Genomic DNA, 61,965 nt, shown 5'->3' with positions numbered 1-61,965 from the left:
TTCCAGAAACAAGAAATTACCAATATGTAATCTATTAAGAAGCCAAAGATGTACTTTTATTTATTAACAAAGTCTTATCCTGAGAAATACCACAGTCCTCAAATCACTCACCTAGATTCCCCAAATAAAATAAAAATGTTCTTCCTACTTGACCTGAAAAACAGACATAGAAGCTTTCTCTATACAATTTTAAAACCAGTCACAGAGGAAAAGGCTTCAAGAAAATATAACAGAATTCTAAAATTAAAAGCATTTCTATTTTTCCTCTTTCAGCTTTCCTGTATTTTCCCGAATCATTTTCAACTGGGCATTTATAATTTTTAGAATCAGAAAATAAAACTCTAAAAAACAAAGCAATAACATTTAAAAAAAAAAATCTTGAAGTAGTCCGCATTAAAACAAATACAGAGAGATATTTTATCCCTAAAGGTCATGGCCACCACTTTAATCTACCACATGATCTATTTTGATACCAGTTCTGCAGGCTGGCAGTGGCCAACTGTAAGTCTCTGTTAACAGCACATGAGCATTTTATCAACTGTTTAGAGAGCATGGACATGTTTCTTAGCACCTACCACAAAGTCTGTAACATATGCTGTCTCACTAAGCCTCACAGCCACTTGTTAGAGGCACGTTAGCATTCCCATTTTATAAATAAGGAAACCAAGGCCCAGAATAACTAGGCAGCCTGCTCAAGGTGATGTAGCTAGTGTGTGGGAGCCACATTAAAGTGATGTCTGTCTAAATCCAAAGTCAAGGTCTTTCTTTTTCACTGTTCCCTGGTCAAAAGTATCTTTAGTCAAAAGCAATAGAGCAAGCATTTGCTTTGGGAGTTCTCAGTGCTGATGAGCTTGCCCAGTGTCAAGAACATGAAGGCACTTGTAAAACCCTCCTCTTCCTTACCTGCAAGGCTGGAGCCAGAAAGTCCATTTGGGGAAATAAAAAAGGCTTGAGTTCTACCACACACCCATCAGATAGAAAAGAATGGAATTACTGCTGCTGGACATATAGCAGGGTCGTGTCTCCAACCGCACTATTTTGATAATACACAGGCATGACTCTCAGAAGTTTTTTATGCAGTCAGCTCTACATTTGTCAATGTGAAGAGGTGGTTTTCAAAAAGGAAATTCTAATAAGTTATCTGATTAGATAAATCCACTTACTCTTTTAGGTTACCTATGATTCTAGGTAAAGGTGTTATTCTCCCATAATTAATCAAGTTGTGTTCAAGATTAAAGATCCCGCCAGAGATGGTTTTAAATGATCTATAGGTGGCTTTCATTAATTCAACTTTCAAAAGGCATTATTTGGCAATTACAGCATCCAGGCTCTGAAGACAGTGTCCAATTAATAAACATTACAGCATTGACTATTTTCTTCCTCTCAAGAATCCTCAAATTGCCTTAGAAATAGGGGTCGACTCTGAGGACAAAGAGAAGAGAAGGGGCAAAGAGTTAGGGCAGTGCTTTAGGTCTTTAGTGTTTATTTCTTCACCAAGAGAAGTACATGACAAATGTAACAAAAATGTTATCACTGTAAAATCTAAACAGTGAACACTTCAATGTTTGCCATAGTACTTACAGCATGTTTAGTATGTTTATATTTTATAATTTAAAAGTTTTTAATTTCACAGCTTACATTCTAGCTTCAAAAACATATTTTACATTATTACAAACCACTCACCAAGATTTTATGGCCAGATACCCAAATTCTTCTCAGTCTCCAAGTGCAAATTGTAAAACTGATTTCTTCTATCATTCAATTCAAGCAGAATGGTAGAGTAGTATTTTAGAACAGACAGAACTGGTAAGCCCCAGCTCTGTGAACATACTTTCTCTGTTACCTTGACCAAGTTATTTGCTAAAGGCATTTGCTCCCCATCCTGTGTCTGTAAAATGGGTACTCCTATTGCAAAAGGTAGATAAGTAGCATGGGCTTGGTGGGTTAGTGTTTTTCCCTCCCCAGCTGGAAAAAAAAAAAAAAAAAAACCTAGTGTGGGCAAAGAAGGGGAACAGTTTGTGCAACAGAACCCTAAGAGGAAATCAGCTGCTCATCAAGATAAGGGCTGAGGCATAAAACTGCCAGAGGGTCTCAAGGCAGGCAAAGAAGAATCATGCGGCTCATCCTGCCCGTGGGTTTGATTGCTACCACTCTTGCAATTGCTCCTGTCCGCTTTGACAGGTAAATCTTACTTCCTGTGTTCCAGTCTCTGTGTGGGAAGAGAATTAAAGGTTGTTTCCTTACAGTTCACTGTTTTTTTTTTTTTTTTCATTTGCCTTTGTAAAGGGAGAAGTTGTTCCGCGTGAAGCCCCAGGATAAAAAACAAGCAGACATCATAAAGGACTTAGCCAAAACCAATGAGGTAAGCATTTAGAGGGATATTTTATCTTTTCTTACTGTTCTCTAAAATATGCTTCTTCTTATTTTACTGTTAATGCCCACGAGACTACAAAAGACTATTGAACATAAGGGGAAAGCAGGAGCTATCTGGATAATTCAGCCAATGGCCAATATTTCATCTCTTCTGGTTTTGGTCTTGGTTTCCACGACTACCACTTCTGTTTTTCCTCCCAAAAGCTTTGCAAACACCAGTTTTTTCAAGGTAAAACTGTGAAATCAGGAGCTGTTCTTGGCCTCCTTATCAGGGCATCTTTCTCTTGCCTACTGGTGCCATTCCCTCTCCATTCTCCCCACTCTCACCCTCATCTCCTCTGGTGCCATAATTTCTCTTTGAGTACTAACTAAAAACATTGAGGCATTGGCAAATATCAAGATGTGACCCTCTCCAAGAGTAGGTACATTTTCAAATAAGACTTTTAAAGTTAGATCAATCCTTTAAAATCCAACAGTCTAAAATAATTTTATCATGTATTCAGCTGCTCCTAAATACGTTGTGCAAGCCACCTTACATATGTCATTTCAAATTCACCTACAGATTCTCGATGTCAGGGTTATAATGTAACTCATTTGAAACAGAAGAGCTAAAGTGCAAAGACAAAAAATTAAATGACCAAGATTACACATCAGATTTAAACCCAGAACTAGATCTGGGATTTATTCCAGTAGAACACACTCTTATCTCTACATCAAATCAATCAAAGGCTCTGCCTATTCTAACTCCCAAATGTTTCTCAGATCCACACATTGCCCTCCATTCCACTGCCACTGCCAACTTCATGTTCACTCTACCTCTTGCAAGGACAATTTCCATAGTCCCTTAGCTAGCAATCAGGGTTCTAGTCTTGCCACCCACAAAGCCAACTCTGCATTGCAACCTGATTGCTCACTCTAAAACTTGACAATTGCATTTCTCCATTTGAGGGTCATTGCTGAGAAGCAGCCTAGTATGGAAAAAGCATTCTCTTCAAAGTCAAATGCTTACATTCAAATCCAAGCTCTACACTACCTCTGTAGCCTTAGGCAAGTTACTCAACATCTCTGGGTCTCCATTTCTTCTTCTATAAAATGAGGATAATAATCATACCTACTTCCTAGGGTTGCTTCAAAGACTAAATAAGCTTTTGGCAGCACTCAGAAGCAGGCCTGCTATATTAAGCATCACAGATGTGTTTTTTGTTTGTTTTTGTTTTTGTTTTGAGACAGAGTTCCACTCTGTCACCCAGGCTGGAGTGCAGTGGTGCAATCTCTGCAGCCTCCGACTCCCAGGTTCAAGTGATTCACCTGCCTCAGCTTCCCTATTAGCTGGGATTACAGGTGCCCACCACCATCCCCAGCTAATTTTTGTGTTTTTAGTGAAGATGGGGTTTTGCCACATCGCCCAGCTGGTCTCAAACTCCCAACCTCAAGTGATCCACCCTCCTCAGCCTCCCAAAATGCTGGCATCACAGGCATGAGCCACCGTGCCCGGTCAGAAGCATTTTCTGTTGGTATTCGTATAGCATTCAAAACCTTTTATGATCGGCCAAACTAACAACCTCTTCAATATCCTGCTCATCCACCTTCTTCCGCACCCTTCAAGCCCCATAAACACCAAAATCTCACCCACCGTGGCCCTGTACACCTTTTCTCATGAGGAATATGTTTCTCTCCATTTTGACCTGGGTAAGTCCTACTTATTTCTCATGATCCGACTCAGGCAGTGTCTCCTGCAGGAAGTCTCTTCTGTTCATCAACTCTCATGACTCAGTTTTGGCTGCTCCTTGTGCTCCTAGAACACCAGATCCTTCCTCTGGCATTGGTTAACATGTGGGAAACATGAATGTCTGACTGTGTTCCACACCAAACCTTTCGCGTCTAAAAAGTCCCTTATTAGTCTCTACAACTGTGGCACCCAGCTCTGGGCCTTGTGCTTAATAAATGAAAGTTCACTAAGCTCTAAGCTCCTGCGGCACATTACCCTGCTAGAACAAAGAAATGTCTATTTTGATAAGTTGGCTCTGCCTAACTTGCCTTTGCGTCACACTATATCTCTCATATGTCCAACTCATACTGTAACTTTTTGATCAAAATAAACAAACATTGGTTGGGTCATAGCAGCCTCATATTGTCACTTGATTGACCTAGAGGTAGAGGGGGTCTCAACTAAGAAACAGCCAGGCAGACCTGGATACATGCACAAGCAGGAGTGGAAATTGAGCTTTTCCTTCACATTTCCCAGGCTGGGGACTTGTACTTCATTTAGTTTCACAATTGAGTATGATTTTGAAGAACCACAAGAACTGGAATCTTTTCAATGTTTGTTTCTGTTTCTGTTTTTGCTTTTGTTTTGTTTTTTGGGCTTTTTTGAGATGGAGTTTTGCTCTTGTTGCCCAGGCTGGAGTGCAATGGCGAGATCTCAGCTCACTGCAACCTCTGCCTCCCAGGTTCAAGCAATTCTCCTGCGTCAGCCTCCCAAGTAGCTGGAATTACAGGCATGTGCCACCACGCCTGGTTAATTTTGTGTTTTTAGTAGAAACGGGGTTTCTCCATGTTGATCAGGCTGGTCTCGAACTCCTGACCTCAGATGATCCGCACCTCAGCCTCCCAAAGTGCTGGGATTACAGTCGTGAGCCACGACGCCCAGCCTCGAAGTTATTTTGATCTGAATGCTATACTTCTGAGGTCATATACCAAATTTTTGAGATTATCAGCTAGAGGAAGAGAAAGGAAAAAAAACTTCTGCACCTGTTAAATGTCTTCATGCCCCAGACCTCAGACCTATTTCACAATCTTCACAACACTTCCCAGTGAACTCTCATTTGCCCCATTATTTTAGGAGAGAGGACTAAAATTTAAAGAATCCTAGTAACTTGCCCAAGGACATATTGCTAGAAAAATGACATTCCTGGGGGACTATACCGACTGTCGGATACAAGACTTTCAGGATTTCCAGAGCTTATAGGGACACCAGGTTCTGAGGACTAACTAACCAGATATTTAATTTAAATTTCCAATTACAGCCAGATTCTGTGGCTAGATGAATTGTGATTCCATTCAACCCCAAAATTGTGGAAGAAAAAAATTAACCAAAAGAGCTGCCCATTCTTTTTAACTTGATAGACCTGAAGTCCTAAAAAAAAAAAAAAAAAAAAAGTGATCAGGCACTAGGAAGGTTTCTTTCCTCCTCCCTAATATTCAACAGTTCTTAAGTATATTTGCAAAAATCCCATAAGCTTATTAAAAGAAGGGTCTATATCTTAGCTATGCTGAGCCCCAAATTCCTTTCACAGAGTATGAGACACGATCATTTCTTAATCAATATGTGTGGGGTAAGCAAATAAACTCTGACTAACATTGAGCTTATCTCTGCAGCTTGACTTCTGGTATCCAGGTGCCACCCACCACGTAGCTGCTAATATGACGGTGGATTTCCGAGTTAGTGAGAAGGAATCCCAAGCCATCCAGTCTGCCTTGGATCAAAATAAAATGCACTATGAGTAAGTCCTTGGCAAATATTGAAATGTGTTGGATATTCAAAGCTTTGGGAGCCTTGAAGTAGAAGAAAGTATTACAATGGAACTATGTTTAATTGGGCCCCCCAAAACAGAAGCTCTTTCTGTAAGATACAGATCACAGCTACTTCCAAACACATTAGTGAGGCCTGTTTACAGAGGTGATAGAATCAAACTTGGCAGTTCAACATCTACCTTACATTTGCTCTTAGCTATAATAATAACAATTACCTATATCTACCATCTCCAAAACCAGCCCCTCGTAGGCACGGAGCCCACATGAGCAGGCATGAATGGGTTAGCCACACGCCATCACTACCGACAGGTAATCGGCCCAGAGCTCATGAGCTACTGGTACTGGTCTCCTTTTACGTATTTGAATTTTCCTGATACATAAAAGGAGACCAAAAAAACAAAAACCATTGGTATGTCAGAAATACAGCAATAAATAATTCTTTATGAAAAAAATTCTTCCTCAGAGAAAGCACAAGCAGAGCAGTCGAATAAGGTTTAAATCAAAGAGAAAAGAATCTCAAATAGCCAAAGATGCAGAAATGAGTCATTCTGGCCCCACGGAGAAATAAGAGAAAATTTGAATATATTAAGCAGCAACCATGGGCCATGCACAGTCTGGGTCCTGGGCAGTGAACGAGAAGGGAGCCCAGCAATGAATATCATAAATCAATGCATAATTTAGAAATTAAAATGTGTCAGCCAGGCATGCTGGCTCATGCCTGTAATCCCAGCACTTTGTGAGGCCAAGGCAGGCGAATCATGAGGTCAGGAGTTAGAGACCAGCCTGGCCAATATGGTGACACCCCATCTCTACTAAAAATACAAAAATTACCCGGGCATGGTGGCATGTGCCTGTAGTTCCAGCTACTTGGGAGGCTGAGGTAGAAGAATCGCTTGAACCCAGAAGGCAGAGGTTGCAGTGAGCCGAGATAGCGCCACTGCACTCCAGCCTGGGCGTCACAGCTAGACTCCATCTCAAAAAAAAACAAAGAAAAGAAAGAAAGAAAATGTGTTTTTATACTTTCAAACATTTCATAGTTTCATGTACAGAGGGGTCCAATTTTAACTTCCCCAGGCCACGTCATGCCAGGATTCCCGTTTATTGAGACCCTCGTTGTCAAAACACTGCTAAACACTAGTTCACTTTTTTTTTTTTTTTTTTTGGAACTTGCCATTTTATACCTCTGTTACCTGACTTGGTGCTTTAACTCAAAAGGTCTGCTTCTGGCTGAGACAAAGAAAGATCCTATTGATGTCAGTGATGTTATAGTGCAGAGCAGGATTTACTACTGCTCACCATAACTTGATTGTATTTATGATATTGCTACAATATCTCAAATAAATATAAACTCTATTGAAATTTAAAAATCACATACATAGGACAAGCAAGCAAAAAACATTCTTATTCATGGCTTTAAAGGTAACATTCTATTATTTGTGATGGTTATTGATGACTGTTTTTCAGTTTTGTTACTGTTTCAAGAAGGTTGTGGTACAAATGTAAAAGTTAACAAATTGAAAATACGTAATTCAAAATTGATACCACTTTTTCACTCTTTTAAATTAATATACTGATATAGGTTTTTCTGTGTTTTTATAAATTGCATCATTAAACTTAGACACTTCGAAAATATAACTACAAGACTGCGGAAATTTGTATTACATTATCTGTTTACATTAAGGTTCAGATAATGCATTGACTTTTTCATGTAAAAGAAATCAACCCTCTATCTTAAATAACCCCTGGTTATTGTGTCTTTTTTGGCTTGTTTTTTTTTTTTTTTTTTTTTTTTTTTTGAGACAGAGTCTCACTCTGTCACCCAGACTGCAGTGCAGTGGCTCAATCTCGGTTCACTGCAAGCTCCGCCTCCCGGGTTCACACCATTCTGCTGCCTCAGCCTCCCGAGTAACTGGGACTACAGGCGCCTGCTACCATGCCAGGCTAATTTTTTGTATTTTTAGTAAAGATGGGGTTTTACCGTGTTAGCCAGGATGGTCTCCATCTCCTGACCTTGTGATCCACCCACCTCAGTCTCCCGAAGTGCTGGGATTACAGGCGTGAGCCACCACGCCCAGACTACTGTGTCTCTTGATTCACTCACTTCATTGCCAACTTCCTAGTGTATGTGCCTAAATTATTACACTCTTCACTTTACTTCAGAAATATAGACCTGGTCTGGATTCCTATGATAAACTAATTCTTACAAAGCATTCAGCCCAAGCTAAAATAAAGTAGTAGTGTGGCCAAATTTTATATAATTTGGCTTGAACAGCAAGGTAAAGAATTAGGTATTATGTTTTCCTTAATAGCCCTATAATGCAGTTATAATGTAGAAAATGTATCTAGAAAAGCTAGTTGTTTGGCATGAGCATGGATAGTGGAGTAAATCACTGTATGACACCTAGGCAGGCAGCTAGCATCCTTCCAATTTATCAAATAGCTCACATCAACCTTTTTCTCCTTTGGTCCTCTAGGCCTCTGCTAGCCTGAAATGATTCTCATTCAACTAGATGTCTAAATCCAGATCTTCAAATTAGTGTGTTTTTCACTTTATCTTATGACAAAGGAGTTTTTTGCTATCTACATCAAGAACCAAAGTGTTAAATTACCTACAAAAATTGGTTTTATCAAATTAAAACATGAATTCTAGAAAGTAGCCCAAATCAGTCACAGTTATGGGAGAGCCACATAATTAGTTACCTCCCTCAGAAATATAAATATATATACTGATTTGTGTAGGCAAGAACTATTTAAAATCTTGTCTCCAAGTACTAATTATATAGATAATTTTATTTGCATATTAATTATATGTATTGCTTGGTGTCAGTCAGTAACAGAAGAGTTCTAAGAACAGAAAAGAGTTCTAAGAACAGAAACATCTGGTCGGACCCAAGCACCAGGCTGAATTAAACCAAGGCTGGTTTGACACAATGATTTACTTAGACACCCTTTATTAGATAGTGTATATCAACCACTATTTAGTTTAAAGTATCTGTGTGATTTTTTTTTAATTTTTAGAAAATTAAGTTAGTAAGTCAGATTTTATTTTAAAGTAACATACTTGTTTCCTTTTTTATTTATAAAATCATAAAAGTCCAAGTTCAAAAAACAAACAACATGGATATACTAACAAACCCAAACAGACTGGAGAACAAATATCAAAGGGAAAGCATGTCCATTGGACTGAGTTTGGGGCAGACACTATACTTGGATTCAGCAGTTAAAAATCCTAGTGTTTTTAACATTGTTTACATTTTAGATAGTCAATTTTTAACATTGTCTTTTCTTTGATAAAAGGTTAAAATTAGAAAATAAAGAGTTGTTAATGAAAGGTAACTCAGAAAACAGCTATTGATATAATAAGAAAACTCAAATGGTACAATTAAGTAAAATCTTACTAGGATCCATATAAGATCATGTGAGAAATGCACAAGAGATCTATGCCAGACTGACACAGTGATAATCAACACCTCATATTAATGTCTATCTGCCTAATAATAATGTTCAGTCAGATACAAATTCATATTCCATGGATATACACAGCCCTATCAAATGTTTCAATCAAATCATTCTAATGTGTCATTCATTTTTTTCTTCTGCTTCACATTTTTACATATTACTTACCTAAGAGTATAACATGCATGTTATACTAAAACATGCTACATGATACAAATGTTGAAGTTACAATTGGTCATGTGACAAACAGGAGTGTGGAAGGTAGGAAAGCAGGTTCTGAAGCAAGGCTATCTGGGTCCAGTCCCATTGAAGCCATGCATTAGGTATTTAACATTGGCAATTTATTTAACTTTGCTTTACCTCATACCTCATCTATAAAATGGGAATAATAATGGAACCTATTTCATAGGCATTTCATGAAGATTGACTGGGATCATAAAGTTTCTGTCTGCCTTTACTTCTATGAATACACACACATACACTGAAACAGGAAATAACTAGAGGCTATCACCAGATGCTCCATTTTCCTCCCAGTGAATAAATGAGTAGTATTCCTCAAGCCTTGGGAAATCCATGTCAGTAAGTGTAGAGTTTGATGTGTGGTAACCAAATTAGGGAGTTACCAGAAGGATATTGAATCTTATAGAAACCTGAAACCATGCTTTTTGAATAGCACCATATCCTGACGTAATGTGGGCATCAGGAGAATCCAGTCCCATTTATAAGGCAACCTGACAGTGACTCTGCCTTCCTGAAACATCTTTCCCCAGTGTATACACATGCATGCGCGCATGCGCGCGCGCGCACACACACACACACACACACACACACACACACACACACACACCAGAGCCTATGATGGTCACATACATTGGCCCACAGTTCTCCAGTCCTTCTTTGCTGCTTTCTAAAAGCAGCAAAGGATGGGAGCCTTGAAACTGTCAAAGTAAAATTTATCTCATCTCTTCTCTGAACCTCTTACTTGCTCCCTGATCTTGGGACACAGACTTCCATGAGTGTTGGTTGATTGGGCCAACCATGCACCAACCTCCGTAGACTAAGGAGAGTAGAGTCTGACGGCAATACCCAAGGATTTCACTCCAGTGATGAAGGCACTATTGCACAATGGCTCAAAGCTAGGGTGCTGATGTGAGACCCTCCAGGTTCAAATTCCAACTTCTGTATTTCTTTTTTTTTTCTTTCTTTCTTTTTTTTTTTTTTTTTTTTTTGAGACGGAGTCTCGCTCTGTCGCCCGGGCTGGAGTGCAGTGGCCGGATCTCAGCTCACTGCAAGCTCCGCCTCCCGGGTTTACGCCATTCTCCTGCCTCAGCCTCCCAAGTAGCTGGGACTACAGGCGCCAGCCACCTCGCCCGGCTAGCTTTTTTTGTATTTTTTAGTAGAGACAGGGTTTCACCGTGTTAGCCAGGATGGTCTCGAACTCCTGACCTCGTGATCCGCCCGTCTCGGCCTCCCAAAGTGCTGGGATTACAGGTTTGAGCCACCGCGCCCGGCCCCAACTTCTGTATTTCAACAGTTGTGTCCATTTTGGAAATTGACCAAACCTTCATAAAAACAAGGGCTGATAATGGTACCCAGTTAATCATGCTGAGTGATAAAATGCAAATACAGTGCCGAGAAAAGTGCCTGGCGCATAAAGAAGGTTCAGTAAACATTAACCATTTGTATTATTCAATCCCCAGTGATAATTATTTATCCTTTCACCTATATTTAGGAATTTTGTTAAACAAATTAAGCAAATTTTGGAGCACAAAATAATATTTGAGAAAAAGTAATTTGTTTTCATTTGTTTATGCCTGGCTGCTGGTTAGTGAAAGGGCTCGTGAAAATAACATCTGGCTCCAATTCTTAATTTCCAGCCTTAATTTCTAGTCCCTATCAGCAACAACCTGGCACCTTTCTGATGTTCTCATGCAGCTGCATCATTTGTGGAAAGATTGAACTTCAACTCACACTGTTTTTTGTGTGTATATATGTGTGTGTGTGTTTTTGATGCTGTTGTTATCACGAGAGCTAAATTGATATGTGTAAGTCTAAAAATATTCTTAGATACAAGCTTCCTGTGACTAATTAATACTGCCTTATGTTACAAATCAACCTCTGGGACCATAAAAGTTCTCTTCTGCCTGGTTCCTCCACTTCTATTAATGCAGGTGGAGCAAAAGCCATGTGCCCTCTTTAGAGTTTAAAGCAATTAATTATGTCTGTAATGATCACCCAAAATATAATTTCAAACCTTCCCAGGCTTTGTGTGAGTTTCAGTGCAACACGCTCCACCTGATTCCAAAATTGCTGCCACAAGTTTATTTTCTCAGAAATCCTAGATTCATCATAAGTCAAAAGCAAAGCATACAGTGAGTTAGATATAATATACATAATGTACATAATGATGTGCTTGTCAGTGCTGCTAATAGGAATCAATATTCATGAGCAGTACTTGGTCCCATGTGCTAAATAAACTCTAATTAGGGGAATACGGCATTTGCGTTCCACATCAGAACTCAGATCAGTCAGTCAATCAGCAAGGAGAAACCAACAAGTAGAGGGGAGCTCAGCAGTGTCAGTGTCATAGCTCATTATTGTAAGAAATTGAAGAAATCAAAGAGTCAAACATCTACATACCATCAAAGCCTGCTTTAAAAACGTGTTACGACTATAAGATGGTGGTCGATTTTGTGACCCAACTTCACTATTATTCTGAAGTTCAATGGGAGCCCGAGGCCACCAAGCACTCCGGTTTTACTTCATTTCATTCTCACCACAAGCCTGGTCACCGCAATTGTAAAGGTTGGAAAGCTGAGGTTCAGAGGGTAACTAAGCTGCCCAAAATCACATTTAGTATTATGTAGGCGAACTGGGGTTGGAACCCAAGAAGGTCTGAACACAGGTCACTCACTGCTTCCTTATTTGATAAGATTTATGGTGATGGAAAGAGTACATGATATTGTCTCAAAGACTAGAATGAATATTAAAAAATAGACATTTTCCTGCATCCAGGACTCACTGCTAACAGCAGAAAAAAAAAAAAAATACATGTGCATTTCATTACCAGAAGGTGAGTAATTCCTTTATTTATATAGTCAATGAGAAATGAGATAAGCCAAATAAGAAAATTGTTCAGGCAAGTACAACTTCAAGAAATCCTTTCTTTTTAACATCTTTATTGAAACATTCCCATTATAAATGATAATTTTCCACCCTGCAAAATAGAGTATATTGAATATGGTTTACCTTTGGGTAAATAATTATCATTATCAATATGAATTTTCATACTGTGCTATGAGACCACTAATCCATGTTTTCTAAGTCCTTCTGTCTAGGGAGATTTTTCACTTTTCTGTTTTTGTTTTTGTTTTTTTTTTCTTTTTGCTGTCAGCTATCACCTACTGATAACAGTGCACTCACTGCTTGCTTTCAGCACGTCATTTTCCCTAGATCCAATGCATTCCTTCTAGGTTAAACAAGATTTTTAGAACACTATCTAAAATAAGACAAACAAGGCTTTTTGTGAGGGTATTTGTAAATCTCCTACAGCTGTTAAATAATATTTAACATATTAAGGAATCTAATAATAGATTTTAATGCAGTCATACATCAATGGACAATAATTTGATCATATAAATTGATACTGCCATATTAATCTCAAAGTGGCATTCAACATCTTTCTTAACGGTGAAAGATAAGTTTTCCTGTAAAAAAAAAAAAAAAAAAAAAAAAAGAATGCCCTCTATGGCTACTATTATTTATCATAGCTCAGAGAGTTTTCCAATGCAAAACAGCAAGGAAAAAAAGAAAGTTATTAAGAAAATTAGAAAGTATAGATACTGGCAGAAGAAATAACACAGAAAATACCCTAAAGACATAACTAAAATTCTTAAAAGTAAAAAGATAGTTTTTTAATCTAATAAAATAGCTAAGTATAATCAAAGTAAATGGTTTTTTAATATATGAATACTGTAATAACCAATTCAAAAATGTAGTGAGAAAAAAAGTCACTCGCAAAACTGGCAAAAAATAAATATATATATATATATATATATATATATATATAGGCAATCAAAATACATAACATTTTACTGAAGAATCAAAAAGATACAACTAGATTATGATCTGTTATTAATAATAAAATTCTTATATTTATAATTTAATGTCTATCAAAAATCCCATTTTTTCTTATGATTCTAATTCCTAAAATGATTCTGATAAGATTTTTTTTTTTTTTTTTTTTTTGAGACAGAGTCTCCTCTGTCACCCAGGCTGGAGTTCAGTGGTGCAATCTCAGCTCACTGCAACCTCCACTTCCTGGGTTCAAGCAATGCTTATGCCTCAGCCACCCGAGTAGCTGAGACTACAGGTGCCGGCTACCACACTTGGCTAACTTTTGTATTTTTAGTAGAGACGGGGTTTCACCATGTTGCCCAGGCTAGTCTCAAACTTCTGGCCTCATGTGATCCAACTGCCTTGGCTTCCCAAAGTGCTGGGATTACAGGTGTGAACCATCATGCCCAGCCAAGACATTTATTTAAAATAGGTGAAATTAGTCAAAATTTTTGGAAAAAAAGAATAAGATACATGATCTGGTATTAAATTTTACTGTAATTAAATATGATTTGGTTTCTACTAAGGCATAAGAAAATAGATTAATGAAGCAAATAGAAAATCCCCAGACAAAATAAATAAAATACTTTCATATATGATGAAGATGACATTTTTAAAAAATAAATCTTGAAATGAGGCAGTTTGTATTCAAATTCCCAACTCCACCTCATACAAACTGTGAATATTTAAAACCTTCTGAGCACTAACTTCCCCATCTGTAAAGTGATAATACTGACAAGGTTAATTAAATAATGTGTATAAAGCTGTACCTGGCCTGTATTACACATATGGATAGCTGAATCCAAGTGAAAACTTCAGGTAGGCAGTTGGATGTGTAAGCCTAGAGTTCAGAGGTGAGTCTATACCTGGAGATTCAAGTATGAGTGACCATCAGGTGACCATTACAGCCATTAGACTCCATAAAATGATGACATGAGACGGCTCAGAAAGAGATGAAAATAGGAAGATGAGGCCGGACACAGTGGCTCATGCCTGTAATCCCAGCACTTCAGGAGGTTGAGGCGGGCGGATCAGCTGAGGTCAGGAGTTCGAGACCAGCCTGACCAACATGGAGAAACCCCATCTCTAGTAAAAACACAAAATTAGCCGGTGTGGTGGTGCATGCCTGTAATCCCAGCTACTCAGGAGGCTAGAGCAGGAGAATCGCTTGAACCCGGGAGGTGGAGATGGTGGTGAGCTGAGATCACGCCATTGCACTCCAGCCTGGGCAACAAGAGTGAAACTCCATCTCAAAAATAAAAGAAAAAGAAAAAGATAAAGAAAATAGGATGATAAGGTGTAAGCCTCTTGACCCTCAACATTAGTCTTCCAGTGATTTTTCCCATCTCTTATTTTACCCCCTCCAAATCTTGTTAGCCATTTTCTAGATACATCTTCTATAGGCACATTATTTCAACACTTTGTACCTCATTTTTCTCATCTGAAGATAAGCATAATAATCTCATATGAAGATTAAATGAATTAATAATGTACATACGGAGGTCAGAGCGATGCCTGGCACAAGGTAAGTGCTAAGTACTTGCTTACTATTATAATTATCATTATTATTCAAGTTTCTCCCAACTCTCAAGGTGTGAAATTATAAGGTATGGTCTGTAGATGTGTGCATGAAAGTATCCCTTGTTGCCTGTGTTTATGTGGACGTAGATGTGTGTGTGTTTTGGAGAAGGATGGGGAGTACTATAGCAGTACAATACGAGCCACATGCATAATTTTAAAATTCTAGTAGACACATTAAAAAAGTAAAAAGCAACAGGTAAAATTAACTTTAGCAATACATTTTTTAGCCCAATATATCTGAAATAGAAATATTTATTCTATACAGTATAAAACTTATTAATGAGATAATTTATATAATTTTTATACTATCTTCAAACTCTGGTATATATTTTACACATACAGCAATCTACTCTTGGACAAGCCCCACATCACATGTCCTGTAGGCACATGGGGCTAGAGACTATCGTACTGCTCAGCACAGCTCTAGATAAATGGGGAGATCAGAAGCCAGACACATGACATGTCTAAAGGAGATAGCTAGAGGAGAATAATGAAGAAACAGAGCAAACTTGATTAAAGATACAGGAGAAGGAAGAGAAATTTTCTGCAAATGAAAGATAACTGTGTTTTCCTTTCTCATGATAAAACATGTATTTCATCATTCCCCTGTCAAACAGAATCTTGATTCATGATCTACAACAAGAGATTGAGAAACAGTTTGATGTTAAAGAAGATATCCCAGGCAGGCACAGCTATGCAAAATACAACAACTGGGAAAAGGTACAGTATAAAATGCCTGTACTTTTTTTTAATTACCCTTAATATTTATTGTCATTTTGTTTTCTTTTATTCTAATTTCTCAAAATTGATTTTGCTGTTAAGATTGTGGCTTGGACTGAAAAGATGATGGATAAGCATCCTGAAATGGTCTCTCGTATTAAAATTGGATCTACTGTTGAAGATAATCCACTATATGTTCTGAAGGTAAAAATAATTCAAGAACCACTAATTCTTATTATTGTTCAAAAACATGAATTTAAAAGTTACTTTGTAACACTACTGAGCTATTTTTGAGACAATATGTATTATCTCTGAAAGAATATTTAAGCTCTAGACATCCATTAAAGAATAGAAATGACAGGTGGTTTTGGTGGAACCAAGAAAGTGTCTGGATAAACATTTGTCAGAGATTGCACAGGGGACAAACGTAAACAAATATTTCATCCCACAGCTTTATTACAAGAGTCTGTGATGTCTCTGGTATAAAAAACCCTCACCCCTTAAAATGCAGTGAAACTGATGAATGAATGGCATGAAAGGAATTTAAATATCATAGCCTCATAGGACTGTAGAACAGTATGTTAGGCATTTCAACCCTGTATTGCTGGAGGGTTCCCTATAATAGAGCCAACAATTTCCATTCTGTTGCTGCTGGATTTTTGCACATCCAAAGATACTGCTCCCTGAAGCAGCTACTTAACAAGTGAGAAGCCCATCCACATCCTGAATCCCCATTCATTCATTATCTCCAATCACCCAAAACAAATCTGCACTCTCTTCAAAATGGCAGTCATTCAAGTAACCAGTACTATTTCCCTTCCCCACTCCAACACAACACAAGATCTTCTCCACTCCAGGGTAAATACCCCCAGTTTACAAAACCAGAAAAACAAAAGGAAATGGCAGAAACAAAAGTGACTTTATAATCAATTTCTCAGAACACAGGACGTTAGTAATAAAATAAAAACAATGGACCATAAATTTTTTTCAAAATCCTACCAGCTGCCCTGACACTAGAAAAATTTTTTGAAAAATATACATTATAATAGATTATGAATTATGGATAGACATTTAAGGATATATCCTGTGGTCCCTTCTGAGAACAATATGTGCATACATGGTTCTTATTCAACAATAGACAGGGGAAAGAATTGCTTTGAGAATATGAATGAGTTATTGGTCAAGAAGGGATCAATGTGTGAATTTGTTCAAAACAATATCTCAAGTTTATTTTTAAATAGATTGGAAAAAAGAAAGGAAGAAGAAAGGCTATTTTTATGGATTGTGGCATTCACGCACGAGAATGGGTCTCCCCAGCATTCTGCCAGTGGTTTGTCTATCAGGTAAGTGAATCAGAAGACTCTCCCAATTCTCCTTTGACTGCCAAGTCTCCAGCACCTCACTGAGTGGCGACATCCTTTCCAAACACGCAATTCCACTTAGCTAGAAGAGCCCACACTTGGTGCTGTCAGGGAAGAAATGCTCCAAATTTTACTCATAATTACAGTTTTTATGAAATTGACACCTTCCCTTCAAACAATTCTTAAATTCAAGCTAAGAGTTTATGAAAGTCAAACTTTTCTTGGGCTATCATATGAAAGTTTATCGTATAGTCAAGTATGGAAAATCTGAAACAACCTTCACATAACCTACAAATGTAACCTTTCTTCAGTGAGATCAAAACATAGATATTTAATTTTAATTCCTGTTTAGATAACACATTGTTCACACATGTACTTGGAATTTTCATATGTAAGTTTCCTTTCTGAGTGTAAAATAACTCACTTTTTTTTTTTTTTTTCTTTTTTTTTTTTTTGAGACAGAGTCTCACTCTGTTACCCAGGCTGGAATCCAGTGGTGCAATCTTGGCTCACTGCAACCTCCAATTTCTGGGTTCAAGTGATTCTACTGCCTCAGCCTCCAAGGTAGTTACAGGCATGGAACTACAGACGTGCACCACCATGCCCAGCTAATTTTTGTATTTTTAATAGAGACGGGGTTTTGCCATGTTGGTCAGGCTGTTCTCAACTCCTGATCTTAAGTAATCCGCCCCCCTCGGCCTCCCAAAGTGCTGGGATAACAGGCATGAGCCACCACACCAGGCCTATAATTCACTTTTTTAAAAGGTTCATCTAGTTTATATATTCAATTTCCTTTCACTCTATTGCCAATGTATTTTGACTCCTAATCATATTTTAATTTTCTCTTTCTGTCAGCTTTTGCATATTGCACTGGTGAAATATGTATAACAATGGTTTTCTGGGCATAGATACTTTTTCTAGAAAAGAATCCACCAGGAAGTAACCTGTAGTTATTTTTGCTCTCCCAAATGAGGGCCAAGAGCTCTCCCTACTCAACACATAAAGGAATGCACATCACAGGTCTACAAAAAATCTCTTGTCTTCAGTTCAGATACACCTGGAAGGGACTTCCCAAGAGTGGTGAGAGAGATTTTAGGTAGCTACAGAAAGTGCATGTGATTAGAGAAATTTCAGTGAGATATGGAAAAAAAAAAAAAAAAGTTGTTCAATCTCTGAATTCTTGGATATTTTATTAATGCAAATTTTTTATTTAATCCTGCTTATAACTATCTCACAAATTCTCTCCAATCTTTTCATATTCCTGTGCTTACAGACTCAATCTATATTTACGTAAAGGATGTGAGAGAATCAATTAAAAATAAGTAGTACTACAAATTTTCCATTTGGCTTCCAATCTTTCTATGAAACATATCCCTCATGCTACATTTAGAACACTACAGGTCTCGATAATTAAATGCTCCTTTAAAGACTGTTCATTTCCATTAACGTCATTAGTCTAAATAAGTTAGGTTTTTTTTCCCCTGTAATCTACATGGATTGTTTATTTTTGTTCATTTTAAGGAAAATATGTTTGAAAGCATGTGATCTTGGGAAGTGATTCAAGTTATTACTATTATAACCACAACTTTCCACATAATAGCTAAACTTCATACGAATAGCTTAATTTTTTTCTCCTCCTACAGGCAACCAAAACTTATAGGAGAAACAAAATTATGACCAAACTCTTGGACCGAATGAATTTTTACATTCTTCCTGTGTTCAATGTTGATGGATATATTTGGTCATGGACAAAGGTACTGCTCTCTACTCTCTTGTTTGCATTTAGATATTATTTACTGGCTTTAATACACATTGTTATGCATTCAGCTTAGGGTTTAGGTAACTAGTTAATGCTAATTCAGAAAATTATATTTTTTAAAATCTCAGTTTCAAATTAAGTATGATTTCTTGGTTGCGTAGGTATCCTTGAAATAGCACAAAATTTTTGCTGCTGAAGCTAGTTATGTGGAAAAATGAAATAAAGTAGTAATTACAGAGGAAATGTATGATTGCATTATATGATATGGCATATCTAGCTAAGAATAAAGTCAATTAATTGATTTTAAAACAAAAACCTTTGTATTTCATCAATTTTGAATAGAATTTGAGGTAGAATCATTGTATCAAAAAAGAAATAAAAGAGAGATGCAGATACCCATTTGTCTTGTCACAGTACATTATCCTGCTTTTGCTAAATAAGAACTCTCAGACAGATACTGTCACATCAAGTTATTTTCTGCAAATAATGCTCCAACAGTAAAAATTTGACCTGCATTATATCTGAATCTATATATGGTGAAAAAGCTAATGAAGTTATAATTTGAATTATGGTTAATTTCAGAACACCATTAGTCATCTTCTAATACTGAGAACTAAACAACGGTGTTGAAAATTAACTGAATTATTTCATCAAAGCCCAAGGATATAATATTAAAAACCATGATTCTGAAAATATTACAAATTATAAGAAAACAATATTTTTTCTTTTTATAATAAAGGGCCTCAAGTTAACTAGATAGATTTCAAATAAAGTTGCAGACACCTGCAGAGAGAATTTGAAATGAACAAATCGAAAAATGCAAACTGATCTTGTGTAAACACTTACATCATTCAATCTGGCAGAACCGCATGTGGAGAAAAAATCGTTCCAAGAACCAAAACTCCAAATGCATCGGCACTGACCTCAACAGGAATTTTAATGCTTCATGGGACTGTGAGTAGCAGACTTGCTATCAAGGAAAATTGCTATAAGGAATATTTAGGCCCCAAACTTAACTAAAACACCTACTTATTCAGTAAAAATAGTTATGCTTCGAGTGAGTGTTAACTTTTGCATCTGTAACATGAAAGACAATCATCACTACCATTGAGGGATGTTTTGCTGTGTGGAAGGAAATGAGGAGGAACAGACTGTTTATCAAACCATCTCTTACTTACTATATCTAGTTTGCTAACAATTAAGCACAATCCAAATGTACAAAAATTCAGATAATCTGAATAAAGACCTCAGATTCCTCTGTTTCCTGATGTGAGAAATGTCAGTGGTTAAAAGCAACATAGAGATAGTTTTTCAGATATTTAGTGAAAAGAGTCATCTGGAGCAAAGAAAGTGAAAAAGTATAATGGAAATATGATAAGCAGAGGCCTGCTACATCAGACGATGCTTTAGTTGCTACACAACTATGACTTTATCACTGCATAGTTTCAAGGAGAAATTACCATTGCCCCAATTTATATATTTCTTCTGTGCCTAATTTTGTTGAAAACATCACCTGAGCTTTTAACTGTATTCTGCCATAATGAACATGATAATAGCAGCGGCTATCCCTAATTGAGAGCTTTCTGCTGAAAAAGGCTGAAGAAAGTTCTGCCCAGAGAAGGTAATTCACACCAGCCCCCAGCACGTTGGAGCTGGGGTTGAATTAGAACTGGAGTCTATCTGGCTCCAAGTCGTGGGCTGCTTCTGATTTATTATTCCTGTGGCCTTGGGAAAGGACAAGGAAATAAACAAGGCTCAGAATATTCCAGTGGGCTAAGTCTGTTACAATCTGGCATGTGTGTGAAATGTTAATCTGTAGTGACTATGACACAAGGGACATTGAAGCAGCCCTGTAAACATGAGAGGCAAAAACATTTAAACCATTCTGTGAATCTATAATACATTAGAAAAGGCAGGAGCTGTATGAATGGGGAGCAGACTATGGTCTCATCCACTTATGTCTTCTGCAGCCATTCCTAATACCAATGACCCATGTGCAGATAACTATCGGGGCTCTGCACCAGAGTCCGAGAAAGAGACGAAAGCTGTCACTGATTTCATTAGAAGCCACCTGAATGAAATCAAGGCTTACATCACCTTCCATTCCTACTCCCAGATGCTATTGTTTCCCTATGGATATACGTCAAAACTGCCACCTAACCACGAGGACTTGGTACGTAGACAAAAGTTTGTGCTTAATGCATCGACACCACCATTGACTTTCAGTCTATTCTTCATTAACTAGGGTATGTTGAAAGAATTTCACATTTTAATGTCAAAGAAAAGAACTAATGAAATTTGCCTTGAAGTTAAAATCATGATCTTTAATTTTTCATTGATAAAAGTATATAGATAATAAACTCTCTTAATGTGATTCTCAGGAGGAAAAACAAATCGGGAAGAAATGTCTATGCAAGGCACAATAGAAGCCTATTACGACACAGTTCCCTGTGGGGTTTAAGAGTTACCATGGGTCGTACGGTAAAACCATGCGTGAAAAAAGCCTAACAGAACTGCAAAGACATTCACTAGTCCTGCCCCCCAGATATCAGATTTAAGAAGATACATTGTATTTTTATCCTCCTGATAAACTTGGAAATTATATTCTTTTACTATCCAAAGAAGACTATAAATGTTTGTGAAGCTTCCTCACTATGTTATCTTTCCAAAACTACGGTCCATTAAGCACCTTTTATTAATAAAAACTGATTTGATAATGTGAGCTTAAAGAAAAAGTCTGCATATGGGTTCCAATAAATCACAGGAAGTAACAGAGTGAATGTGTGGATAGAGGGATAAATATTTTGAATTGCTATAGAAGAAAATAAATAAAACAGAAAAAGTTTAGTGGCCCAGATCCCATGGTGATGGGCAAATATAGCACTTCTGGTAACAGCTGTGGTCCAAATACTGCCTCATAAAATATTTTAAAATTAAAAGGTTACAATTTTCATTTTGACCTCAGTTCATCGTGTTTAGCACAACAGCATTTAATGTTAATTGGAGCAGAGGTCTGAATCAGTCATTAAAATCATCTCCATATATACAACAAAGAAAACATACCAGCAATATATGGCCCATAGTCATTTATTATCCAATCTATGTGATAATCTGAGTGCATGAGTTCAATTAATGCATACAAATGTACAGCACTGTGATTTCAATCCACTGTTAGGAAAATGACATTATGGGTTAAAAAAATGCATATCCACAAAAAAAAACACTTTGAGTAAAATGAGAGTTCTTTGCATAGCAACTAAATTGATTAAGAAAAAGAAAAATTCTTGGTTATATACATTATACATGTCATCTTTTAAAAATCTTTATTTGTAAGTGCTAATATGTTAGTAACTATATTCCATTAAAATTCATTCTGACAATCACTCTCATAACACAAAACACTAATGTGTATTAAAAAGTCATGACAAAATGCCATTCTGAAAGAGATACCCTAATTAACAACTATTTTAAAGAACGGTCAACCGCCCTTCTTCCCTTGGTATGCTGAAGTCAGATGAGTAGAGAAGATCCTGTAGCAATATGAGCCTGTTAGGGACCAAGGAATGTAAAACATGGAAGAAACTGGAGAAATCATCAGAAAAGACAATTATCTGAAGCCAAAAAATATTGATAGGAAAATAATGTATATTTTATATTTTAAAAGAAAAGAATGAGGAGAGAGAGAGAGAAAGAAAAGGAAGGGTAGAAACACAAAATGAGATATGGCATTACTGTATATAATTGACAGCATATTTAAGTCTTCATTTTTTTATTTTTATTTTTTTAGACGGAGTCTCACTCTGTCGCCAGGCTGGAGTGCAGTGGCGCGATCTCGGCTCACTACAACCTCCGACTCCTTGGTTCAAGTGATTCTCCTGCCTCAGCCTCCCGAGTAGCTGGGACTATAGGCACATGGCACCATGCCCAGCAAATTTTTTGTATTTTTAGCAGAGACAGGGTTTCACCATGCCAACCAGGGTGGTCTCAATCTCCTGACCTCGTGATCCACCCACCTCGGCCTCCCCAAGTGCTGGGATTACAGGCATGAGCCACCGTGCCCGGCCAAGTCTTCATAATTACCACATATATTACTGAAAATAAGTTTCTCATTTAACCATTTATTTTCTTTTAATCTTCAAATGCCAAATAACTAGTAAATTTGACTTTTTTTCATCCCTAGTAATTTACATATTTACGTATATATGTATATATGGGCTTTGGTTTTGTTAAAACCAGGAACTGAATTCCGGCTTCACCAGTTGCAAGAAACCAGGAAATAGTACTGTCCACCTCATAGGGTTGTTATGAGTCTTGAAACTCAAAATCAAGGGCTAAGCACAGTGACTAACCTGTAAGACTCCATTAAAAAATTGCATACACACATAATTACATATTATTTGGTATTTACACAGTATTCTATTATTTCACTCTAACTTTCCTTTCTCTCCAGGCCAAAGTTGCAAAGATTGGCACTGATGTTCTATCAACTCGATATGAAACCCACTACATCTATGGCCCAATAGAATCAACAATTTGTAAGTCATTCCTCTTATTTACTGAGCCCTTTCCCTTAATTATTTTTTATAAATATTAAAGAAAATTATAGAATTTGCAATTTAGGTTAGAGCATCTGGAATTGCTAATTTAAATTCTACTTTTCACAGGATATTCTGAATTATATGTGAATCTAGGTGATAGATTCTGCCCTTTTCTTGGGATAAGATTTTTCTAGAAACAAATTATACTGAACTTTTATAGGGTTACAAGGTCAACAGAAGCTATTAAGTCAAGACAGATTTACAGTTTAATTCATCTACCTTCCTGTTTCCCACCTCTACCACCAACAAGGTTGCACCCTTCCAGGAACTAATGAGAATTCACTGGAGCGAGAAAAAAAAAAAAAAATTAGCCAGGCATGGTGACCTATGCCTGTAGTCCCAGCTTCTCTGGAGGCTGGGTTGGGAAGATCATTTGGGCCTGGGAGGTTGAAACTGCAGTGAGCTGTGATTGCACCACTGCACTCCAGCCTGGGCAACAGAGCAAGACCTCATCTAAAACACACACACACACACACAAAAAGTAGTTGGAGCAGAGTCTACTTTTTTTTTAACCATTTAACTTTAGCTGGACTCTTTCGTACTTGCCTTGTCTACATGTAAGTATGGTCTATTCCCTAGCTCCCGATAGGAAAACAGATAGAAAATCAGTTTCAGTCCCTCTGGTCATATAAAACAAGTTATTTGTCCTTCTCACTTGCTCCTTCTCACTATGTTCGACTGAAAGCTGTATGGTGAACTAGAAAGATCACAAGACTCTAGTTCTGTCACTTTTGTTTTATATTCTCAGAATCATTTCTTACTCTTCACTATTTTTAAATTTGTGTTGTCTGTGTATTTTTAAGTTATTGACTTGGATTTCTTAGCCTTGATTTTCTTGTCTCTTATTCTATATACAAGGAATCAGTAATTTTTTTTCTGTAAAGGGCCAGATAGTAAATAGCTTTGACTTTGTGGAGGTACAGTCTCTGTTGCAGGTACTCAACTAGAGCATCATAGCTCAAAAACAGCCATAGACAATAAGTCAGCAAATGGGCATGACTGTGTGCCAATACAACCTCATTCACAGAAACCGGAGGCTGGCTAGGATTTGCCAACTCCCATACTTTATACTAAATAATATCTGCAAATATTTATAGAGTCTTTACAAGTTAGGCACTGTGCTTACCCTTTGATTTTCACAATCTCAAACCTCACAATAACCCTATGAAGTGGGGAGTACTATTTCCCAGTTATTAGTAACTGGCGAAGCTGGAACTCAATTTCAGATTTTAACAAACAAAAGCCCTGATCTTGCCCACTGCACATACTGTTTGCGTGTTTGGATTTTCTATTTTCAATGAACAGCCAAAAAATCCATTTGAGTATCACTGAAGACCATTAACTCAGATCCTGGGAAGTAAGACCACTTTCTACTCTTATAGCAACTCCCACTAATCTTAGTTTGGGAATTATTTAGTAAAAACTACCTTTTCTCCAAACCAAGTTCAAGCTTCAGTTCTCAGTCTCAAAATTTATACAAAATTCCTCATGAAACTTCTCAAAAGCAAGAATTATGTTTTGGATTTCCTCTTAGACCCTATAACTTATAGTACAGTGCAGGGCATGGAACAATAGCAGAATTAGTTCCCATAAACTTGCTCAATGATAATGGTGTCCTGGCTTATTCAAAAGAAGTAAATGTGGGTTGAAATCACAACAGGATTGGACTTGATTAAGCCTGCATCACTCTCTAGACCAAATATCCAACATTTTTTAGCATTAAGACTGCCTTTTAGCTTTTAAAAGTTTCATGAACAACCCTTCCACCACCAAACATACACTCATATTTTTATTACACTTTTAGAATCTTTGCATTAAAAAATATATATGTGCATATGAATCCATGGATTCCTTGCAACAATTTTACCTGGTCACTGTTTTGAAGTCACTTCTGTAATCCAAGCTAAAAGTATAAACTTGGAACTGAAAGTCTACATCCTCAGGAATTGCTATGGAATTTGAGAATGCCGGAATCAACATATACAGTTTCTAGGACTTACTTATTAGAGGCTTCTTTGGCAGAACTGGAAAATGGCTAAAAAATGAAGAAGTCCCATTCCTCGAGCACATTCATTAACAATCACCTATCAACCAGTCACTGTTAAAGTGCTGAAGAGAAATTGTAGTGATACAGATCATCCCCAGCATCCACACAGATCTTGCTACAGCCTAGCCATGCTGGGGACTCATTACACATACAGGTCAATAACAACAAGATTTCAAAATAGATGTTATATATCCAGCTATGTGAGTGGACAAAAAGTAAGCAAAGTAAAAAACAAAAGGACAAACTAGAACGTCAGTTCAAAATGGCAGCCCACTTAGTAGATACTAATAAATAGCGGGCCAGATGGGCCACCAGATACCATGTAAGAGCAATTCCTCTAAGCAAGAAAAATACATGGATAGTCTTAGAGGCAAAGAACAAAACTTTGCAAAAGGCAATTAAAGCATCAAATAATTATCCGTGTATGTGTGTATCTACAAAAGTATGAGAATACAGAGCTGTGCATAGCATTGCATTAAGATCTCTTAATGAACAAAAAGGTATGGTGTACCTAGCTAGCAGGCTAGCATTTTGGAGCTTTCGGGGATAGATGAGAGGACTTAGGACACAATAAACTACTCTTAAGGAAGTCACGTTCTAACTGGAAGGAGCCGATAGCCAAAACTACCATAGCTCCACGCCATCATGTGTCACTTTCAAAATGGAAAGATAGGGTCAAGAGGGATTACTATTCTGTTTAACTGTGCAGCATTATTTAAAATTTTTATTACATTATACTAAAACATTTAAAGCATTGAGATTTAGAAAGAATTGCCTTTGTCCTGCAGTGCTGTAGCAGCTTGATAAATGATCAAGATTTCTAGGACAGACTGCTTTAATAAAGCATCTGATAGAATGTTAATCAAACATTCATGAGAAATAGAGGGTAGCAAAGTAGTTGACTTGGTAAGAATAAAAAATAAAAACATGATTAAAGTTTAGTCATTCCAATAACCTGATGTCACTTAACTTGTCCCCAGATTTAGGAGCAGCATCTAGCATTTGTCAGTGATTTCCTCTCTTTGACTTGATGAAGACAGAAAAAAAGGCACTGGGGAGCATTTTTTAAACCCAACTTATGGAGGATCTCTGGACTTCAGAAAAAAAATATGTTTGCTATTTGAACATGAGAGGCAAACATATCAGATAAGTTAAAATCATAAATTTTGAAACCAGGGAGAAACACAGGCAATGATCTATTCCATGGTTCTCAAGCCTGACTTCCCATTAGAATCATCAGGAAGCTGGCCAGGCATGGTGGCTCACTTTCGTAATCCCGGCACTTTGGGAGGCTGAGGTGGGTGGATCACAAGGTCAGGAGTTTGAGACCAGTCTGGCCAACATGGTGAAACCCCGTCTCTACTAAAAGTACAAAAATTAGCTGGGCGTGGTGGTGGGAACCTGTAATCCCAGGTACTCAGGAGGCTGAGGCAGGAGAATCACTTGAAACTGGAAGGCGGAGGTTGCAGTGAGCCAAGATGGCACCATTGCGCTCCAGCCTGCGTGAAAGAGCAAAACTCCATCTCAAAAAATAAATAAATAAATAAATAAATCATCAGGAAGCTTTTAAAATGCATGAATGGTTATACCCCCACCCCCAGAGATTCTGATTTCATCAGTCTGAGGTGGAGCTCAGGCACTCAATTTTTTTTTAAAGTGCCCAAAGTGATTCTAAGATGAAACTAGGGTTGAGAATCACTGATCTAAACAAAACCTCTCATTTATAGACTGAAATTCAGATACAGAAAGGTTTCATCACTTTAGAGCAGAACAAAAACAAAAATCAGCCTTCAAGACCAGAGTTAAAATGATATACCTACCACTTTGCCCCAAAGCAGCAATATGAAGATGGCACAAAAATGTAAATAGTAATGTTTAATGTGAAATGATTATATTTGCATATAAACACCATATCCAATCCTTCATCATCTTAGAAATAACTAAACATAGTACCTCGTGAGCAAGAATAGTTATTTGAGTTGATAAGAACCAAGAAGATTGCATTAGTAATAAAATTCATCTGTGAATCATATCATGAATTAAAAAGTTAATTTCAAAGTACATTTCTTGTAGCTTCCTTCATGCACCAAAATTGCTAGATCTGCCACTGGTTCTCAACCCAGTGCTCTTTTTTCCTATTCTACATATTCTACTCCTTCAGAATTTACATTCTGAAAAAGACAAAGTTAAGATTTGTAGTTCATAACACCAGATCTCTACTTACTAAGAGACATTCAAACTGATATTACAGAGAAAATATTTCCTTTTATGCCCATGTATCTCTGGCTTCAGCTCTTGCTTCAAATATAATTTTCACTTAATATTAATATAATAGTACAGGTTATATTGAATACATTTAAATAATACTTTTTAAAATGATACAATTTTTTAGAAAACACTGTATCAAGTAAGCAATAAATGCAGCACACATTAAGTCACCAGTATCACTTTATATGGATCCCTTTGGGCTGAAATCAGATTTCTAGTTTGGTACAGTTTCAATTAGATTTGTTCTGATTGAATTTGTTGCAACTAATATTGTGCCTTGAAATAAGTAGGAAATATGTTCTTAATGTTGAACATACTCAGAATATGCTGTCAACAAAAATGAAATTATTTTATAGAACTGAGTAAACACTTGTTATTGGCTAGAATATAGAGTGGCACATAGGTGGCACAGTACAATGATTAACAGCATGAACTCTGAAGACACAGCCTGGGCTTGAATCCTGATTCAACTGTCTACTAGCTATGTGTTTTTCAGCAAGTTCCTTACTCTGAGCCTGTTTCTTCTTCTGTGAAATGGTAATTGTTACTTACATTTGGGATAGGAATTAATTAAATGAGTTAACATGCATAAAGCACACAGAAGGGTACTAGGTATTTAGCAAGTGATTGTTATTATATTTTATAAATGCATACACATGTTTTAGTGGGTACACATGTTATTGATAAAGAAAAGGCTAAATATCAGGTTAAACCAATTAAGTTCTGGCCAGGCACAGTGATACACACCTGTAGTCCCAGCTACTTAGGAGCCTGAGGTGGAAGGATCACTTGAGCCTGGGATGTCGAGGCTACAGTGAGCCATGATCATGCCACCACACTCCAGCCAAGGTAACAGAGCAAGACCCTGTCTCACACACACACACACACACACACACACACACCACACCCACACACACAAATTCTCTATTTTTTTCTCAAAGTAAAAACTTGCAATGTTTTATTTATTTTATGCCTTAATATAGTTTTTGTTTGCAAATTTAAGATCTACAAAATACGAAATGTATTCTACTTCATAGTATCACATAATTATGAAAAATCAAATTCCATATATTCTCAATGACCACTATTGATCTTAATGACAAACTTCACATAAAGGAAATCTCTCAAAATAGAAGTCATGCCCTTTAACCCTCGGAAATCACAGAAGTTTACTTGGCTGCAAATAGAGAGCTACTTCAACTAGAAACCGATCAAGTTTATTAAAATTGTCTAGCATATCCTAAATTACAAGACAAAATTCCTATTTACTTTACCTCCTTTGCTACCAAGCTTGCATCTTAGTATGATTTCTTTCTCATGAACTTAAATCCAACTAGCTAAAAGTGGCATCTTTTTGATCACTGAAGCCAGTATCTGTATTTCAGCTCACATGCTCCATAAATTATATGCAATATTTGACCCTGTTAATAACTCTTCTTCTTGCCATTCCTTTAGCTTCCTTGACTTTGAACTCTACTAGTTCTCTTCTTCCTCCTCCTCCTTTTTTTTCTACTCTCTCGCTGACTGCCTCTACAACCAGATATTTTCCAAAAAATAGGGTACAATATATGGATACTTCCTCAGGTTCTCTCCTCAGGTCCCTACTCTTACTTTTGATTCTCCTCATCAGGAAATGACCTCTATCCCCACAGGCTGGAATCCCTCATTTGTTACCTAGGGCTTCAGGCAATCACCTTTTAGCCACTAAGTGAACCAACCAGACCAAAATAGCAATGCAAAGCCTTTGAAAACTATATTGTCAGCTGAGCACGGTGGCTCATGACTGTAATCTCAGCATTTTGGGAGGCCAAGGAGGGAGGATCACCTGAGAACAGGAGTCTGAGACTAGCCTGGCCAACATGGTGAAACCCCATCTCTACTAAAAATACAAAACTTAGCTAGGTGTGGTGGTGCGCGTCTGTAGTCCCAGCTACTCAGGACGCTGAGGCAGGAGAATTGCTTGAACCTGGAAGGCAGAGGTTGCAGTGAGCTGAGATTGTACCACTCCACTTCAGCCTGGGCAACAAAGTGAGACTCCATCTCAAAAAAAAAAAAAAAAAAAAAAAAAAGCAAAACTGTCTAGGTGTGGTGGCACATGCCTGCAAACCCAGCACTTTGGGAGGTCAAGGTGGGAAGATTGCCTGAGGTCAGGAGTTCAAGACCAGCCTGACCAATATGGTGAAACCCTGTCTCTACTAAAAATACAAAAGTTAGCTGGGTGTGGTGGCAGGCGCCTGTAGTCCCGGCTACTTGGGAGGCTGAGACAAGAGAAGCACTTGGACCTGGGAGGCAGAGGTTGCAGTGAGTCAAGATTGTGCCATTGCATTCCAGCCTGGGTGACAGAGCGAGACTCCATCTCCAAAGAAAAAAATATATATACTATATTGTCATCAGTATCACATGACACAAAAGTAGGCCAAGGGCCTGTTTACTAAACCTAAACAGGGTGACTACCTGCTAAATTGAAGATTTATGTTACAATTTATTATTTAATGTAATAGCTAAAATGTCCAGAATATAATCAAAAATCACTTATAATACTAAAAACAAGAAAAATTACAGCTTGAATACAAAAAGACAATCCATAGATGCCAACGCTGAGATGATTGGAATTTCAAACATTGGAAAAGAATTTTAAAGTTGCCATCATAAAAAAAAAATGCCTCAACAAACAATTATAGATGGCCTTGAAACAAATGAAGAAATGGAAAATATCATCAAAGAAATATAAGATATAAAAAGGAACCAAATGGAAACCATAGAACTAGAAAATACAATAACCTGAACAATGAAAAAACTGGAAGGGCTTAATAGAACAAATATGACAGAGGGAAGAATTAGTGAACTTAAAGACAGAACAATAGAATTCAGTCACTCTGAAGACAGAAAATAAACAAAAAAATAAATAAACAGAGCCTCAGGAACAAATGGCATAATAAAATATCCAACATTCATGTCATCGGTCCAAGGAAAATATAGATAAAGGGAACAGGGGCTGGAAAAAAATGTTTGAAGAAATAAAAGCTGAAATATCCTACTTTTGACAAAGACATAAACTAACATAGTCAAGTAACTGAGTGAAACCCAAGCAGGAATTACCCAGAGAAACTCACATCAAAGTACATCATAATTAAACTTCTGAAAACTAGACAAAGAAAAAAATCGTAAAAGGAATCAGGCTGGGCGTGGTGGCTCATGCCTGTAATCCCAGCACTTTGGGAGGCTGAGGCAGGTGGATCACAACCTCAGGAGATCAAGACCATCCTGGCTAACACGGTGAAACCCCGTCTCTACTAAAAATACAAAAAATTACCTGGGCGTGGTGGTGGATGCCTGTAGTCCCAGCTACTCAGGAGGCTGAGGCAGGAGAATGGCATGAACCCGAGAGGCCAAGCTTTCAGTGAGCCATATCGTGCCACTGCACTGCAGCCTGGGCGATAGAGCGAGACTCCATCTCACAAAAAAAAAAAAAAAGAGGAATCAGAGGGAAATGATCTAGAGTTAAAAACAATTCCAGTGACGGCAGATTTTTCATGTGAAACCATGAGAGTCAAAAGGAAGTGATATTTTATCAAGTGCTGAATGAAAAAATCTATCAACCCTAAATGCAATAAATTCAATATCCAGCAAAATATTCAGAAATGAAGGAGGGAATAAGGGAATAAAGACATTCTCATACAAAGGAAAATCAGGAGATGTGTCTCCCGCATACCTACTCTTAATGGCTAAAAGAACCCTCTGAACGAGAAGGAAATAATCACAGTAAAAGGCCCGGAACTGCAGAGAGGAAGGAAGAAAAATGGATTCAGTATAAATAAATTAAATAATAGACTATCTTTCTCCACATGATGATTGAATCAAAAATTGTAAGTTTATTTGATGTGATGTTCAATGTATGTAGAGAAGTACTCAAGACAATTGTACTTTAAAAGTGGGAAGGGAAAAAGGATCTAAAAGGAAGTAAAGTTTCTATACCTCGTTTGACATAGTAAAATGTCAATACCATTAGACTGTGATAAGTTATATATGTGTATTAATACCTGGAGCAACCACTAAGAAAACTAAGCAATTGACATACTTTAAGACATTATAAATCAATCAAATGGAATCCTAAAAATGTCATGTAACCAAGAGGAAGGTGGAAAGCAAGAAAAGAAGGATAAAGGGATAAAAACAGAAAAAACAAAAAAAGACATAAAATAATAGCATGTTTAAGTCATATCAATAATTTACCTACATGCACTAATTAAAGACACATGGGCAGAATGAATTTTTTAAATTGTAATTCAACAATATGCTGTCTGTAAGAAACTCATTTCCAGTATAACAACATAGAGAAGTTGAAATGAGAATGATAGAAAAGACATACTATGCCATTAGGAAGAATAGCTATATTAAGTATCAAATAAAGGGAATTTCAGAGCAAAGAAATTTGCTAGTGACAGAGACATTAACAATGATAAAAGGATCCATCCCACCAAGAAAATAATGATCCTAAATGTGTGCACACCAATTTCACCTATGATGTCTATGCCAATAATTTAAACATTCATTTTTCCAAGCTCTTTCTTGAATGTCTTTTTGATGTTAAATGTATCACTTTGTCTTCCCTTGCCTTTTCTTTTTCCCATTCCAGCGCTGAGTTCCCATTTCTTTTAACAGTATGTTTTTCCAGCTACCCAGATTGAAACATCAATCATTTTTATCAAATCCCAATATTTCTTACATAGAATCCCTCAGTTCTATTTCCAATATGGTGACTCTACCCTAGTTCAAGCTTTCATTTCACAATACCTCATAACTGGTTTCTATTCTTTTCAATCCAGATTAACAATCCTAAAGTACTAAAAGGCCTCCAAAAGAAAATCTAAACACCTAGTCCCGATTCACAAAGTTTTCCAAGTTTTACTCACAAACTCTCACTGCTGCCATTGCTCTGGTCCAGCTGGAGCTCATTAGTTTCTAACAATGCCTCCATGCTTTTCTATCCTTGTAGTTCACCAGCCAGAATTCCTTTCTTCCATCTCCAGCTGAAAACACACTAGCCTTTCTTCAAGGTTCTCCTCCAATACCACCTCCTCCATCATGAAGGCAGTATTTGAGCTGGCACTGGGCATGAAAGGCCATACTCCTCATCAAGAATAATCTCTTTTTTCTTTTAAATCTTGATAAAATATTGTACCTTTTCTTTGGTACTTAGCATATTCTGCTCTGCCTCTATTGACTTATACCTTGACTTCTGCCTCCTAAATTGTAAGTTACTGAAGACACCAGTGGCATCTTCTGCATTTTTGCACCCTGCAACAATTACTCTCCCCAGTGCCAAGAAGTGTGTCTTGTAAATATTAAAGGTTTAATAAATATTTGGTGACCAATTTAAGAGCCAACACTATATATTTTCATTAAAATACCCCTTCTCTCTTTCTTCATCATAGTTTTGAATTCTTTCAGATTTTTCAAACCTTTCAGATCTGTTATTATTAAACTCATTACTTGTCCTAGAACATAAACACCTTCCCATACAAAAAAAACCCTTTTATATCACATAAAGCAAAATATGAGCACATAAATGCAATTATTATATGTATATGCACTTGTATATGTATACAGCCTCTAGATGTGTGTTATATGCATATAACCTTTAGAAGTGTGTTTATATTTCCAAACTTTTTATCAAAAAATAGAACCTTAAGTTAAATTTCATAAAAGTTTACATGGAAATTTTGAATTAGGAAATTAAATATGTCTTTAAAATAACTAAATTACATTTTCTTGGTCTTTTGACTATGAAATAGTTTACCCTAGCAACATGAAAAACAAGAGACCTAAGCTATTAGAAGAAATGCAATTCTATGTATCTTGTGTGTATAGTTTTTCCCTGGTAGTTTTCAATGACCAGTGACTCCTTAGCTGGTTTCTCAGCTGCTAGCACTTGCTCTGAACACGTCTGCAACAATGTGTGCCTAGGAAATAAACTCAAGTTAGCACTGACCCAACCAAAATGGAATTTTTTAAATGCAGCACACACTTGGTGTGTGATTCTGCTTTACTATGCACTCTGTACTATTCAGACCACTACTCTCATTCATTACTGCAATTAACTGTATACATAATTATTTTTATTGCTAATTATACACCACTGATTTCCACTATAAAAAAAATTAGCATTTGTCTCTAATTAAATATTTACTGCTTGTGTTTTACAGACCCGACATCAGGTTCTTCTTTAGACTGGGCTTATGACCTGGGCATCAAACACACATTTGCCTTTGAGCTCCGAGATAAAGGCAAATTTGGTTTTCTCCTTCCCGAATCCCGGATAAAGCCAACCTGCAGAGAGACCATGCTAGCTGTCAAATTTATTTCCAAGTATATCCTCAAGCATACTCCCTAAAGAATTGCCCTCCGTTTGGAATAAGCCAATTAATCCTTTTTTGTGTCTTTCATCAGAAAGTCAATCTTCAATTATCCCCAAATGCAGCTTCTATATCACCTGAATCCTTCTCTCGCTCATTTAAGTCCCACGTTATCACTGTTTGGTTTTACTTACTTTCAGTAGCACCATAACGAAGCAGCTTTAAGTGAAACCTTTTAACTACCTTTCTTCGCTCCAAGTGAAGTTTGGACCCAGCAGAAAGCATTTGAGTATTTTGAAAGGTGATACACAGTGGGGCACAGAAAATAAATGAAAACCTTCAGTTTCTCACAGATTTTCACCATGTGGCTTCATCAATTTATGTGCTAATACAATAAAAATTTAAATGCATTTAAGGCTTTAAAATTCATCTTTTTATGATAAACTATATTCTCTGTATTTCTCTATAGCATTAATAATCAACATTAATGCCAATCATTCAGTCTGTTAATAAGAAATAATATCTTCAATTTTCAAAAACATAATTTGCCTATTTTTTTCTGATAGAAGTAGACATTGTTTATATCCTCAAAAAAGCAAAAGGATGTCCTAGCAGGAAATAAAATGGTTCATATAGAGATGAATCTCAGTCCTTTAAACAACTGATCCAGTTCTCATCAGCATAATGTACATTAAATTCAAAATAGTTTAATTTAACCTGCCATAATCAGAAGAAACCACCTGCTAAAACATCTCTTTGCCGGTACAGACACAGACAAGACAATCTGGTCAGCTGTGACCCCTGCCCTCCTAATGGATAAAAAGGAAACCTGGAAATGTACTATAAGTTGAGGAGAGAAAGTCATGTTGACCAAAGGCAATCAGAGTAACTTGCTGCATTTGTGCCATTTATACTCCTATTATTTAAGGTGGTATTATTGGATAGCTTCTCCCCAACACCAATACCTCAATGTGTGATCAAGTGGCCACAGTGGTAGTGTTTACATTCCCAAAATCCAGACACAGATGCCCACCACTGGACTGACTATAATTGGAGGGACAAGTAGAGAGTTCCTTGACTTCCAGTAAACTTACTTCTCAGAACACCCTAGACAGTTTTCAATGACTGGGAAAGGTCCGGAGAAGTTAAGTCAATAAACAATCTGGGACATGCCTCATGAATCCTTTAGGGACCCATAAAAGAAAGGATCCATCAAAGCTACAAGATGATGGTGTGCTGTGATAATCATGAGGTAGATAAAAGTTTCCCATGCAAAATTGTCCAGGAAAAACAAATGTAAACTAACAAAATTGCTATACAAGGGGAGGAGGGGAAGGTGACAGAGTCAAGAAAGTAAAAGACAAAAATGTGGCTATGAGATTATATTGTCTCATTAAAAATATGGTATCTATATCTAAATATTTAGCATTCCAAACTGGTCTCAGAACGTGGGAATCTAAATTTGTTTCATTATACATGCCATATGGGAATTATATACTCATTCACACTTACTTACTCAAATGAGAAACGATTGAAGTATATTCTAACCCTAAAATTCACATAAATACCTCTAATTCCATTGAGCCTTTAGGTGGAGGGGATAAAAGAGATAATCCCAATTGCAGAATATTGTCCCATGTCCACCCATTATTCAGTTTATAAAGACACAAAAGTTGTACACACTATTTGAATTATCGTGCAGCTTAATATTTTTTTCTCAATCAGAAAGAAAAAGATTAGCCTGAGTGGCTAAAAATGAAAAATCCTAACAAGATCTCATCCTAACTAAATAGTTTTTGAATGGCATCTGAGGGCATTTACTTCTTTGACTGCATATGAATTGTGAAAATAAATATGTGAATACAAATATCTACATTAAAGTTAAAACACTAAATTTTTACCTTATTTATGAGAAAGTTTGAGTGGTAAGTGCTGTGATTCTTCCCTTTTAATTTTCAACTATCAGTAAAAGTACTTTGTACCCAAGTTACAAGTTGTGCTATCACATCACAATATTCTTGACAGAGGCCAGGCACAGTGGCTCATACCTGTAATCCCAGCACATTGGGAGGCCAAGGTGGGAGGATCACTTAATACCAGGAGTTCAAGATAAGTCAGGGTGATAATGTGAGACCCTATCTCTACAAAAAAATATAAAAATAAAAAATTAGCCAGCTGTGATGGCACATACCTGTGGTCTCAGCTACTTGGGAAGCTGAGGCGAAAGGACTGCTTGAGCCCAGGAGGTCGAGGCTGCAGTGAGCCAAAATCACGCCACTGCACTCCAACCTGGATGACAGAGCAAAACTCTGACTCAAATATACATATGCACAGATACACACACACATATATAGTGTGTATATACATATATACACAGAATATATATGTGTATATACATATATACAAAATATATGTAAAAATATATATATCATTCATTTTCCAATTTTCTTATTATAAAACTCACTCAAGAGGCATTGTTTCATATTTTGAAAATGTGTTCTTTTATAGCAATATCTAATTGTTGAGGTGCACATCTGAGATATACATCTGTTATGAAAAAATGAAACATCTTATTTTTACTCACTCAAATAAATGTTTCTAGTAAGCCTTATGACTCCAAACTGATCTTTAAATGTCATATCAGAGGTCTCTTCCCCACATTTGACACATTGGATATGGTTTTGACCACAGAAGTGCTCACTGGCTAAGTGAACATTAGGCTTACTAACAAGAATATCTGTTTCTCATTTAACACAAATGTCTATGCCTGATTTTCTTTAGATGAAAAAATAAAGAAGTAACCCCCAAAGAAACTTAGAACATGTCATTGCAAAGACACAAATTTTCTCTCTTCTCATGTCCTCCCTAGACTCCTTATCTCAAAAAGAAAAAAAAAAAAAAAGGTTAAATTATTTTGACCTTTCCAAAGGGACGGATGTTGGGCTTTTCTGGACATGGGAAAAGGTCAAGGACAGAGAACTCTTCTTGGTCCCACCATGTGGTTCCCAGTGCTATAAACTAACCTTTTACCTTTAATATAGAAAATGGAAATGGGAGGTTTTCTAAAAGAGAATATGCATTGGTCCCCCAAATCTACAATGAAGTATTGCAGTATTAAGTCAATGTTAAATTTCCCAGGATATAAATCATACAAAGCAGCAGTAGCAAGAAATGTTACTTAAATACTCACTTATTTGGGCATCTAAAAGAAGCAATGGAGTCTAGAAACTGTTCCTGACCACTGACCCTCAGAGACTGCATATTGTTCTCTAAAATCTCTCCTCTTTTCCTTGCCCTCTTTCTTCACTCTATTCTCCCTTATAATAGGTCTCCCAGGTTTGAACCAGGCACAAGGCCATACATATAAAAGTTCTATTTCCAAACACCTTGCAAATAGAATTGTAGGGCTACTCAAATTTTCTCATAAATAAAATAAAGTTTTAGTGTTTTAACTTTAATATAGATATTAGTCTTCACATGTGTATTTTCACAATTCATACCAAGTCAAAGAAGGAAATTACTCTGAGATGCCATTCACAAACTATTCAGTTAGAATGAGGAATGATCTTGTTAGGATTTTTTATTTTTAGTCACTCAGGTTATATTTTTTTCTGATTGTGAAAATAAATATTAGGCTGGGCATGGTGGCTCATGCCTGTAATCCCAGCACTTTGAGAGGCCGAGGCGGTGGATCATGAGGTCAGGAGATCTAGACGATCCTGGCTAACACGGTGAAACCCCGTCTCTACTAAAAAATAAAAAAAAAAATAACCAGGCGTGGTGGCGGGTGCCTGTAGTCCCACCTACTCGGTAAGCTGAGGCAGGAGAATAGTGTGAACCCAGGAGGTGGAGCTTGCAGTGAGCCGAGATTGCGCCACTGCACTCCAGCCTGGGCGACAGAGCAAGACTCTGTCTCAAAAAAATAAAAATAAAAATAAAGAAAAAAACAGAAATATTAAAATGCATACTAACTCAAGTAAAATGGTATGTAAAGCTTTTGTACCTTTTATAAACTAAATAATGGATGCACACAGGATGATATCAAAAATTGGATTATTCTGGTCTACAAGTTGTAAGAAGAAGCATCATATGGCAAAGTCCAGAAAGCTCACTTCAAAGACCTCTGGAACACTGTGGCTCTTTTTTCTCTCTCTTCTTTTTGGCTGCAATGTAATTGTGATGGCTGACGCTGAGCAGTCATCTTGGACCACAGATGATCTTGAAAACTGAAGCAAAGAAAATGACAAAAGGAGCCTGAGCCTTTTAGGACTTCACCAAGCAGGGATGCTAATCAAGGCTTGGACCACCTACCTTAGGATTTAAATATGAAAAAGAAATGAAGGTCCTCTTTAGTGAAACCACTGTTAATTTGGATCATTATTCTTTACAATCAAGCCTAATCCTAACTGATGCAACAAGCCAGAAACAGCTAGTATAACAGTTCCAGATGGGTCACAGATGGAAATCCTTGGAGGATATGTGGTGTTACGCAAAATCACAGAGCTAGAAATCAGGAGGTTTGGGCTTGAATCCTGACTCTACTACTGAATGATATCTAGTAAGACACTATCACCTTTTGCCTGCCCTGCTTATCTCGTAGCTTTTTGTTAAAATTTGAGATCACAGATGCTCACCAAGTTAACCCACTAATTTCCACTTTGTCTTTGGGACAAAGTAAACTTGTCTTAAAAGGAGTTGGCTCAGGTGGTTCCTACGTGAGGTAAGTGTTGGATGGCATCAAAATAACAGGTGCAATTGCTGCTCTCAAGTGTGGTTCTTCACCAAGTTCCACTACAATGGGGTATAAAGTAATGTGTGCATGTGCACATTTTCCTGTGTGCAGAATTTTCATCAGATTCTTACAATATGGGAGTTACGGACCCTCAAAAGTTTAAGCACAATTGAATGTAAAACCAAACATAATTTGAAATCATGTTTTCACACATTAAAGTAAAAATTAATTTCGACTCTGCAGCTTTTGATAGTCATTTGCTCCCTTTTTATTATTGTTTCTTACTATTGATTTCTTCTTTGTTTTATGATGATCTTTTGGAAAAAATATATAAAATTTCCCTTAGATGACTGGAAAATATAAAACAGTTTTACTGAACAAAACCAGGAAAATTAAATATCTCAAAATTGTATGAAATAATTAAATTCTGCCAACTTATTTGTAATAATATTGCGGTCCTTACAAATGATGTAATATTTTTAACTGTGCATGCTATGATATTTTGAGGGATCCTTACTTATTTCCCTCAAAAAAGTTAACCCACCGAAATGGGAAAAGCAGCAGCATTCTTTTATTAGGGAAGAACAAACTTATGGAGAATTATGTAAAGTTAAGATTAACTCTGGTTGCAGAAGATGCCTCCTTTTCATTCAGTTGGTGACATACAGAAAATTATGGGTGGAACTCAAATCAGGGGAAAGAAATACATGGCCCCTTCCAAACTAGAAGATTTTACTGCATAAAACCACTTTGAAAGCTACATTTTCTAAATAGTTAGGCTAATAGGAATACATGGCAATATTTCAAAGATTATGGCTTTACACTTCTTTCTCCTCCTTTTTAACACAATTGTATTTCATGATTAAAATGCCAAGCCACTTTTCTATAATGAGTCATAATAGCATCTTGAAAATTTCGGCAGCATATATATAGGCTACTGTCAGAATTTTCTTAGGCAAAGCTTTTGGGAGACTCTCTTGCATTTCATTGTCACAAGATCCATTATGCCAGGACAGATCTCAACCTCCCTGAGTAATATCTGAGGGTTATAATTTTGTCATAAAAATTTACTCTCACATGAACTTAGCATAAAAGGTCTCCGTCCAGAAAACAGGAATTGAAATGGATATATTATCACTTAAACTGCTTTTTCACTCACTTATCCTTCAATTACAAGCCTCAAGTTCACTGGTGTCAAGAGAGGTTAAACCAGAAAAATGTAAAACAATTTTTGAAATATGTGAGGGAAATTTGACACTTAACATTCCAAATGCATTATTATTGCCATGGTATCACTGAAATGTGCTATTGCCTCATTTTACATGGTGGATTAAAAGCTTAAAAGACTACTCATGAAAAAAAAAAAAGATCCATATGTCCCATTTCATATATAAAACAATTTGCAAGAACTCTGATTTCTTTTCTTATTCAAAAAGCCTCTAATTTCTTTTTTTTTAATCGCTGCTTTGCAAAACTTAAATTTAAAGAGAGAATTAAATTTTCACAGGGCAAAGAGTGGGGAGGTGAGAAAGGCAAGTTTTGAGAACTGCAATCATATTGGCAGTAATGTGCTTATGAAAAGTAACATTTGCATAGTAGTGGTAATTTTTAAATTGCCTTCGCATGCACATCTACATTTGATCACAAGTCTATGAGACTAATTTGGGGAGAGGTTACTATTATCCCCTTTTATATATTAGAAACTTATGACTCAAAGTACTTCAGTGACTCACATATATAAAGTTGCAACTTGAAAACTAGATCTTCCCACTTTAAAATTTAAATTATTTCCATTACACTACCCTGTCCAATGGTCATCACTTCTCTATAAGGCAGAGACAGCAAGATTGTCTAGTTTATGAGTCATCAATTTAAATTCTAATTGTCAAGACATGCTAAAGGTACATCGTCATAATGACCCATCAGACACTCTTCTGAACCAGGGATTCTCACACTTGAGTATGCATTGGAATCACCTGGGAGGCTCACTAACAGACTGCTGAGTCCTACTCATGGAGTTTCATAAAACAATAGGTCCTGGATGGGGCACAAAAACCTGCATTTTTAACAAGTTCCCAGGTAATGTTGATACTGCTAGCCCAAGAACCACACTTTCAGAACCACTGATGCAGAATAATTTTAAAATTTTCTATTTTTTCAATTATTATTTCTTCAATTTTGGTGATCTTTATTTATATATTGCAGTTTATTGGCAAAAAAATAATTTACTCATAGGTTTCATCTTTAATTAAAATTATAGACAAATCAAATAAGAGAAGAAATTAGGATAACAGCTCCATTTCAATTCCTATCTTCTATTAAAATGTTTGCAAAAAACAAAACCAGGTGCGGGAACACAGGTTTACATATTTTAAACCCATTACACATTAAAATAGTTTAGAAATATACAGAAATATTTAAAATAATAAATAGTCCTTGCTTTGAAATGTTGATTCCACAGATTTTAAGGTAACTGACTATAATTTTTATTATTCATATTCATATTTTATATTTTATGTATTAATCTATTGAATTTTAAAATGTTTTAAGTTTTATGTTAAATGTCACATCCAAATCCACTTTGGGAACATAAAAAAAATGTAACTTCTGCCCAGGGGTGGGTTCATTATGGCTACATCCAACTGAGAAAACTCTGGCTTGAAAATCATTATAAAAATTCCTTTGGTGGTGAGCAGTCACTTTCTTAATAGTAAAACTGGGAAAATTCTGTGAGAAATATTTGTAGAAGTATTTTTGGAGTTAACAGCGTTTGTTTCATGAAGAGTAAGGAAAGATTCCAACTGGTATGATTCTTTGGCTGTCATATAGACAGAGTAATGGGATAATCTGAGGACTTTCTTATGTGCAGGCATCCGCTGATATTGCCACTTGACAAAGCTCAATTGTGTCTGCTCCAATTAATCTTTTACAAAGACAGAGAAATGAAGAAAAGGTAAGAAACAAATTTAGGCTTTTTGGCAGAAGACTGGAAAGAGAAGAATCAGGAAGAAAAACTTAATACAGGGGCTAGGCGCAGTGGTTCGAGCCTGTAATCCCAGCACTTTGGGAGACTGAGGTGGAGTTGGGAGTTAGAGATCAGCCTGGCTAACATGGTGAAACCCCATCTCTACTAAATACACAAAATTAGCTGGGTGTGGTGGTGCACGCCTGTAATCCCAGCTACTTGGGAGGCTGAGGCAGGAGAATCGCTTGAACCTGGGAGGCAAAGGTTGCAGTGAGCCAGGATTGCACCACTGCACTCCAGCCTGGGCGACGGAGTGAGACTCTGTCTCAAAAAAAAAAAAAGATTAACGTAATACAATCTTACTCTCCCTAGCCCCCTACCCAAACTTCCACTTTCTCCCAAAATTATCTAAATAGTCTGCTTCCCAGCCTCATTGCAACCCAACTGTTCATTGCATTTGGTCCATAGAGAGCACGTCTTTGAGATGAGTTGCCTTTCCTCAGGCCTTGGATTAGGGTAGCCTCATGATTTGGCATGTCCAGTGTATTTCCTATTTAAGGATTAATTTTTTAATAAAATAACTTCATAAGAGTTAAAGATCTTTTATTCCTTTATCTTATTCTAAACCAAATATGTTTCTGGTATACATTTTGGTTTTCGTTGTTGTTGTTGTTGTTGTTGCTGTTGTTGTTTTGAGATGGAGTTTCACTCTTGTTGCCCAGGCTGGAGTGCAATGGCGTGATCTCAGCTCATTGCAACCTCCGTCTCCCGGGTTCAAGCGATTCTCCGGTCTCAGCCTCCCAAGTAGCTGGGATTACAGGCACCCACCACCACGCCCAGCTAATTTTATATTGTTTAGTAGAGACAAGGTTTCACCATGTTGGTCAGGCTGGTCACAAACTCCTGACCTCAAGTGATCCGCCCGCCTCAGCCTCCCAAAGTGCTGGGATTATAAGAGTGAGTCAACACGCCCGGCCTCTGATAAAAATTTTGAAAGACTAAATAAGAATACAGGAATGACCATTGAATGTACAACAGATGTTGCATACAAAGACTTTGTAGACACCCAAAGGCAGGTTTGAACACAGGCTTCACCACTTACTAACTATGGTCCATCAAACCATCTGTGAAATTCAGATAATGGAACCTATGTCTAGAGAATATTATGAAGATTACAAAAGAAGTATATAAAACATATGGATAACCAATTGTCCCAGTTTGCTCAGAAATGAAGGATTTCCCAGGATGCAAGACTTTCAGTGCTAAACCAAAGCAGTTCCAGGCAAACTGGAATGGTTAGTCACCAAGTAGCAGTGAAATGTTTCTCAAGTAAAAATAAATAAATATTAGGACTCCTTTTTCTTCCCTTCTAATTTTCTAGAAGCTATTTTCATCAGAAAAAAATATAAACTATATTGATTAGCAGCCATTGCTTTGCTATCATGTATTACATACTTTACACAAATTATATCAATTATTCTCTAAATAAGCCCTAGGAGCTAAATGCCATTTTAATCACTCTTATTGTGACAAATGCCAATATGGAGGCATAGCAGCTAAATGTCCTCCTCAAAGTCACATAGGTAATAAACAGTAAAACAGAAATTCAAGTCCAAGTAGTCAAGTTTAAAATTGTATGCACTAAACTCTTTATTCAGACCAACAAACTTAGCATCACCTGGAGCCTGCTGGAAATGCAGGATCTCATCACCACTCCCACCCAAGACAAACTGAAGCAGAATCCATGCTGAAATATAACGCTACATCACCTGGGACTTTTACAGTTGGAAATCATTTAGCATCTTGAGCTATAGAGAACATTAGCAAAGTCCCGTGTCATGCCCCTGATTTGAGGTCACAAATCTAATGCCCAGAACCTCTAAAAAACACGGAAAAATTAATGAAGGAAACTAAAGTTGAACTAAAGTAAAACTCACCTCTCTGAAAATCTAGCCAGAGCTTGGACCATGAAGTAGACTTAAACACACTAAGAAAACCTGGAACTGAAACAGACCCAAAGAGTGGAAAGCACAGAGTCAGAGTGGTGGCAGTTGTTTTCCTTCAAAATATACCTGCTTAACACATGACCAAAACTGTACTTTTGTCCTAAGCCAATGTATCAGGAAGCAGGGAGAGAAAGAGACTAAAACATTAAAGCATGTTGAAAACAAACTCTGAGATGATCCACTGTTTGTGCTGTTCAAGTTCACAGCTTTGACATAAAACTGAAAATATGAGGAAAATTCATAATTAGGAAACTTGCTTATGGTTAGCAAGAATTTAGAGTTTTAAATATAACTATAAATTAACAAGTATTTAATGTTCTTTTCAAAAGCAAGATCTTAGTAGCAATAATCTATCAAGCACTCTTACCAAAAGCTGAAAGCACAGCAATAAAATCTCATTCAGCACCGAAACCAGACACACAAAGTCAGAAGTGATGAAGTCATTATCGTTTGCTAGATTAAAAACACTCAGTCTCAATAATAACTCAGATTCAGTTCAGAGTAACAGCTTCAGTCTTTCAGAGTAAATATTTTATGTGCCAAAATATGTTGGGTATACAGTCTGTGCTGTATACCCAAATTATGTGCTTAATTAGCTGCATTTCATCAGATGCCTTTATACAGAGGCTACCTCTTTTTTTGACATATTTTTCTATACAAAGTGAATAAAATAGTCCCTGAAAACAACTGCATTTGGGAAATAAGACTATAATTCTATCTTCAAAATTCCTCAGCTAAATCCAAAAATTTTTTCTCATGATTTTTCTTTTTTAAATAGTGCATAAATATCTTATTTTTTCATTAAATTTAAATTGAATTTTTAAGGTTTTAGTATCAGGAATCACAACTGACATACTAAGCTATATTAGAAGCGAACTGATGTTTCTAAAGTTTCATGCCAGAGGCTTTACATCAGGATTTTATTTAATCTCCTAACAACACTATGAGACAGATATAATTAGCCACCATTGATAAAGAAAGAAACCAAGAGTCCATAAGAATGGAAGAGAAGCACTCGTGGTTTCACCTGGTGGCAACATTAGGATTTGAACCCAGGTCTGAGACCCAAGCACAATGCCTTCCAAAAGTGCCTATAAGTCATTCAAGGCCCCTGGGGTTGAAAATAGTAAACTGTTTTCCCTCTAACAAGTAGGAAATTACAGACAACATAGACTCACAAGGGATGAGTAAACAAAGAGAAGTTTTAATGCCCTCCCAAACACCCTTAGACCCTTAACTCCAGCCACCATAGCCCAAGGGGGGGAAAAAAACGGTTACAGCTCCCAGTGATGAAGAAGAGGGTCATGGCTCCACCTAGTGCAGATCCACCCGAGAAAGCTGGTCAGCCTTATCCAACAGGGAAAGGACAGCAATTTCCTAAACAAGTTCCCAAACATGCGACACAATGGCTTGGACCAGAATGCACAGACCATAGTACATCCAGCTGCCCAAGGGAGTGAGCTACCAGGTTTTTTTCCTTTATAGATTCCTCTGTATCTGGAGCCTTTATCCAAAGCATTCAGCCAAGCATTCAGAAATTGAGTTCCCCATGTCCAAATAACCCACCAAGCCCGTCCAAGGACGTTGCTAAATGTCAGTCACCCTCTTACTAAGCAAATATATCATTGGTACCTACAGGTTTCAACAAACTTACTAGACAGTTTGGTTATCACAAAGGAAAAAGATCATGTTTTAAAATGACATTTTCTTGAAAGTCTCAGCCTCCAAAAAGTGTCTTAATACACGACTCGCTTAATTCAAATTATATCCATTCTTCAGGGCATGCTCAGACCTGGCCTCCTTGTGGGACTTTTCCAAAAGGTTCCGATCCACCTACGCTCTCCTCTCTCTCAATTGCTCCCAGAGTTTGAGTTACTGTCTTTAGTAAACTGCCTCTTGTGCGGATTTATCCCCAAGCATGCTTCTAAACTCCTGGAAACTGGTCATAATCACACAGACCTTTTTTAATTCCCCATAGCACTTAACACATCTTGGACGTAGTAAGAATAAGGATGATTCTGGCAGACTGCTTCAGCAGGGCCTCCTGGGATGGCAACACCTAGGTGGAGTGACCACAGTCCAGAACTGGTGTGCAGAAATGTGATCTGGAATAACAGCCTCTCCCAAATAAATGCATGTTAACCAGACTCACTAGGGGCTGACTTCCACATGAGATTGCCAAATTATTAATAACTTACTATAGGCTGGCTGGGCGCGGTGGCTCACGCCTGTAATCCCAGCACTTTGGGAGGCCGAGGAGGGTGGATCACTTGAGGTCAAGAGTTCGAGACTAGCCTGACCAATATGGTGAAACCCTGTCTCTACTAAAAATACAAAAAGTAGCCAAGCACACTGGCGCTGGCCTGTAATCCCAGCTACTCGGGAGTCTGAGGCAGGAGAAGCGCTGGAACCTGGAAGGCAGAGGTTACAGTGAGCCAAGATCACGCCCCCGCACTCCAGCCTGGGTGACAGAGCGAGACTCTGTGTCAAAAAAAATAAAAAATAACTTACTATGGGCTGATAGGGATTTAGAGTGAATCAGAGAATGTAGAGTAGATACATTTAAGATAGACAGAAAGCATTCATCCCAAGCAGTTGTTAAAGAGGCAGGAATGCATATGGGATGGGAAAGCATACGCTGTAAAATCATGCTGTCTCAACTTTATACATTTTGATCTGGCAAGTAACATGGAAAAAGAACAATACCAGCATAGTGCTTTCCAGTGCTATCTTTTTATCTTCATCACTGTTCTTTGTATCCAAAAAATAAGGGCATCTTTGCTTTTCTACCTCAGAGAGCCTAGAAGTGGTGGGTGGGGTACAGTAAATGCCTCCAGGGATGAAGTTAATCCCCTAGTGGGTCACTGCTTCCAGTGACCATGTCCTAAATACATATTCACATCTTTGTCTCAGACTATGCTTTCAGTTGAACTAAGGAGGGAAATGAAGGCAGGGAAAATTATCAAATTAACAGAAGAGATGAAAAACAGGTTTGTGTGATTAATTCATGCCATCATCCAGGCCCTAAGTATCAGTTTGTGAGAAACCTTTTACTCACTATAAACAGAAGTAAGTTAATTTGCAGCAACATATGATTCAACTAAGAAAAATAATATAGCAGTTTGTTTGGTCAAATATAGGATGCTAAAGAAACTCCAGTGCTTATACTACCAATGCTGAAGAGATCAAGATCATGACATGGATTACAAAAAACAGCCTATACTGCCGGGCACAGTGGCTCAATCCTGTAATCCCAGCACTTTGGGAGGCCAAGGCAGGCGGATCACGAGGTCAGGAGATGGAGATCATCCTGACTAACACGGTGAAACCCCGTCTCTACTAAAAATACAAAAAAATTAGCCAGGCGTGGTGGCGGGCGCCTGTAGTCCCAGCTACTCTGGAGGCTGAGGCAGGAGAATGGCGTGAACCCGGGAGGCGGAGCTCACAGTGCGCTGAGATGGCGCCACTGCACTCCAGCCTGGGTGACAGAGCGAGAGCGAGACTCCGTCTCAAAAAAAAAAAAAAAAAAAAAAAAAAAAAAAAAAAAAAAACAGCCTATACATACAACGCTATGCATAATTGGCAATGACAGTGTTGTTATATTTAATTTTTTAATAGACTTTATCTTCTAGAGCAGTTTTAGGTTCACAGCAAAACTGAACAGAAAGCAGTGCTCCCTTCCCCCACAACACACAAACTTATCCATCAACAATATCCTGCACCAGTAACGTCATTATGTCAATCAATAAACCAACATTGACACATCACTATCACCCACAATTTAGATTAGCTTCTTGGTGTTGTACATTCTATGCATTTTATATTTAATTTCAGGTATTTACAAAATGGTACCCAAAAATGATATATTTCCCCAAAGATATGCTCAAAACTAACAGATGGATTGCCACTGAGCTAACAGAAAATCTTCCAGAATAGATATCCAGGAGCCCTATACAACCGCTAATTAGGTTTGTTCTTGGTGCTTTACAGGAACATGTATTAAGATGGGGAGAGAATAAGTTCATTGAGAAGTACAGAATCAATCCCATTGGTTTATCTAAACCATTGCAAATTCTCACATTTTGAATCAACAAACCATTTAAGAACTGTTCGAAGATGGATAAAATCAATATAACACCAGCAAAGCTTTCAGAATAGTTGTTAGCAGCTTTGAAGAAAAGGCAAGAGATAATGGTGGAGCACTCTTTTAAGAAATAATCCTTCACCAATGCTCCTGACGCCTCCTGAAGAGTGGGAAAATATAGATACTGATGCCTCTAACTGGAAAAAAAAAAAGATTCACAGGAGCAAAATTCTAAATTTGAAGGTACTTCGGAAACAACACATGTATTGTGCTCGTATTCGCATTTATATGCATGTAAAATTGTGATATATACTTTTGAAAACTTGTCTAAGTAGGTCTAAAAGAGGCTTTTAAGTATAGAATTAAAATCTTAAAGATAAAAAGATTTAATCTTATTGGTAGCATTTTTTTCTTTCTTGACAGAATTGATGGCATCTTAAACTCAGTAAAATAATACAAATACTTACTAAATTATGGGAGGATCTGTGGGAGCAAAGGTCTACTTTCAGAGGTCAGAAGGCTGAAGGAATCACAGCAAACCTCCGCTGATGATGTCAGCTCCCTGCAGCACCAAAGCAAAGGATCACAAAGGAATGCTCAGGAGTCAAGGTAAACCTCATGACTACCATTTGCCACTTACCTGCCCACCTGCTGTCAGAGTAAAACCTTCTCCTAATTTTCCACTTTCCATATCCCAAGTAAGTGTTTCTCATTAACAGAATCTGAACCAGAATTCCATTGGCAAGAGATTCTGGGAAATGTTGTTCTAGACTTCTCTCCTAAAATGTAATACTGTCAGCCCCTTTTATATAAAATAGGGGATGGGGTTGATAGCGCGTTAACAGTAGACAATCTGCACCGTTGCTTTGAGGATTCTGATGTATTGGATTATTGCTCTCAATTCTTCACTCACTGCTCAATAGTTGGACACTCACAATCTTTCCCATGTGATTTTGTAGTGCCTCCCAGTGTGAGTGGAGCATATATCCCAGCCCACTGCTGTTGGGCTTGGTCAGGTGACTTGCTTGGGCCAACAGAATGTTAGCAAATATGAGGCAAGCAGAGGTTTTACACGTGCCTGTGTGGTTTGGCTTCCCTGCTTGCACATCCGTAATCTTCTATTAGAAGAGCATGCCCCTAGCGGGGCGCGGTGTCTCAAGCCTGTAATCCCAGCACTTTGGGAGGTTGAGACAGGCGGATTACGAGGTCAGGAGATCAAGACCATCCTGGCTAACACCGTGAAACCCCATCTCTACTAAAAAATACAAAAAACTAGCCGGGGCGCCCAGCTACTCGGGAGACTGAGGCAGGAGAATGGCGTAAACCCGGGAGGCAGAGCTTGCAGTGAGCTGAGATCCGGCCACTGCACTCCAGCCTAGGCGACAGAGCCAGGCTCAGTCTCAAAAAAAAAAAAAAAAAAAAAAAAAAGCACGCCCCCAGGTGGCTTATGGCACTGGTAAAGCAGATGAAAACCCACCCCACAGCCCAGAGCCAAGGCCAGCCCATCCTGAAACCCAGCTGAGCCCTCAGACAACCACAGACCCAAAAAAAATTAATACAAGGATTAAATGTACAATATTTAAAGGAGTGCTTCGCAAATATTAATCATAATTTTTTCAAGAATCTTATAAATTATATCATACTATAAAAATGTAACACATTCAGTCTTTGTTTAAAGACAATAGCAGATATTAAGTGCTGCATGACCCTTAATATGTTAAAAAGTTGCCTTTTAAAATTTTTCCGAATCAAATTAAATCTAGTTTGAGCGCCAAGCATTAGGGTTGCAAGAAGTCTAATAACTGTCCTTTTTTCATCCCTGTTGCTCTCTTGCATGATAGAAACCCAGGGACCTGAATGGCTCCAGACAGAGGTGAAGGACCAGACTTTCAGACAACTTATGGAAATAACACAAATTTCAAAAAAATATTTTGTACCTTTCTGGGACACCTAATATTTCAAAATATATGATTACTACATGTTCTCTACATTGTCAGAATCTGAAGGAGTAAATGTCATCCATTGTCTTAATTTATATTTATATTCCTAATTACTTAAATTAGAATTAGAATTAAGAAGATTTTACAGGGCAATTTGGAAGTAATAGTGCTTTTATAAAAAGGAGATGGTCTATCACTATTTTAATTTAATGTATCCTTAAAAAACGTAATCAGAGTAGTGTAAAAAGACAGAAGAAGATTTGTCTTAAGTGATATACATGCATATGCAATTAAGTATACATCAGAATAAGTGTATAGAAAACCATTCAAAGAGTAACATCATTCTTCGAAGGGTAATTTGGCAATACTTATCAAGAGCCATAAAGTGTTTGCATCCATAGACCTTGAAATCTCATTCTTAGGAATAAATCTAAACCAATAAATCAAAAGAATATATGTATAAAGATGCTATACTCATCTCTAGCTATAAAAAGTAAAAACAATTTTTCTACAGTAAGAGAGTTTTGGTAGGTTTGGGTATATAAATTTTTTAGAATATTAGGCATTCTAAAAAATATACATGTCTAAAAATATGTCTAAAAACACACACTGAGAAGTATAAAAAAGGACAAACCAAAAGAAGTACAGTCAAACTAATATAAAGTAAAAAAAAAAAAAGTAAAAAATATGATTGCAGTTTTTTACTGAAAACAGTAAAAAATGTGACTACATGTGGTTAAAGACTGGAAATAGAATACAAAGAGCTTGGATGTAATATTTTACATTTACAAGTATATTTGTATTCTAAACACGTTTTGTAAAAATAAAGCCACACAAAACTATGTTACTTTGTATTGACAAAAATATATATTGACTCCTAAAAATAGTAGCAAATAGATCCATTTCTAGATCCTACTAGGAACGTGAACAGGCACTATTATTGGCACTCACTCCAAACATCAACCAAAGAGAGAATGAAAGGTCTGAGAAATCCCTGAGATAAAGGCAGAGGGGTTTTTTTGAACTGACGTGGGAGTGAAGGAATGGATTTGTCTAGCACAAGAGACAGACCAGTAGAATATAGAGAGGATAAAATAGAAAAGATGCTGTTGGGACAAACGGTACACACCCCACACCTGTAGCAACTCAGGTCTCTCATCCAAGTGATTTCAAAAATACAAGAAAATCACTGACAGAAGCCACTCTGTGAAAAAGGAAGTAATGACTTTGGGAAGTTGCTATGCTTAAGGAAGATCCCCACTTAAGTACTTTTTCCTAAGGAGTCAAAGATCAAAGTGCTTTCTTTAGTTGTTTTTTAGAGGAATAATTGACTCTGGTTCTTCACTGCCTGGGCCTCTCCACCTTAGGGCTCATGCCTGTACCCCACCTGCTTCCCCTGAGCTAATTGCGGTGACAGATGCAGATATCCAGCCTTTCTTTGTATCACTGCTTGACAGAGTTGAAAATATCCCCAGGAAAGACAAGCCCCCACAAACCCAAGGATAAGATAATTGAGGAGTGCAACTATCTGAATTTAAGATTGTATCCAAAGCAAATATATTTAAATCAATAATTTTAAATCACTTTAACAAAATTTTTTAAAAGGAAAGAATGTATTAACATGATTTTTAAAGATGCACAAACAGAGAAAAGAAGGTATTTTAAAGAGAAGTTTATAATAGTTAAAATAAAGAACACAAAGATAAGATACATTAATAAAAGCACGCCATTGATGAAGGAAGAAGATTAAACGAAAAACATAAATAGGTATAAGAATAGGATCCCGGCCGGGCGCGGTGGCTCAAGCCTGTAATCCCAGCACTTTGGGAGGCCGAGACGGGTGGATCACGAGGTCAGGAGATCGAGACCATCCTGGCTAACACGGTGAAACCCCGTCTCTACTAAAAAATACAAAAAACTAGCCGGGCGAGGTGGCGGGCGCCTGTAGTCCCAGCTACTCGGGAGGCTGAGGCAGGAGAATGGCATAAACCCGGGAGGCGGAGCTTGCAGTGAGCTGAGATCCGGCCACTGCACTCCAGCCCAGGCGACAGAGCGAGACTCCGTCTCAAAAAACAAACAAAAAAAAAAAAAAAGAAAAAAGAAAAAAAAGAGAAAAAAAAGAATAGGATCCCAAGTGTTATAATTCAAATAATAAAAACCACAAAAGAGAGGAAAATCTAAAAGAGTAAATATTTGGGCCGGGTGCAGTGGTTCCTGCCTGTAATCCCAGCACATTGGGAGGCCGAGGCAAACGGATCACTTGAGGTCAGAAATTCGAGACCAGCCTGGGAAACATGGTGAAACCTTGTCTCTACTAAATATACAAAACTTAGACAGATGTGGTGGCTGTCGCCTGTAATCCCAGTTACTCGGGAGGCTGAGGCACAAGAATCACTTGAACCCAGGAGGCAGAGGTTTCAGTGAACCGAGATCTTACCATTGCACTCCAATCTGGGCAACAGAGCCAGACTCCATCTCAAAAGAAAAAAAAATTGAAGAAATAATGTAGATAGATGTCCCAGATTTTTAAAAAGATAACAGACCCAAAACTGAAAGAGTCTATAGAGTGCCAAAGAAGAAAAAGAAAGAAAAATCCACATCACATTATACTAAATTTTAAACATAAATATTGTCTTAAGAGACAAAGATAAAAATGAAATTCTAAAAGCCAACAAAAAGAAAAGCATACTATATGAAATAATTTAATAATTTAATTCTTTTTCCTGTGGTATAAGAATTAAATTGTTTAATTTTTAATTAAATTTTACCATGGGAATAAGAATTAAATTATTTAAAAGCAAAACTGACTTCAAAAAGATTGTGAAAGCAGAATTTCCAAACTACTAGGAAAAAAAGAACTTAGAATTTAGAATTTTATATCCACCCCAAATATCAGTCAAGTCTAAGGGCTTGATGAAAATATTCTGAGGCATATAAGACCTCAGAATATTTGCTATGCAACGACCTATGTTGAAAACATTGTGGGGATAAAATTCTCAAATAGAGGAACAAACAAACACAAGAGAGGTGGCAAGTGATATATAAATAAAAGAGATCAAACACCTTTGTGTATTTGTTTGCTATCTTAGAAAGAGAAAGAAAGCTATTACAAAAGTAACAGAGGAATCATATTTATAATAACTCCTAATTAAGAGAGTCAAAGGATGAGGAAAAAAATAAATAAAAATAAAAAATATATTTGTATTAAAAAAAAAGTTTAGGTAATGTTAGGATGTTGAAGATTGAGATCTCACAAAAGTGGTGTGAGAACATACTAATACAGTATTTCTCAGACTGTAGTCCACCAAGCTGCTCTGTGAACTTTTCATCAGTTCTTGACAAGAGAAGGATCTTGCACCAGAATGCACATTAACTTGTTACTAAGCACACTGCTTAGTTCAGTTGACAGGATTTTCATGTAGAGACTTTCTCAATGAAGGGAGCAATGCTTTGATATACATTCGGGTATAAAGTGCTTATCTCATTGTGAATCAGTAACAGATAATTCCCGAATCAGCATTCTGGGCAGATACAATAGCAATTAAAGCGGGAGGGAGGTGAAGTGGGTAAAAAGAAGTAGAAACAAAAGAGAAAAGGCCAGATGCAGTGACTCATGCCTGTAATCCCAGCACTTTGGGAGTCCAAGGCAGGAGGATCACGAGGTCGGAAGTCTGATACCAACCTGGCCAACATAGTGAAACCCCATCTCTACTAAAAAATACAAAAAAAAAGTTAGCCAGGTATGGTGGTACATGCCTGCAGTCCCAGCTACTCAGGAGGCTGATGCAGGAGAATTGCTTGAACCCAGGAGGCGGAGGTTGCAGTGAGCAGAGACTGTGCCATTGCACTCCAGCCTGGGCAACAGAGCAAGTCTCCGTCTAAAAAAAAAAAAAAAAAAAAAAAAAAGAGGAGAAAAAGCAGAAACAATAAGATATTTAAAACTGTTCCAAATATGGGAATTAGCATAAATGAATATAAACTAAAGATAAAATTCACATTTTGGGTTTTATAAAAATCTAAACTAAGCTGTTTATAAAAGACTTACCAAAAGCATACGAAAACACAAAGATTAAAAGTAAAAGGATAGAAAATGAAACATGAAACAAATACAAGCAAAAGAAAGTTGTTGGCCAGGCATGGTGGCTCATGCCTCTGGTCCCAATACTTTGGGAGACCAACGCAGGTAGATTGCTTGAACTCAGGGTTTTCAGGCCAGCCTTGGTGACATTGTGAAACCCCATCTCTACAAAAAACAGAAAAATTCTCCAGGCTGGGTGGCACACACTTGTAGTCCCAGCTACTTAGGAAGCTGAGGTGCGAGGATCCCTTTTGCCTGGGAGGTGGAGGTTGCAGTGAGCAACAAGGCAAGATCCTGTTTCAAAAAAAAACAAAAAAGCTGTTGCAGCTATACTAATAACATAAAATAAATGTTAAAGTAAAATATTATTAGAGGACAGATAATTCAATTTACTATCTAATTCAATTCTCCAAGAAGAAAAAAAGTAATTTTAAATGTGTAGTTACCTAATAAAATTGCCTTAAACTATATGAAGTAAATTTTATTGAAACTTCAGGAACACAGTAATAAATTCATCGTTGGAATGAGGGATTTCAGCACACTTCTCTCAACTATTGACAATTTAAATAGGAAAAAAGGCAAAGATATACAAGGTCTGAACAACACAATTTAAAAATTCATTAAAAAATTAACCTAATGAACATAAATTGAATTATATATCCAACAACTAAAATAATACATATTTTTCAAGTGTATATGAATATTTATAAAAATTTATTGTGATTCAGGCCATAAAGAAATCCACAATGATTTTATAAAAAACAAGCATGCAATGAAGTTGGACAATTATACAAATATAATTTTTTTAATTCCTACTTATTTAAAAAATTTTTAAACATCTTGATAAATAACTAACAAGTTAAAAATGAAGTCATAATGGAAATGTTAAAACATCTAAAACTGGCTTAAAATTTTTTTAACTGCATATCAAAATTTACGTGATGAAGAAAAAGCAGTGACATAAGGAAAATTTATAGCTTTAAACATAAATATTAGGGGGGAAAAAAACAAAGCCTCAAAATTAATGAATTGATTTTCCATCATTTGAGTTTAGAGGCCAGGCCTGGTGTCACACATCTGTAATTCCAGCACCTTGGGAGGCTGAAGCAGGAGGATCACTTGAGTCCAGGAATTTGAGACCAGCCTAGGAAACATGGTGAGACTCCCGTCTCTACAAACAGTTTAAAAATGAGCCAGGCATGGTGGTGTGTGCCTGTAGTTCCAGCTCCTCGGGGGGCTGAGGTAGGAGAATTGCTTGATCAAGGCTGCAGTGAGCAATGATCATACCACTGCACCTTAGCCTGGGCAACAGAACAAGATCCTGTCTCAAAAAAAAAAAAAAAAAAAAATTAGAAAAAGAACGATAGGATAAAACTAAAGAAAATACAAGGAATGAGGTAAAATAAAACAATGACAAAATAGAGAAGACTAACAAAGCCAAAAAATCGCTATTTAAAAACGTAACAAAATGAACAAACTTTGACAAAATTATCACAATAAAAACAGAGACGGCTCAAATGATTTCAGAAATTTTAAAAAACAGAAAAAAAATTACTACAGAAAAGTTAGAAGTTACAAAATGAGTTCTGCTTTCAAACAGACTGAAGAATCAAGGCCCAGATTGACCCTCTTACCAGAAACAACCAAAAAAATTAAAAAGTCACAATATATGAAACAGTTTTCAGATGTTGATCATCAGGCATAATTGACAGTGATTCCTCCTTAGAAAGGAGGAACAATTTTCATATAAGGAGTAAGGAAAGGATCCAGTTTCAGCTTTCTACTTATGGCTAGCCAATTTTCCCAGCACCATTTATTAAATAGGGAATCCTTTCCCCATGTCTTGTTTCTCTCAGGTTTGTCAAAGATCAGATGGCTGTAGATGTGTGGTATTATTTCTGAGGACTCTGTTCTGTTTCATTGGTCTATAGCTCTGTTTTGGTACCAGTACCATGCTGTTTTGGTTACTGTAGCCTTGTAGTATAGTTTGAAGTCAGGTAGCGTGATGCTTCCAGCTTTGTTCTTTTGACTTAGGATTGTCTTGGCAATGCGGGCTCTTTTTTGGTTCCATATGAACTTGAAAGCAGTTTTTTCCAATTCTGTGAAGAAACTCATTGGTAGCTTGATGGGGATGGCATTGAATCTATAAATAACCTTGGGCAGTATGGCCATTTTCATGATATTGATTCTTCCTATCCACGAGCATGGTATGTTCTTCCATTTGTTTGTGTCCTCTTTTATTTCACTGAGCAGTGGTTTGAGATGGATTAGAGACTTAAATGTTAGACCTAATACCATAAAAACCCTAGAAGAAAACCTAGGTAGTACCATTCAGGAAATAGGCATGGGCAAGGACTTCATGTCTAAAACACCAAAAGCAACGGCAACAAAAGCCAAAATTGACATTTGGGATCTAATTAAACTAAAGAGCTTCTGCACAGCAAAAGAAACTACCATCAGAGTGAACATGCAACCTACAGAATGGGAGAAAATTTTTGCAATCTACTCATCTGACAAAGGGCTAATATCCAGAACCTACAAAGAACTCAAACAAATTTACAAGGAAAAAACAAACAACCCCATCAAAAAGTGGGCAAACGATATGAACAGACATTTCTCAAAAGAAGACATTCATACAGCCAACAGACACATGAAAAAATGCTCATCATCACTGGCCATCAGAGAAATGCAAATCAAAACCACAATGAGATACCATCTCACACCAGTTAGAATGGCAATCATTAAAAAGTCAGGAAACAACAGGTGCTGGAGAGGATGTGGAGAAATAGGAACACTTTTACACTGTTGGTGGGATTGTAAACTAGTTCAACCATTATGGAAAACAGTATGGCAATTCCTCAAGGATCTAGAACTAGATGTACCATATGACCCAGCCATCCCACTACTGGGTATATACCCAAAGGATTATAAATCATGCTGCTATAAAGACACATGCACACGTATGTTTATTGCGGCACTATTCACAATAACAAAGACTTGGAATCAACCCAAATGTCCATCAGTGACAGACTGGATTAAGAAAATGTGGCACATATACACCATGGAATATTATGCAGCCATAAAAAAGGATGAGTTTGCGTCCTTTGTAGGGACATGGATGCAGCTGGAAACCATCATTCTTAGCAAACTATCACAAGAACAGAAAACCAAACACCGCATGTTCTCACTCATAGGTGGGAACTGAACAATGAGATCACTTGGACTCGGGAAGGGGAACATCACACATTGGGGCCTATCATGGGGAGGGGGAGGGGGGAGGGGGGAGGGATTGCTTTGGGAGTTATACCTGATATAAATGACGAATTGATGGGTGCTGACGAGTTGATGGGTGCAGCACACCAACATGGCACAAGCATACATATGTAACAAACCTGCACGTTATGCACATGTACCCTAGAACTTAAAGTATAATAAAAAATAAAATAAAATAAAAAAAGAAAGGAGGAACAAATGAGGGAAGTCTCACAGTTACCTCAGCCTACTGTCTGTAGAGAGTTTTCAGGCTGCAGCTTAGGCAGGATCTGTAGTATCTAGATCACATTACTAGTGGGAATGTAAATGAGTGCAACACTGGAAAATAATTTAGCATTATATTGTATAGTTGAAGACATATGTAGCTTGTAGTCTAGCAGTTCCACTCCCAGGTATATATCAAGAGAAACTCTTTAACATATACAACATGATACATGTACAAGATTGTTCACAATAGCAAAAACATGGAAACATCACAAATCTCCTCCCACAGAGGAGTAGATGAGTAAACCATGTTATATATCTACAGCAGTCAAAACTAATAAATTATACAGAGACATGCTGCCATATGGATGAATTCTGGCAATATGATACTAATGCAATAAAAGAAATTTCCCAAAGAATACTTTCAGCATGATACTATTTTTGTAATGATAAAAAATAAGTAAAATAAAAGTGATATAGGAACAAATAAAAATGTAATTAATCTATATAAAAAAGAAAGCAGTTTCCACTTCCAGGAAGATAAAGTATATGTACTTTTTTCCTCATCCCTCTCACTAAGCACAATTAAAAACCCTGGATATAACATATAAAACAAATATCAAAAGACTCTGAATGGGAGAGAAACTAAAGGAGACTTGCTTGGAATGCTGGGCTCAAGGAAAACAAGTGGTGGGTACCATGAATGTTTCTTCTACTAGACATAAAACTGAAGAAGCCAGCAACACAGAAACACCAATGGGAAAGGGGGGGGGGGGAGAAAGAAAAATAAAACACCCTAACAAAAGAATACCCTCCCTAGCCAACAACAAAAAACAGGAGACAGCCTAGCAAGACAGAAAACCTGTAGGCAATAATTGCTCTACTTTAGCAAAATACCACAGAAAAACTATGGCTTGCCCCATGCCAGTAAAGGCTGAGTGAAGAAGTCTAGATTTCCACCCCTAATAGGAATACTGTTACCAAACCAGAGAATACAAAATGAAACCGACTGACCAAAATCCCTCATGAATATAGATGTAAAAATCCTTAACAAAATATTAGCAAATAGAATTCAATAATATATAAAAAAAGAATGATATATCATAAACAAGTTGGACTTGAACAAACTAAGAAAGAAAACTTCCATTATTGTATCAATAGAGGCAGAAAAATCATTTGACAAAATTCAACACTCATTCATGATAAAAACTCTTAGCAAAATAGTACTAGAGAGAAACCTTCAACTTAGTAAAGAGTATTTATCACCAAAAAATTCCTTACAGCTAACATTATACTTAATGGTGAAGGGCTGAATGTTTTTCCCTGAAGACTGGGAATAAGGCAAGGATATCTGCTCTCACCGCTCTTATTCTACATAGTGCTGGAAGGTCTAGCCATTGCAATAATGCAAGAACAAGAAATAAAAGCATGCAAATCAGAAAAGAAGGTACAAAAATGTCCCTATTATGAATTTCAAAGAAAAAAAATTTACAAATAAAGAGTGAATTCAGTAAGGTTGCACAATATAAGAAAAATATACAAATATGAGTTGTATTTCTACATACTACCAAGGAACACTTGTGGACACTGAAATTTAAAAGTATAATATTTACTATTACACAAAAAATTAAAATTCTTAGGTGCTAAATCTAACAAAACATGTACACTACTTGTATGCTGAAAACTACAAAATACAATGAAGTAAATAAATAAATAAACCTAAATAAATGGAGAGACATACTATGTTTATGGATTGAAAGAATCAACTTAGTAAAGCGATCAGTTATCCCCACATTGACATACAAGTTTAATACAATTTCTATCAAAATCCAAGCAATAATTTTTATGGATGTAGGCAGGATTATTCTAAAGTTTGTATGTAAGTGCTCGAGAACCAGAGTAGCTAAAACATAACAATTTAGAGGTGATTGTCAGCAAGATGGCAGAATAAAAAGCACTGGATCCTCCTTTCCTCCATAACACACCAATTCAACAACAATTCACAGAACAATCCCTTTGTGAGATAAAGAAACTAGTTGAGAGACTCCTGCATCCTCGGCAAGCATGAAACCAGCCACACAGAAGCCAATAGGAATAGTCAAGATACTGTCTAGCCATAGCCCTACAGCTGGCATAGCACCATATGACTGGGAGAAAACCCTCGGCTCCTAACTTCTTCCTGGGGAAAGATAAACATTCTGATCCTTCTGGGAGCTACCCAAAGCACTAGCTTCTATTTTACCTGTCTCAGAATACTGACAGGAACCACCATTCTCTAGTCACTGGAGGCCATTGGGAAAAAAAGACTGCAGCTTGAATTAGCAAGCTAGCACATGCTGCAGCCCCACTCTCTAGCTCAGTGCAAAGCAAGCAGGTAAGAAAAACTCAGCTTCCAGCTTCTCCCTGGAGAGGGGAGGAAATAACTAACCATACATTCAATATTCTTTTTTTTCTGTAGGCTACCCAAGGCACTGTCTCAGGCTACTGAATGGATGCAGTAAACTCTAGATGCCTGGGGGCCACTGGGAGAAAAGATAATGATTTAAACTATTTAGAATGAAGTTTTGAGAGACCTGCAGTATTTCTCGCTGGGCTGATTGGTCAGGGTCTTCTGTATCAAACTAGTCCCTGAAGACTGATGAAGGCTATGTATGAAAAGCCTATAGCTAATATCATACTCAGCAGTGAAAAAGTGAAAACTTGTCCTCTAGGGTAAGGAGTAATTCAAGGATGCCCACTCTTACCACTTCCATTCAACATAGTACTGGAAGTCCTAGCCAGAGCAATTAGGCAAGAAAAAAAGAATAAAACTTATCCAGACCGGGCGCAGTGGCTCCAGCCTGTAATCCCAGCACTTTGGGAGGCCGAGACAGGCGGATCACGAGGTCAGGAGATCAAGACCATCCTGGCTAACACGGTGAAACCCCGTCTCTACTAAAAAATACAAAAAACTAGCCGGGCGAGGTGGCGGGCGCCTGTAACCCCAGCTACTGGGGAGGCTGAGGCAGGAGAATGGCGTAAACCCGGGAGGCGGAGCTTGCAGTGAGCTGAGATCCGGCCACTGCACTCCAGCCTGGGCGACAGAGTGAGACTCCATCTCAAAAAAAAAAAAAAAAAAAAACCTTATCCAAATGGAAATGGAAGAAGTAAAATAATTATCTGTTTGCATGATCTTTTTTCTTTCTTTCTTTCTTTCTTTTGTCTTGAGACAGAGTCCTGTTCTGTCACCCAGGCCAGAGTGCAATGACACAATCTCCGCTCACTGCAACGTCCACTTCCCCAGTTCAAGTGATTCTCCTGCCTCAGCCTCCTGAGTAGCTGGGATTGCAGATGCCTGCCACCACACCCAGCTAATTTTTGCATTTTTAGTAGAGACAGGGTTTCACCATGTTGGCCAGGCTAGTCTCGAACTCCTGACCTCAGGTGATCTGCCTGCCTCAGTCTCCCAAAGTGCTGGGATTACAGACATGAGCCTCCACACCAGGCCTGTTTGCATGATGTTATATATAAACACCCTAAAGATTTCACACACAGAAAAAGCCTTAGAACTTACAAATAAATTTGGTAAAGTTGCAAAATACAAAATTAACATACAAAAATTAGTTGTGTTTCTATACACTAACAACAAACCATCTGGAAAGGTTATTGGGAAAGCAATCTTATTTACAATAGCACCAAAAAAGAAAATATTTAGGAATGGACTTAACTAATAAGGTGAATTACTTCTCCATTGAAATCCATAAAATATTCATGAAAGAAATTTGAAAAGACACAAACAAATGGAGAGATATCCATGTTTGTGAATTAGAAGACTTAATAATGTAAAATATCTATGCTATCCAAAGAGATTTACAGATTCATTGCAATCTCTATCAAAATTCCAATGACAATTTTATAAAAATAGAAAAAAAATACTAAAATTCATATGAAACCACAAAAGACCCCAAAGAGCCAAAACAATCTTGAGAAAGAAGAACAAAACTGGAGGCATAACATTTCCTGATTTCAAAGCATATTACAGAACTACAGTAATTAAAAGAGTTTGTTACTGTCATAAAGACAGACATATAAACCAAGGAACAGAATAAAGAGCCCAGAAATCAATCCACACGTATATAAACAACTGATCTTAAAAATGGATGCCAAGAATAAACAAGAAAGAAAGAATAGTCTCTTTAACAAATGGTGTCGGAAAAACAGGATAACAATATGTAAAAAAAAATGAAATTGGACCGTTATACCGTACACAAAAATCAACTCAAAATTGATTAAAGACTCAAACATAAAACCCGAAGCTATAACACTCCTAAGAATATATATGGAAGGAAAACTTCATACCACTGGTCTTAACAATGATTTCTTGGATACGACACCAAAAGCACAGTCAACAAAAACAAAAATAATCAAGTGGGATTATATCAAAGAGAAAAACTGTACAACAACAACCAAAAAACAATTAACAGAGTCAAAGGCAACCTACAGAATGGGAGAAAATATTTGCAAACCACATATCT

General features: G+C 37.1%; 1 protein-coding gene across 1 annotated transcript; it reads left to right on the top strand.

The window, feature by feature from the left end:
• Window positions 1–2,067: 2,067 nt before the first annotated feature.
• CPA3 (carboxypeptidase A3) lies at window positions 2,068–34,594 on the top strand. Its single transcript, XM_010375060.2, has 11 exons — window positions 2,068–2,181; window positions 2,287–2,362; window positions 5,752–5,876; window positions 15,678–15,780; window positions 15,883–15,984; window positions 17,022–17,123; window positions 18,785–18,895; window positions 19,764–19,854; window positions 20,871–21,073; window positions 23,351–23,435; window positions 34,020–34,594. The coding sequence occupies exons 1-11, from the start codon at window positions 2,114–2,116 to the stop codon at window positions 34,205–34,207; spliced, it is 1,254 nt and encodes a 417-aa protein (XP_010373362.1). The 5' UTR covers window positions 2,068–2,113; the 3' UTR covers window positions 34,208–34,594.
• Window positions 34,595–61,965: the final 27,371 nt, after the last annotated feature.

Source organism: Rhinopithecus roxellana, chromosome 1 (assembly GCF_007565055.1).
Source record: "Rhinopithecus roxellana isolate Shanxi Qingling chromosome 1, ASM756505v1, whole genome shotgun sequence".
Lineage (NCBI taxonomy): Eukaryota > Metazoa > Chordata > Mammalia > Primates > Cercopithecidae > Rhinopithecus > Rhinopithecus roxellana.
Note: the sequence above shows the minus strand (reverse complement) of the source record. Positions and strands in the feature narration are given on the sequence as shown.

Coding starts and splice junctions, on each gene's coding strand:
- CPA3 (XM_010375060.2), top strand. CDS start 2,114: ATGCGGCTCATCCTGCCCGTGGGTTTGATTGCTACCACTCTTGCAATT. Junction 15,985..17,021: donor ATCCACTATATGTTCTGAAG/GTAAAAATAATT, acceptor ATTTTTAAATAG/ATTGGAAAAAAGAAAGGAAG. Junction 19,855..20,870: donor TTTTAATGCTTCATGGGACT/GTGAGTAGCAGA, acceptor TGTCTTCTGCAG/CCATTCCTAATACCAATGAC.